This window comes from Chenopodium quinoa, unplaced genomic scaffold, assembly GCF_001683475.1.
Source record: "Chenopodium quinoa cultivar QQ74 unplaced genomic scaffold, ASM168347v1, whole genome shotgun sequence".
NCBI lineage: Eukaryota > Viridiplantae > Streptophyta > Magnoliopsida > Caryophyllales > Amaranthaceae > Chenopodium > Chenopodium quinoa.
The window spans coordinates 2,135,582-2,207,670 of NW_018742951.1; the positions used below are offsets into that span (position 1 = coordinate 2,135,582).

The window sequence follows — 72,089 nt, forward strand, 5'->3', positions numbered from 1 at the left end:
ACAGTGTCAACCATCATGCAATTATCAGAATTAGAACAAGGATATTTCATAGTTTTATTTAAATCAAAATCTAAAACCTCCTTTCCTACTTTCAATGAAATCTTGGCACCCTTTACATCAATAAAGGCACCCGAAGTAGCTAGGAAAGGACGTCCTAGAATTATAGGTATATGAACATCCTCATCCATATCTAGGACCACAAAGTCAAAAGGTATGACAAACTTCCCCACCCTTAGGGGAACATCTTCCACTTTACCCTTTGGAAATTTGATCGATCGATCGGCTAATTGAAGGGATATGTTAGTGGGAAGAAGTTCTCCTATATTTAATCGTTGATAAACAGAATATGGCATGAGACTAACACTAGCTCCAAGATCACACAAAGCATTATCAATATTCATTTTGTTTATAGCACAAGGGATTGAAAAGCTACCCGGATCTCCTAACTTAGGAGGCATTTTGTTCATTATTATAGCACTACAGTGTTCAGTGAGGTTAACAGTTTCTACCCCTTCACAGTTTCTTCTACCACTCAATATATCTTTTAAAAACCTAGCATAGTTAGGCATTTGCTTGATAGCATCAGTGAATGGTATAGAAAGGTGGACTTCTCTCAAGGTCTCTAAAAACTTCCCGAATTGGGCATCTAGCTTATGTCTCACATATTTTTGGGGGTAGGGGAGTCTATGTAATAGGTCGGGTTCATTGGTTTGTGCTCCCACCTGTTCCTTTGGGACCTCATTAATTTTATCTTTTTCTCTGGTCCTCTCATCCTCACTTCCTACAACATTATCAGTGATAGGTGGAGTCACAGGTTGACTCCTAGGGGGTACTACTTCATCGCTCCCCCTCAATGTCTTTCCACTCCTAGTGGTGATAGCATTTACAGAGTTTTTAGGGTCAATACCTTGAGGCGGTAGTTTTGAAACTCCAACCCCATCTTTTATAGCACTAGCCAACTGAGAAATCTGGGTTTCAAGCATCTTATTATGTGTCATCACCTCACTAAACTTTTTATCAGTGGTGGACATAAAGGTGTTGAACATTTTGGCCTGGGACTCCATACCTATTACCCTGCGTAGGTTACAACAGCCAATATCTAAACTAGACAGATACCTTGGTATTCTCTTAACCGAAGATCAAGACATCCTAGTTATGAATGGTGATGAGCCAGCGACATACAAACAAGCTATGAGGAGTCCCGACTCTATAAAATGGCAAGAGGCCATGAAATCCGAGATGGACTCCATGTCTGAAAATCAAGTTTAAGACTTGGTTTATTTTCCCGAAGGTTACAAACCTATCGATTGCAAATGGATTTTCAAGTTGGAAACAGACAAAGATGGAAATGTATCTATATACAAAGCTAGACTGGTGGCAAAAGGTTACAGGCAAATTCATGGCGTTGATTATGATGAAACCTTTTTGCCAGTCGCAATACTTAAGTCTGTCCAGATTATCCTGGCAATTGATGCATATTATGATTATGAAATATGGAAAATGGATGTCAAAACCAGCTTCCTTAATGCTAACACAGGGGTTGTTGTCAATTTTTCTTTTAGGGTTTGAAATGCTTCCTCACACTCAGGAGACCAAATGAACTTACCTTCCTTTTTCATCAAGTTGGTCATTGGTCTCGCTATTTTCGAAAAGTCCTTTAAGAACCTCCGATAATACCCGACCAATCCCAGGAAACTCCTCACCTCTGACACATTCTTTGGGGTTGGCCACTCCTGTACAGCTTGGACCTTAGCTGGGTCAACCGAGACTCCTTCCTTAGAGGTTACATGCCCCAAAAAGGCAACTTCCTCTAACCAGAACTCACACTTAGAAAGTTTGGCATATAACTGGTGCTCCCTTAACAACTGTAACACTTTCCTCAAATGGTCTTCATGGTCCTCTTTACTACTCGAGTAAACCAGAATGTCATCAAAAAATACCACTACAAACTTGTCCAGATAGGGTCGGAAGATTCGATGCATCAGATCCATGAACACTGTCGGTGCGTTTGTCAACCCAATTCAAACGGCATTACTGTGAACTCATAATGGCCATAACGGGTCCTGAAAGCAATCTTAGGAATATCTTGCTCTACAATCCTTAACTGGTGATAACCCGACCTCAAATCTATTTTCGAGAATGTACCTGCTCCCTTTAACTGGTCAAACAAGTCATCGATCCGAGGTAGTGGGTATTTGTTCTTCACGGTGACATTATTCAACTCACGGTAATCAATACATAACCTTAAACTCCCATCCTTTTTCTTCACAAACAATACTGGGGCTCCTAAGGGTGAGGAACTGGGTCTAATGTATCCCTTTTCAAGCAAATCCTCCAATTGGGCCTTTAGCTCTTTCATCTCAGCTGGGGCCATCCTGTATGGAGCCTTGGAAATAGGTCCAGTTCCAGGGACTAAGTCAACCGTGAATTCTACATCTCTTTCAGGTGGCATGCATGGTATTTCATCGGGAAATACATCAGGAAATTCTTCCACGACAGGTAATTTTGTATCATTCTTCCCTTCTTCACCCCTTATCTCTTGGAGGCTACACATGAATAACGGATACCCTTTCTTGAGGCACTTCTGGAGTTGTAACGCCAAAATACTCCTTATTCCTTGACTTTTCCCTTCCTTCCTATAAGTCACTCTGGTCTTTGCTGGGCCATAGAGCGTGACTTTCTGTGCTGCACAATCTATCTGGGCTTTGTACTTTCCCAACCAGTCCATTGCCACGATCACATCAAGATCTTTGAGATCGAATTCAATTAGGTCCGATGGAAACTCTACTTCTGAAATAGTTAGGGGTATATTCCTAAAAAGTCTAGAACACTCCCTAACTTCCCCCGTTGGAATAGCTACATCCAAGGAGACTGACTCTGGACACTCTAATTGGAGAATTTCTATTACTGTCTTAGAAATAAAAGAGTGCGATGCACCCAAATCAAATAAAACTTTCACAGATAAAGAACGTATGAGAAAAGTGCCAATTACCACATTAATTGCATAGATACAAAGACAGTTGGATTCCGGGACTTGCTCAAAGTTTGAAGTACCGCAAGGCAGTCGGCACCCCTAGTCCTAGACTCAGCCGTCCCCGGTGACCGGCTGATTGCTAACCTAGGCCGTGCCGGATGCTTTTGAGGTCTCATTTTCAATAAGAAAGAAAAAGTGCAAAAGCAAAGCAAAAAGGATAAAGGAACAGACGGTTACCTAAAACTTAAGTTCTGAAAGAAAGCTTGATCGAACAGGCGTCCAATAAAAGCAGGCGGTTGGTAAAATCAGTCGTCCAGAAAATCAGAGCTCAAGTTCAGGGGTCTGAGAAGTTCTCTTGAAAAATTCGCAAATGTGAACAAAAGACTTGGTCAACATGCCCTTATGTAGGGCAAAAGGAGAATACGAAGGGTCGTTTCCAAATTCAAAAAATAAGCGGGAAAAACGCTCGGCCTATTATAGGGCGACACCTGTAGCAAGTCGTCGCCTGTTACAGGCCGACACCTGTCACAAGTGACATGTGACCAGTCACGTGCCACCTGTGAGGGGAAAATGATTAGGGGATTTCCCCCGCCAATCAGTGTTCGCCACGTGGACCAATCGGGTCCTGCCAAGTGTCTTCCATGTAGACCTCTCAGGGCCTGCCACGTGTCACACAGCCATATGTCCACCATGGACCAATCAAGTCACGCCATGTGGCCTATTGATTGGCAGCTTGGAAGGAGGCCACCTAGGCCCACTTCTAGAGAGAAGCCCAGTCAGCTCTAGGGTTTACCAAAAAACCTAGAATTAGGCACGCTTCCTAAGGCTATAAATACACTAATTAACCCTCATTAAAAGGGGGTTAAGCAATTAATTACTCACCTAGAGAAACCAAAACACATTGATCGCTCCTCACCTAGGGGAACCAGATCTCCCAACCTTTACTTTTCCGCACTATTCACTCCTCAAACAAGTACTAACTTGATCGTCGGAGGCGGAACTCCCACCACAAGGAGTCTCCGTTGCTTTGCAGGTACAGGCGCAAGGATAGCAGTCCCGGAATTGTAACTCTCCCGTATGACATCGGAAAACCCCGAAACAGAAGCTATATAAATCATATTGCTTAAAGAAAATAAGGAGATAAATACAAACAAGTAAATGAATCTAATAATACTTGAAACAACTCCTTAATCTGATAATAATGAAATGATGAAAATAAAATTTACTTAGTACCAAATCACCAACTATTGAAATAATGCATGCAAAAATCATAAATTCACAAAGGAATCTAGAGTAATGAATACCAATTTTTCTAGAGTGAAAAATGGCGAAACAGCCACGAACAACCAGCTCAGAAAACTGAAGCAAAGCCTCTGAATGCCCGTAGAAAATGAAGGATTACAGAACACAGCTAAGTCACCTCAACTTCTCCGTCCGCTGCTTTTCTTCACCGCCACTGCACTGCTTTACGTACCGCCGCTGCTCTGCTACTCTGCAGCAGCCTCGCTAGCCCAGAAAACAACCCAACCAAGCCTCCTTCGCTGTTCTTCGCTCCCCCAAGTTTGATGCTGCTGCTTTTCTTCTGGTTCTCTTCTCAATTTCGCTGCCCAGCAAGACCTCCAGATAAGCTCCAGAATCTCACCCCCCAAAAATACGGAACTAAATTCCCCCAAGAACTCCCCTAACAGAACGATAAAGAACCTTTTATTCATCTCAGCTGCTCCGAGTATTTCGCTCCCATCCTCAGCTGATTCCATCTCTATCTTTTCTTGCTTGACAATTTGATTCCAGAAATTTCGCTCAAGGTAGTTTGTTTTGTGTCTTATCGGCAAACAGTGAGAGCAAAGAAGAGTTTTGAGCTCTGTTACAGATTGTTATATTTTAAGCCCAACTATAAATGTTTACCCAGTAAAATAATTTTGGGCTTGAAATACTTGAGAGTCAACAACTTGCAATTTGCTTCTCTTAACCGGAAGTGTCGTAAAATGAAATTTGTACCAATATTTCCTTTCCTGCACACAATTAAATAAAATAGTAGTAGTACGTGTCTCGGGAAGAAAATTACTTAATATATCAATAAACCATTAAATATCAATATAAAATCGAGAGTTTAATGAAATAAAATAATATACTTTTATGACTCTATCAAACTCCCCCCAAGCTTATTATTTTGCTTGTCCTCAAGCAAAGACATGAAATCGCAAAGTAGTTAGACTATTGATGTAGCAGTACACAATTAGAATACTCTCTTTTGCTCAAAACAGCTTCAAGTCAAGTAATGTATGCAGAAGTCATATGTTAAGCCAATACCGACTCTTAAAACAATTACAACCTAGCTTCCATCAACAATGTAGTGGAGTAACTCAAAGATCCTTAGGACTTGAATAAGAATGCAGTGGTGTCAAGGTAAGTGAGGTTTTAGAGAGTGTTTTGGAGTGTGGTAATAAAGAGTAAGATTAGCAAAGCAAATCAACACAACAAACACAACATAAGAGCTCATATCACAGCACTTGACTTCACGATATTATTATTTTTTTTTTTTTAATGTGTTTCATGACTCTTAATGTCAAGTACCTGTTAAGTGACCCATGTAGCGAGCTTTCAGCCAGTGACTCCCGGTCTAGTTGGCCCAAGGCACTAGGTTTTAAGATACCCCTACGGATTTACTAACTCGAGTTACTCAATCACGATACATAAAACATCACACGTACTTATATGGGTTCTTTTCTTTATTTTATTTTTCTTTTTTTTTATAACCCATACATTGGTACGTAGAGCCTTTAACATGAAACTTTTAAAAATATAAACTTCACCACCTTACATCATTACCACAACCATAATCCAATTTACCCTTCGATATGCTCTACTAATCTTATAGGTAAGTATTTCATGTTTCAGACATTTTGCAAGAAAAGTAGGTCTATAAAGCTCAAATTGGGTTTAATAATGGATCATGTCATGGGTAAGTTTTTTGGCTTATGTGGTGTAAAACTTTGATGCCTAACTCATTTCTTTCTTTTTACCCCACCACAAGCTGACTTCCACCAGGCTAGCTATTGTTTACGGAATCAATTTTATTTGTTTTGTTTTTTTTTTTTCTGCATACATACTGGTCTATCAGCCAAAGTTAAGCATTGTAGAGTGAATGTACTGTTCATATGCAAAGCACTGTCCAAATTTTATTGTCAGACTCAAGACAATACCATACCATACCCAGAGACATACCAAGAGACCGAATATAATGCATTCCCCCCAAGCTTAATTCACACATTGCCCTCAATGTGTGATTGTAAAAAAAATAAGGGGATAAAAATAGAAAGAGACAAGGAAACGAGCTCACCAGATGAAGTTGAATATTGTAGGGTACCAAATGTGTAGCCAACCTGATGGCATCCCCCCAAGCTTGGACTTGCTCACAAAGTCTTGCTGTAAACACATTGGAGACCACCCTTTCAATCTTCTAAAAAAAAATGCTTATTCTACAGCTAGATAGATAGCAGTGGAAGTGAATGTGTCTTTACGTAAAATGCCTCCATATTCTTGTTGTACGCTCCAGGTTGCTAAAAATGGATACCCACACGATTTCATATAATCTGGCAGCAAATGTATGTGCTCCATTAAATGTGTCCTGTAACAAACAATACCGATTTCAAGCAAATTAAATGTGTCTGTTCCCAGAAGACTATGAAGGATTTGAAAATAAGCTAGCATATCAGAAATCTGGAAGCTCTCTAGTTTTGTTTTTTTACACACTACATAACAGTTAAAATAAATTGATAAAAAAAATGAAAAACAATCAAATTATAATCCTAAATTTGGGCTGCCTCCCAAGAGCGCTTTGTTTATCGTCGTTAGCTCGATGTCTTTCCAGCATACTAGTCTTCATAATTTGGAGCTTCTAGCTCCATCAGTTCAATGTTCTGGACCTGATAACCTTCATAATAAGACTTGAGTCGATGACCGTTCACCTTGAATTCCTTCCCTGTGTCCTCACTACGAATCTCCCCCGCACCATGGTCATATACCTTGGTAATAATAAAGGGCCCCACCCATCGAGAACGGAGTTTGCCAAGAAAGAGTTTGAGCTGAGAATGATACAAGAGAACTTTCTGGCCAACTATAAATGTCTTTCGTGTGATGCGCTGATCATGGAATACCTTAGTCTTCTCCTTGTAAATTTTTGCATTCTCAAAAGCATCATTTCGGATTTCCTCAAGATCTTGTAATTGAAGTTTCCTTTGCTCACCTGCTGCATCCATCTCCATATTGCATTGCTTCACGACCCAAAAAGCTTTGTGTTCCAATTCTACTAGAAGGTGACAAGGTTTACTGAACACTAGTCTGTAAGGAGACATCCCAATCGGAGTTTTATATGTTGTTCTGTACGCTCACATAGCATCGTTGAGGCGAAGACTCCAATCTTTCCTGTTTGGATTCACTGTCTTCTTTAGAATGGATTTGATTTCCCGATTGGAAACTTCAGCTTGTCCATTTATTTGCGGGTGGTATGCTGTGGAGACTCTATGGAACACATTGTACTTATTTAAAAGAGCCCCTACGGTTTTATTACAGAAGTGTGTCCCCTTATCTTTGATAATGGCCCTCGGAAATCCGTATTCAGCGAAAATATTCGATTTCAAAAATTTTGCAACCACTTTAAAATCATCAGTATGGGTGGCTATAGCTTCCACCCATTTCGAAACATAATCGACAGCCAGCAAAATATATTGAAAACCGAAAGAAGAGGGGAAGGGTCCCATGAAATCCATACCCTAAACATCAAAGATTTCACAAAACAAAATAGGAGTTTGGGGCATTTCATTCCTAGGACCTAATGTACCTGTCCTTTGACAATTATCACGGGCCTTACATATATCATATGCATCTTTGAATATAGAGGGCCAGTAATATCCGCTTTCCAAAACCTTGCGTGCAGTTCTCTTGGGTCCAAAATGTCCTCCACAAGCATAAGAATGACAAAAGGTTAGTATAGAAAGAAATTCAGAATCAGGTACGCACCTTCTGATCAGTTGATCAACATAGTATTTCCAGAGATACAGGTCATCCCATATATAATACTTCGCTATGCTCCGCATCCGATCCTTTTGTGCCTTTGTGTAGTTTGCTTGAAACTTCCCAGATACTAAAAAATTTACCAAATCAGCATACCAAGGAGTTCCTGAGCTTAAGGCATGAAGATGCTCATCGAGGAACTCTTCATTGATTGGGGCTTTATCTTCATCATCTTCAATAACTAACCTGCTCAATTGATCAGCAATACTATTGTCAGAACCTTTTTTATCTTTTATTTCAACATTAAATTGTTGAAGCAATAAAATCCAACATAGCCTAGGTTTGGATACATTCTTTGACCATAAATATTTCAGCGCTGCATGATCAGTAAACACAACAATTTTAGTACCCAATAAATAAGACCTGAATTTATCTAAAGCAAAAACTACAGCTAAAAGTTCTTTCTCAGATGTAGTATAATTAGCTTGAGCCGCATCCAAAGTCCTCGAGGCATAGTAGATAGCATGAGGAACTTTTCCAATTCGCTGGCCTAACACTGCCCCTACACCATAATGAGAAGCATTGCACATCAGCTCGAACGGGAGCTCCCAGTTAGGAGGTTGTAGAACAGGGGCAATGACCAACTTGTCTTTCTGCTTGTCAAATGCTTGCTTACAGGCCTCATCAAAGTGGAACTCCACATCTTTTTGGAGTAGTCTGCATAGTGGTTGTGCAATCTTCAAAAAGCCTTCAATAAACCTTCGATAGAAACCTGCATGGCCAAGAAAAGAACGAACTTCCCGCACAGAGGCGGGGTAAGGCAGAGAAGAAATAAGATCTATTTTAGCTTTATCGACTTTTATTCCTTCAGAAGACACAATATGGCCTAAAACTATACCTTGTTGAACCATGAAATGACATTTTTCAGAATTAAGCACAATGTTAGTTTCAAGACAACGTTTAAGAACCAAAGTGAGGTGTTCTAAGAAACTATCAAAAGAATCTCCATGCACAGTGAAATCATCCATGAAAACTTCTATGAAATTTTCAAGATAATCTGAAAAGATGCTTACTATACATCTCTGAAAAGTCACTGGAGCATTGCACAGTCCAAATGGCATACAACGATACGCAAATGTGCCGTATGGGCATGTGAACGTCGTTTTTTCTTGATCCTCCGGAGCTATAGGTACTTGCACATAACCTGAATATCCGTCAAGAAAACAGTAATAAGCATGACCAGCAATACGTTCTACCATTTGATCAATAAAGGGTAAGTGAAAATGATCTTTTTGAGTCATAGAATTAAGTTTTCTGTAATCTACACAAACTCTCCACCCATTTTGTACTCGGGTGGGAACCATTTCTCCCTTATCGTTTTCCACCACTGTGACTCCTGACTTTTTTGGGACCACTTGTAAGGGACTGACCCAAGGGCTATCTGATATAGGGTATATCACCCCTACTTCAAGAAGCTTCATTACTTCTTTCTTCACCACTTCCGTCATAGGTGGATTAAGTCGTCACTGCACTTGTCTCACAGGTTTAGCTCCCTCTTCTAATAAGATTCTATGTTGACACATAGAGGGTCTAATTCCTCTTATATCAGCAATCGTCCACCCTAGATTTGTTTTATGCTCCTTGAGAACTTGCACCGGCTTTTGCTCTTGAGTCGAAGTTAGATTACTCGCAATTATGACTGGCAGAGTGTCATTTTCTCCCAAAAATGCATACTTGAGATGGTCTGGCAGTGGCTTTAGTTCCACTTTAGGGGCCTGCACAATAGAAGGCAAAAGTCTGTTAGATGTGACAGACAATTTCATAAAACGATCTGCATACCTTCCTTGCTTATTTGGAAGCACTTCCAAGGAAGAGAAAGCTTCCTTGATCTCGTCTTCAAGCTCAAAATGTTCCCGCAAGTAGTATATTTCTCTTTTTCCACAGGTTTAGTCAAAACAACATCTAACCCATCATGACCAGAGAGACAAAATACTTGCTCAATTAGTGCATCAATGACATCTATACTAGAAACAGATTCACAATCAGAGGGGTATCTCATGGCATCAAATAAATTAAACCGGATAACCTCCCTTTCAAATTCCATGGTTAACACCCCACTGTGAACATCAATTTTAGTTCTGGATGTTTTCAGAAAAGGTCTTCCTAATAAGATAGGTGTTGCACTAGGGGATTCATCATTTGGCATATCTAAAACATAAAAGTCAGCAGGAAATACCAATTCATTCACTTGCACTAAGACATCCTCAACTACTCCTACAGGGTATGTATTAGAACGGTCGGCAAGCTGAATAATCACTCGAGTGTCTTTCAAAGGTCCTAAGTTCCGAGCTTTATAGATATATAAAGGCATGACATTGATAGAAGCTCATAAGTCTAGCATGCATTTATCGTATCTCGTGTTACCTATTTTACAGGGTATAGTAAAAATACTTGGATCCTTGCACTTTGGAGGAACTTTCCTCTGTAAAAAAGCAGACACATTCTCACTTACACTGACTTTTTCATCTCCACTCAATCTCCTCTTGTTAGTGCACAACTCCTTCAAGAACTTTGCATACCGCGGCACTTGTCTTATAGCTTCTAGTAGAGGTATGTTCACCTCAACCTTGCGAAAAATGTCTAGGGTCTCTTTCTCCTTTTCATGATCTTTCTTCTTATTCTTAGATGATAACATGCTAGGAAATGGAACAGAAGAAGAAAACTGATTAGTATTAGGAGAAACAACATCACTTACCTTAGGGGGCTGCTTATCTTGCTCTGGAACAATAGTCTCTTGTTCCTCTTGGTGTTCTGCCAGCCCTTCAGTCTTTTTCGTTGGGATCTCTAATTGCTTGCCACTTCTAAGTGATATTGCACTCGCGTTCTCCTTTGGATTTCTCTCTGGTTGACTCGGAAGCTTGTTAGAGTTCTGAGCTTGGAGCTTTCCCACTGTGTTAGCTTACTGAGAAACTTGGTTCTCCAAGTTCTTTAGACCACTTCTTGTCTCTTGCTGAAAATGCAAAGTGTTGTCAGCCATTGCCTTCACAATATCTTCCAGAGACATGCTACCAGATTGTGGCTGGGAAACTTGCTGATTTTGAGGTTGCGGCTGATATTATGGTTGCTGATGAAAACCAGATGGAGGATTAGATGCTTGTTGTTGCTGGAAAGCTGGTGGTCTGAGGTTAGAGTTGCCTGCCTGCTGCTGAGCATTACTGTATCTCAGTTTTAGATGATCTCTCCACCCCGGATTATAAGTCTGAGAGAACGAATCATAACGTCTTTGCTGCCCCTGACCACCATCAATAGAATTCACTTGTTCTTCTTGCATAGTAGGGCACATATCAGTTGGGTGTCCTATCATTGAATAGAGGCCACATGCTTTTTCTTGCCCTTTTTCGATCATTACTCGCTCCACTAAGGAAGTGAGTTTAGCTACTTGTTGCTCGAGATTAGAACTCACCACTTCATTAACTTGACGTACAGAAGTGGACTTGATATTTCGACCTCCTCGATACTGAGAGTTTTCAGCCATGTTTGCAATCAGTTTCTTTGCATCTGCGGGTGTTTTGTCAACCAGTGCTCCACCACTTGCTGCATCAACTAAATTCATGTCTGTCTCCTTAAGTCCTTCGTAAAAGTACTGTACTAATAATTTCTCACTGATCTGATGGTTTGGGCAACTATCACATAGTTTCTTGAAACGCTCCCAGTACTCACGAAGTGTCTCTGCATCGTCCTGTCGAATCCCACATATTTCTTTCCTGATATTGGCTATCAAAGATGCTGGAAAATATCTTTCTACGAATACTTTTAACATTTGATCCCATGTTGTGATAGTTCCAGCAGGTACTTCAAACAACCACTCTTTAGCAGCATCAGACAAGGCAAAAGGAAATGCATGCCTTTAACTTGAGTTGGTCGAGGGTGACCCCAGCTGGTTTCATCCTCGCACATGCTATGTGAAATTCCTTTAAAAATCTGCTAGCTTCATTCATGTGAACTGAACCTAAGGAGTTAGTATTACGGAAACCTGAAAATGTGGGAAGAGCTCTATTCAACCATGGCTTGATCTCAATTTCTGCCTCATCGTGTACTATGCACAATAAATTTGGATCAAACGTTGGAGCTGCGAGCTGCTTTAGTGTTTGATCACCCATCTCAAAAATATATTCACCCTCCTCGTCCGAAAATGAACTTTCACTGTGAGGTAACTGAATATGATGAGCTTGCTCCAGTATTTGAGCACGAGTCCTTTTAGCTACAGGAAGAGTATAAAAGGATTAATTATAAGTCCTTGATTCCTTGCTGCTAATTCCCTTAATCTTTGATTCTTTGAGCTTCTGTCACACATACACAAACAAGAAACTAGATGACAAGTTAGTAGGAAAAGTTATCAAAAACACAAGTAATAATGTCATAAAAGGCCAATTCCCCGACAACGGCGCCAAAATTTGGTACGATTGTCGTGTGTCTACCAAAAATAAACCTAACTCTGACCTCCTAAAAATGTAGTAGGGTAAGATAGGGTCGATCCCATAGAGAATTAGATTATTAAATTATTACTTGTGTGTGTTAGAAACTCCTGTTTTGAACAATGACTATTACGATCTAATATATAAAACTATGGACTTGAAAATAAGCTAAGTACGGAGATGTAAAATTAACAGTAAGAATAAATATTAAAAATCAAGAATGACGAAATAGGGATTGGGAGATACAATATAGCATTGGAATATCGATTGATCATCGAATTATATAAATCATGTTTTATCTCAATGTTAGGCGATGAACACAAACAAACATTCAATACTTCCCTTAATTGCAAATAAACCAAACAAGCTCTTGGAGTATTGTCTAACTAACTAACAATCTAGAACAAGCTCTCAAGACTCGACTAATTAGCAGCATTAATAAGTAGGAAGTAGCTAACTTAAGCCACAAATCTCACAAGCTCGGATTCGTGCAACTTAAAGGGCTAATAATCATAGGCATCAGACAAGCTTCAGTTACCCATCAAACACCTAAGTGCTACTAAGGAATATTAATCCGGACAATTACGTATCACAAATCAATATTCTAGCAATTAAACTAACAAACTATACTAAAGATGGCTGGTCTAAAATATAGCTCAACTAATTCATACCAATACAACAGATTATCACTCCAATCAAGATATAAACATAATAAGCTCAATTCATAACATTCTTATTCTCACAATACAATAATCCAATGTATACTATATCTCCCTACCCACGACTAATCTAGCCTGACGTATTGAAAAGTGAAAGTATAACAATGGAAGCTATATAAATCATATTGCTTGAAGAAAATAAGGAGATAAATATAAACAAGTAAATGAATCTAATGATACTTGAAACAACTCCTTAATCTGATAATATCGAAATGATGAAAACAAAATTCACTTAGTACCAAATCACCAATTATTGAAATAATGCATGCAAAAATCATAAATTCACAAAGGAATCTAGAGTAATGAATACCAATTTTTCTAGAGTGAAAAATGGCGAAACATCCACGAACAACAAGCCTAGAAAACCGAAGCAAAGCCTTTGAATGCCTGTAGAAAATGAAGGATTACAGAACACAGCTAAGTCACCTCAACTTCTCCGTCCGCTGCTTCTCTTCACCGCTACTGCACTGCTTTACGTACCCCCGCTGCTCTACTTTACCGCCGCTGCTCTGCTACTCTGCAGCAGCCTCGCTAGCCCAAAAAACAACCCAACCAAGCCTCCTTCGCTGTTCTTCGCTCCCCCCGAGTTTGATGCTGCTGCTTTTCTTCTGGTTCTCTTCTCAATTTCGCTGCCCAGCAAGACCTCCAGATAAGCTCCAGAATCTCACCCCCCAAAAATACGGAACTAAATTCCCCCAAGAACTCCCCTAACAGAACGATAAAGAACCTTTTATTCATCTCAGCTGCTCCGAGTATTTCGCTCCCATCCTGAGCTGATTCCATCTCTATCTTTTCTTGCTTGACAATTTGATTCCAGAAATTTCGCTCAAGGTAGTTTGTTTTGTGTCTTATCGGCAAACAGTGAGAGCAAAGAAGAGTTTTGAGCTCTGTTACAGATTGTTATATTTTAAGCCCAACTATATATGTTTACCCAGTAAAATAATTTTGGGCTTGAAATACTTGAGAGTCAACAACTTGCAATTTGCTTCTCTTAACCGGAAGTGTCGTAAAATGCAATTTGTACCAATATTTTCTTTCCTGCACACAATTAAATAAAATAGTAGTAGTATGTGTCTCGAGAAGAAAATTACTTAATATATCATTAAACCATTAAATATCAATATAAAATCGAGAGTTTAATGAAATAAAATAATATACTTTTATTAAAAAAAATTATCTTATGAAATTAATGGTTTTATCTAAATACCCAATTAATAAGATGTTTTTTTTCATAACAAAAATTTAAAACTTATAACGCAATAAAAAAACTTTACCTTCTTTAAACATTTTATGTCTAAAAATTTGAAAAGACAGATAATTTGTTAGAGATCAAGAGATCGCAAGAAATATACAAAATGATATTTAGATTTGAGAGTTTAATTTCAAGTGTAAAAAGCAACGAATAATGATTTAGGATTTAAATTATTTTAAAAATAAAAAATTATTATCTTTTCACATTAAAGATTTTATCCTAATATGTAATCAATGAAATATCATATTTACAATTTTTTTTTTAAAGATATCATATTATTGTCATATAACTAATAACAACGAATAAAATACAAAACAACAATAAATTAAGTCGCCTTATAAATTACATTAAAAAAAAAATTATACTTTTGTAATTGGCAATATCATTTTAATTAAATTAATTTTTTTTTTTGTTTGAAATTATTAAATTGTAAAATAAATCAAATAATTATAAAAAATAAATAAAAAATAAAAACTTAGAGTATATAGGAAAATATCTTTTCTTGAGATATCTGTATGAAAAATCGTGCATCGCACGAGCTTTCATCTAGTATATCATATCACTAATAAATAAAATCGGTCTCGCGGCTAGGCCGCGATACAACGCCACTTGACATTCCAGTTTTTCGCCGAGTGTCGCGCCACGTAGGAGATAAATAGGTATTATTGTGACACATATGATGCTAAGTAAGCGATTTTTGGATAGATTTTTTAAGATAAAATTGTTGTATAGAGTTTTATTATCGATAGAATTCTAATATTTCATATATACAAAATTAATCATAACTTTTAATAAATATCCTATAACTCAATTCTATTTCCATCATTAAATTTGTTTTAAAAAGTTCTTTAGAATAAGATCCGTTTATAATATATTTAATCACAAAACTTTTATACGTAGCTGGCCAAATCGTGTTACCAACTAATACTAGAGTTACTTCGTTAGTTCTATAGGGGTTACTTGGTCAGTGTTATAGTGGTTACTCAATTAGTGTTATAGATAGGGGTTACTTAGTCAGTGTTAGAGGTTACTCAGTGAGTATTACAGGGGTTACTCAATCAGTTTGATAAGGGTTACTTTGTCCGGCTAGATGGTATGACTAGCCGCATACAAAATGCATTGTTATTTAATTTAAATTTTAAATAATATTAGAGAATCAGTAAAAATAAGTTTTAATCAGTAAAATTAATTTTAATTTGGTAAAAATACTTTCAGTTCAATGAAAATAATTTAAGTTCATTAAAAATAATTTCAAGTTAATAATAACATAGATATTTATTTACAAACAAAAGTACAAAAAGTATTATTATATAAATATAAGCCATTTGATATCACATGTCTAAATATCCTACATCATCAAATCAAATTAGTTGACCGTATATAACATTAAAGTAAAAAATGTCATTTTAAAATTTTATCAACCATCTAGGCATCGCCCGGGCACAAAACTAGTATATATATAAAGGGGAGTTTTTTTCCCAAGATTTTAGAGCGCCACATAGTATTTTAATTTTTAAAAGATTATTAGAGCGCCACATAGAATTAGTATTTTTAAAACGCGAATTATGCCACGTAAGATAAGTTTTTTATAAAGCACTACGTAGGATTTTAATAAAAAGCTCCACGTAGGATTAATATTTTTAGAACGCTACAATACTATTATGGCACATAAAATAAATTTTTAAAATGCTACATAGGATTATAATAATAAATAAAAAATTATCAGAGCAACACATTAGATTATAATTTTTAAAAAATTATCATGAATAAAATTAAATAAATTTATTTGGGTGATTAATGGAACCATTATGATAAAATTTTACAAAAATTAAATAAAGGAGAGTTTTTCAAGATATTTTAGAGCATCACATAGAAAAATATTATATTATAACCAATGAAACAAAGAATTGCAATTTATTTTAGATCTGAAATTTTATATTAATTATAATAATAAAATCAGCACATTTTCCGTGTGGCCGACCATATCGTGTGGCGGCTGACATATACCTAAACATTGACCGGGTAACCCCTGACTGTTCGAGTAACCCCTGATCGATCGAGTAACCCTTAACCAACCGAGTAAGCCTTGACCAAGTAATCTGACCACACGATATGACCAGCCACATGAAATAAAATAAAAAAATTCAAGTAGTAAGTAAGCGAATATAAATTTTGGGAGATAAATATATATTCACTAGAATATTTTATTTGAAAAAATAATAACAAAATGTGCATTGCACAGGTTTCATCTAATTACAATGTATAGTAATGATCGATTTTATGTAATAACTGGGGCATCGCTCGACCTAAAAACTATTAAAAAAATAAAAAATTGCCTTAATATCAATTTTGAAAAAAATAAAATAAAATGAAAATATTTGGTGGAACGTATGGACCGTAATTGTAGGCCATGGTGAAGAAGCAACCTCAATTACACGACAGAAGGCGTTCGAAATTGCTGCTTGTTTTTCCAATTCTTCTCAGATTCATACTTCCTTTATTTCCATTTTCTACAGTACCATTAATAGAATATTTTCCCAAACTCTCTCAAATTCCCTCAAATTCATTTATTCACCATTTTTAGAGGGTTGTTTTCTCACATTTTACTACCTTCTTCTGGTAGCTATTTTCCCAGGTGATATGTTATCTAATCACTTTTGATTTAATGCATTTTTTGTTTGCAATTTAAGCATTGTAACCCCATCATTTTCACCTATATTAATGGTCTGCTCATTGGTTGATTTACACGGGTTTCTTTTGATAGCAACAAATTTTGATAGTTTTGGTTGATTTATTGTTGTTCACATGTCAATAATTCCTTATTTTACATTCTTGTAACTGATGGGTTATCAATGGTATTGAAGATATTGCGATCGTTTTGGAATTCGAGCTTTTTTGCATGCTAGAATTACTGGTTTTTTTTTTTGCTCAAAATGGGTAGATTTTGCTTCAATTAGAAATGGGCATGTTTGATTTTTAGCGTAAATGAAGAGTTACTGGTTGATTGTTATTCCTATTGAAGATTTTGTTTCCATTTAGGATCGTTTCGAGTTTTAAACTTCTGAGAATGCAAGAATTAGCTGGTTTTTTTGCTTGAATTGGGCAGAAAGATGGGATGTTTGAATATTAGGCTTAAATGAAGAATTGCTGTATTTTGCTAGTTTATTGTGTATGAAATATAAATGAAGAGGCAAAAAGTGGACCTTTCTGTTCCTAAGAGATTTAGATTGTCATACTTTTTGTTGGTTTTAGCTATACTCTACTTGGGTTTTATTGCATTCAAGTTTCCTGAGCTTTTGGAGATTGCTTCTGGGTTAAGTGGGGAAGATAGCTATAGTGTCGGTAAAGTAGGTTTAGATGGTGAAGGTGTGAGCAAGGGGTCAGTTATTTCGATTCAAAAAGATACATTTCATAGGAAATTGGAGGATAATCACAACCAAGATGTACAGTTGATGTCTGATGGGAAATTGTTGGAAAGTGGGTCGCAACCAATTAGACCTCTTAAACATCGATATGGCCGAATCACGAATGATTCCTTGGTGGGGATAAATAGGACCAGTGAGTTGTCTGAATTGGAGAGAATGGCAGATGAGGCTTGGACTTTGGGCTTAAAGGCATGGGAAGAATTGGAAAATTATGATATTGTGGACATAAGTGAGAATACTGCTCTTGAAGGGAAGCCGGAGTCCTGTCCTTCATGGATAGCTACAAGTGGGGAGGATTTGGTGACTCGAGACAATGTCACATTTCTTCCTTGTGGGCTTGCTGCAGGCTCTTCTATTACGGTAGTCGGCACACCACATTATGCTCATCGAGAGTTTGTACCTCAGCTTGCAAAATTTAGGAATGGTAATCCCATGGTCATGGTTTCACAATTCAGTGTAGAATTGCAGGGGTTAAAATCAGTAGAAGGGGAGGCTCCACCCAAAATTTTGCATCTCAATCCTAGAATGAGAGGGGATTGGAGTCGCCGAGCAGTCATTGAGCATAACACCTGCTACAGGATGCAATGGGGAAAATCTCACAGATGTGATGGTTCACCGTCAGAGAAGGATGAACATTTTCTCGGTAAGGCAGCTAAGGCTTGTTATATCTCTGAAAGTTCAGTTCTTGTCTGTGTACAGCTGTAAAAGTATATATCCTTCATTTTAACATTAGTGTTTAAAAGATTACACACAATGATTAAGGAGTTGTTAGTAGATACATTGGTGTTCAAAACATACAAGTAACAGTATCACATTGGTACCATAAATTGACAACTTGACAAGTAATACTGTGTATTTAAATTAAAAATTTAGCTAAGAGAATAAGTAATTCTTAATGGAGGGAGTATTTATTATGCCATAGCTTGATGCAGTGTTGTTAGTTTTGATCAGTTCAGATAAGGGGGTTTCTGGTGAAAAGAAAGCCGTTGCAGTTAGCATTTAAAAGTATTTATAAGTGGCTACTTCATTTATAATCCGTTTTAGTTTTATATGAATACTCTTCATTAGAAATTTAGAATAGTTGAATGTGGGTGTTTGGATCTGAATGACAAACTAATTTATAGTAAATATGTAATAATGGTGGTTGAATAAGTTTTGATAGAACTATCAAAATGATAAGTTGGGTTTAACAGATTGTGGGTTGATCTTCTAAATCCTGGCACAAGTAGAGATGTCATTGGTATGCTTTGGGCTTGTTAAATGATTGAGGATTTATTTTATCTTCAATTTGGAGGCTCCGATTATTGGTATACAGATAAATTTTGAAGTTTGAAGTTATATATCTACGTTTCTGATATCCATTTTGAACATTAGCCAGTGTAAAAGTAGTATGACAAAGTATGCACATGATTTAGCAAATTGAAACTTTTAATTAACTTATTGCAATTACAGTCTACAGTAGGTACCTAAGTAGTAAGGGGATCGTCGTGCAGAATGCATTGCCAACTAAGATCTTTATTAACTATAACCTGTTTGAGAATATTCCTCCCTCCCTCAAACCCCCCTCCCCCTTCCCCCCTCATTCAAAGGATGATTGGTTGAGAATTAGTCCATTAGAGTATTATAGCAATCAACCCATCATTGATGAAATTCTTCCTCCCCTATGGTAGAGTGTCTAAAGCAAATAGTCAATCCCATCAACAATTACCAGAATGTTTATTTAATGTATAAAGTGGCTTCCTTCCATATCTTAGAAACGGATAGCTCTTATATCTAAAAGTCAATCCCATTTTATCATCAGCTGAATGATTTGAAGATATGATGTAGGCACTGCAAGGTAAAGTGGAAGGCTAATTGTTATGCAGAAACCAATGACTTTGTTCCATCCATCTTGCTAGCTCTAATCTTATGGGTTTGGGATTATTAAACTTATCATTTGCTTTTCACAGTTGATGGACACAAGAGATGTGAAAAGTGGATGTCAAGTGATGTGATAGACCCCAAGGAGTCCAAAACGACCTCATGGTTCAAGAGATTTATCGGTCGCAAGCATAAACCAGAATTACTTTGGCCATTTCCTTTTGCGGAGGGTAAAATGTTCATCCTTACTATCCGTGCTGGTATTGAAGGTTATCATATCAATGTTGGGGGTCGACATGTTTCCTCATTTCCATACCGAATGGTATGTCATTTGCATTTTATTTTTTTTTTTAAATTTGTTGGTTATTTGTCAATATGAATATATTTTTGTCTTATGTGATTTCCTACTTTATGGGTCAGCTAGTTTGTTAGTAAATCTAAATTATCACTTTGGAATTCAAGGGTATTTGCCACATTTTTTTTTTCTCCCTTTCTATGGAGAGGATTCTACTCTCTTGTTTGCTAGCTCTATCTTTCATTATTTACTTCTTTCTCTCATAAAATTGATATCATTTTTTAAGATATCTTGCATTGTCTTTGATAATCAATCATCACTTTGTTATCTTTCAATGATTTTCTCTTGTTTAAGTTTGTATTTCATATTCCCTCCGTCATGGATTAGTTGTACCACATTCCTCACAGACTGGTCCCGGATTGCTTGCAATACTTCTATCAAAGGAAAGGACCCACTTTTTTTTATTATTATTTCACTCACTCACATTTGAATAACTTTACTTACTACTTTGTAAAAAAACATTATAATAAAAAGATTCCCAATCACCTCTAAAGATGGAATGGCCGGCTTCCCGCTAATTAAGAAAAAAAAAAATACCCTGTCTACCAATAAATAAGAAAGTCGATTGTTTTTTAGAACATTCTGCCCCGGTCAAACTAGTGCGACTAATACCTGATGGAGAGAGTAATTATTTACTACTAATTTTAAAGATTTAGACACACTCACTCAGGTACAATCAAAATTTCTTGTAGTTTTGAACTAGGATGAATTCCACTGTTGCTGTTTATTCTGTAGTCTATACATTTTGCATAGAAATGTACTCTGTTCGCTGTGCTACTTGTTTTTCATCTTTGAAGTACAAACTAATTCTTGCTGTGCATGTTACACTTTTAAATAATTATGTAAGGTATCAGGCTATGAAGTTGACTTGGGAAGTTGTGCGTGTAATTTTAAGGGTTACTTTATAGAATTAACAACCTCACTTATTACATTTTTTTTTAACATGATATTTCCTTTTCTTTATGTGGAGCCTCAAGGTAATTCACTTTTCTTAATTATTTTCTTGCATCAGCATTTGTAAATCATGTTGTTAAATCTTTTGTCGGCTTTGATTTTGATGTGATTAAATTTAATTTGGATGGCACTTCCATCAATGAACATGGGTGTTAACTTCCATCATTCATTAATTCAGGGATTTACTCTTGAAGATGCAACTGGTTTAGCAGTGCAAGGTGATGTGGATGTTCATTTCATTTATGTGACCTCTCTGCCTATTACTCATCCCAGTTTCTCTCCACAACAAGTATTGGAGATGTCAGCAAAATGGAAAGCTTCCCCATTGCCCAAGAAACCTATTCGACTATTCATTGGTGTACTGTCAGCTACCAATCATTTTGCTGAACGCATGGCAGTGAGAAAAACGTGGATGCAATCTCCAGAGATCAAGTCTTCAAATGTAGTTGTCCGTTTTTTTGTTGCATTGGTAACTATGCTAACCTGCTTTAGTTGATAGTCAAATTTTCAAATTAAACTATGAAGAATGCTGTTCATTTTTCTTCCCTGCTGCTTATACTTCTTTCTCTCAAAATAATCGATCTTGTTTATATATTCTGTTAAAGTATGTCGTGTCTTCATTCCAAGTATTGACCGAACTTAAACTCTGCGTCTTATGTCACACGCATGCCCTGCTCGTGAAAGCTTGTCGGATGATAGAGTTATCATGCTAGTCCATGTTGTGCTGAGCTATAAGTGCTTGGCAAGTTCATCTAGTTTCTGATTGCTGTCACACTGAAATGAAAAATGAGGGTTACAGGTTGACCTGAGTCTTTTATGGCATAGAGACACTAGACTAGATCTTGAAGCATAACTCAGGTTGTTATTTATAAAATTTGTTGCAATCAAGATAGTAACTCTGATTGGGGAATATGAGAAGTACTTATGTAGCACTAGCTGAACATCATACTTTAAGAGTAAATATTGACACTGAAGTACAACATAAATAATAACCCAGTGCCCAACTAGATGACTGTTGCAAAATCTGTTTTGGCCAACTTTTGATGGCTTATTCATCCTATATTGCATTGGATCTTTGTCAACTACCTTCTTGATTATATTCTTACCCCACCATTTGTCGTAATCTAGAAACAAGTCTGGTGATTGATACATATTGATGTCCAAGTTTTTCCCCTGTCCAATTAAGGTTGTTAGTTTGTTATTTATTTATTAAGTGTTAGTTATCTTTCTATAGATTATGCCGCATTTATTGACTGTGATCTTGCCTTCTGTTGAGTTCTTAATTAATTGTTATATTTTGTCAGGATATTTTTGCTCTCCTTTTGGTTTTGATTAGAGTAAAATGTTATTATCAGCTATTCACATCATACAGATGCTTTGTTTGGCATGATGTTAATGTTGGAAATTTGTGTCTACGATTTATGGATTTGCTTCAAATTCCACAAAATTATGGAGAATTACCGTATAGGATTAAAAGGCATTTACTCTTTTATTATAGCCACTTTGTTGTTTTTTGTTCTGGATATCTTTGCTCCCCTTTTGGTTCTGATTAGAGTAAAATGTCATTATCAGTTTATCACATCATGCAGATTTTTTTTTTTTTTTTTTTTTGCTTGATGATGTTAATGCTATGAATTTGTGACTATTATTTATGAATTTGCCCCAAATTCCACAGAATTTTGGAGAACCACTGTATATACAAAACCCTCTTTCTGGATTAAAAGAGCTTTACCTTAGCCACTTTTTTTTTTTTTCTTGGGATGACCTTTGTAATCTCCTTTAGGATGTAAAGATGGAAAATTCTACCAATTTATATGACTCATTACAAATTTTTTTTCTTGTACTGACATTTCATGTTGAATACTGCCATCCTATCAAAATTTAGATGATGTTGATGATCATTATTTATAAGTTACCAGCTTTGCCAGAATACTTATAATGTACTGATCACCCGAAAATAGATGGATATTACTTTGTTTTCCTGTTTATTATCCTCTACATTACTTTTTTACTTATTATAATGTCTTTGCAGAGTCAACGAAAGGAGGTTAATGCAGTTTTGAAGAAAGAAGCTGCCTATTTTGGTGATATTGTGATCTTGTCTTTCCTTGATCGCTATGAACTTGTGGTTCTTAAAACAATTGCTATATGCGAGTATGGGGTGAGCTATCTTTCTTCTAGAGTTCATCATTGAAGGAATTTTTATATCATAATTGCTTGCAACTCTTGAATCCTTTTTTCATTTTCCTCAGTCTCTTAAAGGCTAATTACTCTTACTTTAGGTTCAAAATGTTACTGCTGCATACATAATGAAATGTGATGATGACACATTTGTGAGATTGGACGTTGTCCTGAAACAAATTGAGGCAATTGCTCCAGAGAAGTCTCTTTACATGGGGAATTTAAATCTCTTACACCGACCTCTTAGACGTGGAAAATGGGCAGTCTCTTTCGAGGTACAAATTCTTGATTATAGTAATTTTGATTCTTGCAGTATTAAAATGACATGATAATAATTTTGCAGTACCTCTTATCTCTGTTGTGAGAAATATGATGCTACTACATAGTGTAAAAAAAAAATCCTCTGAATTACGTTAACTTAAGAATCTTACTAATCTTGCATTGATTCCCTCAGATCAATGATACTGTCGCTGGTTGAAAATTCACTAAGAATCAATGTGTACAGTACATTGTTGCTTAGGAATTTGATTTTGTGTGAATTGTTGTATTTATAGTGCCTGTGTCAAAAATGAACTATATTATGGGAAGCCCTAAATAGACTGCAAAAATGCTGTCAACTTAGAAGAATAAAATATCAATATGTTTCTACTTCTACTCTTATGTCAGGCCATGTGGAGAAATTGACAAAGACCAAGAGATAATAGAAAAGAAAACAAATAAGTGCTGTTATTTCTTTCGAACTTAATTAACCTATGCATTGAAGTTCGCAGAGCTTCCTAATTGCTTTGATTAGGAAACCTGTCTTTTTGAGAGTTTAAGTGATTAATTTTAGTGTGAACCATTGATAATTTCTAAAATGCTCAAGTGATTAGGAAACCTCTTTTTTTGATAGTTAAAGTGGTTAATTTTAGTGTGAACCATTGATAATTTATAAAATATTCAAATGTGGATTATTGCTCAAAAATTGTTCATTAGACTTGATTGATACTAAAATATGGCCCATTTACTTGGTCTTCGACAGGGAATTTATTTGGTAGGTTTGGGTTTGTTGCTCCTTATTGCACTACACGGGAAATCAACAACTTAGCCTTAATCCCAAATGATTTGGGTTCGGCTAACAAGAATTGTCATAAGGAGTTGTCCAAATATAGCATAACAAGATAATCGATTAAATAAAAGTGGGTAAAAAGTGTGTAAAGTGAAAATAAAAAAAGAGTAAACAAATAACATTTAAGAGAGTTAACTAGTGGTTAGAAAATAAACATGTGATTATTTTCTGCCTCCACTCTCCTATCTAACATCATATTTTCCTCAATCCTCAAAGTACTCATCTCTCTTAATCACCGTCTTCCAAGTTTTCATAGGCCTTCACATACCCCTTGCGATCCCAACATTTTGCCACCCGTCAAGCCTTCTTAACGGAGCCTCACTTGGTCTCCTTTTTACATGGCCCAACCACCTTAGGCGATTCTCTCTCTTCTTATATTCAATTGATGCAACCCCGACTTTTTCCTAATTATTTCCTCAGTTTTTTTTAATAAGTGCTCCATTTTGACTAACACACTTGCCAACGTGTTACTTTGTCCAATAATATCTTTAATTAACAACCTTAGTTTTAAATGGTAGGCGAGGTGCATGCAAAAATGCCTCGGCCTTTCCGAGCGCAGCGCATTCCAAAAGGCGCCAATAAGTGCGTGTCTCAGACCACTTGCACCAAGGTGTTATGCCTGAGCCGCCTTATGTTTAATAGCATGAGAAAAGGGAATTTGGATTTTTTTTGTAAAAAAGAAAACTTTTTTTTTCAAATTGAATCTTACCTAGTCTTTAGAGTAAAGATTCAAGCAAAAACCCCTTATTAATTGAAAGAAAAAACTTCAATTTGAACCCCAATCTAGAAACCCTAATTATTGGAAAACCCTAACTTACGGGTTGCTTTACAATTGAAGAAATTGATGGGCTCTGCTGTGAATTGCCGGTGGTTTCCAACAATGGTTGGTGCCGGTTAAGCAACCCCTATAACACCTACCGATTAACCCTTGTAATATTAATCGAGTTGCCCCACTGACAAAATAACATATGTAACATTGACCAAGTAACCCCTATAACACTAACAAATGGTGTGCCTCATGCTTTATAAAACTAAGTTAACAATAATTATAAATTATAAAAATTCGATAATTGGAAACTATACATTAAGATGGATCTAACAATTACACACATGACTGCAATTGATCTTATTTATAAAGCATAAACATTAGTCAAAGTGGTTTACAGGAATAATGCAAAAATCAAAATGGAATACTTATTAATAAACGGAGGGGTATCTCATTCCTCAACCGATCTTTTCTTCTATGGCCACACATTTATTGCAACATACACATGTCCGCCACATTTATCTATGTACGTGATAATGCTTCATACAATCATGCCCCGTTCTATACGATATAACACTGCAAGCCTAATTGGTTATCAATATAATTTACCCTTCAATCCCATGTCATGATCACATAAAAATCTTATATTACTCTTTTACTTCAACCTACGTGCTTTGATCTTATGAGCTACATCTCCATCCTTTTGAAATAATAGATCCCGGAACTTTGGACAATCTTCCCATCTAAGGTGATCACCCTGCCTCCTTATTTCTGCTGAATTTACATTTCAGATACTCCATCTTAATTCTGCTCACCTTCAAGGTTCCAAAGTATGTCTTTACAATTATTACTTACTTTCCACATCTTCATTCATCTCATCAACCAACACAATATCATCAGCAAACATCATGCTCTGGTATATCATCTTGAATTTAACTCGTCAATTTGTCCATGACTGAAAAAATGGGGAAAAATGAAACTTAAGTGCTAGCAAACTGAAACATGCATAGATTTTTCCTTGCTGAAACCAGTAGATAAAATCTAGTTAGACTTGGCAAATAAAATTAATAAATACTATGAAGTAGAACTATCTTATAATATTGTTCAAAACAAAGCATTGGATAATAGAACAATAGTGATTAACTTATCTGATGTTTGAAGTCTGAAGTCTGATTACTTATGATCTTGTAGCAAGCAATCAATCAATCAATGAATCAACCAATGCCTTAATCCCATAAGTGGGGTCGGCTACATGAACCAAATGTGATCCATAGAAATCTTCCTCCTCCATCCCTTACAATCAAACACCTCATTCTCATGCAAATCCATTTGCTTCATATCCTTCCTAACTCCCTCCAACCAAGTCATTTTCGGTCTCCCTCTACCTCGTTTAACTTCTCCATGATCCCACTCTTCCACTCTTCCTACCGGTGCACCCTAAGGTCTCCGTCTAACATGCCCGAACCAACGCAAGCGATTTTCCCTTAGTTTGTCTGCAATGCCTGCAACACCCACTTTCTTGCAAGTAACTTCATTTTTTATTCTCTTAGAGTGCTCCCGCACATCCATCTTTTTGATGTGTTTCTTCTTAGAAGCCCAACATTCTGTACCATAGAGCTACATTGGTCTTATGGTAGTCTTATAGAATTTCCCCTTCAACTGTAAAGGAATGCTTCGGTCACATAACACTGTCGTGGCTGCTCTTTATTTAAGCCACTCCGATTTATCATGTGGGCAACATCTTGATCAATGTCACCATTCTTCGGATGATCAACCCAAGATTTTTAAAACACTCACTCATGGTCAAATCCTTTCCGTCCAAACTCACTACATCACCGCTTTGTCCCCCTCTGTGTATCAAATCGGCATACCAAATATCAGTCTTACTCTGACTTAGCTTAAATCCTCTAGATTCCAACCTTTGCCTCCATTTCTCCAATTTGGCATTAACCCCATCTTTAGTTTCATCCACCAGAACGATATCATCCGCAAACAACATACACTATGGAACCTCATCTTGAATTGGCCTCGTTACTTTATCTAGAACCGTTGCAAAAAGAAAAGGGTTTAACGCAGATCCTAGATGCAACCCAATTGTAATAGGAAAATATTTAGTCAATCCTCCACATGCCCTCACATTTGTTGACACATCCCGATACATATCCTTAACCAATTGCACGTACCTTCGTGGGATATTGTTCTTCAACATTGTCCACTCTAAATCAATAAAAACCATATGGAGGTCTTTCTTCTTTACCCTATAAAACACCATCATTTGTCTTATCTAATGGATTGCTTCCATAGTTGATCTCCCGGGTATTAAATATCAAATTGGTTATTCGAAATGCTTGTGCATGCCCTCAGCCTATGTTCAATCACTCTTTCCCATAACTTCATAGTGTGGCTCATAAACTTGATCCCTCGATAGTTAGAACAATCTTTAGCATCTCCTTTGTTTTTATAGACCGGAACCAAGGTGCTCTTCCTCCAATCTTGCAGGATCCTTGTAGCCCTCCATATCTTGTTAATATTTAATTTATTAGTTTGATAAAGAAGAGGCATGAAGTGTTTGATTTTCAAGGCAATAAGATGCTTACTTAACTATCTAAGGAGATAACGCTTTGTTTGGATTGCAAAGAAGGAAAGTAAAGAAGCGAAGGGAAAGAGGAGGAAGGGAAGGGAAGAGAAAGGGAGTGGAAAGGTGAGCTCCATTTTCCCTCCAAATTTCTCTAATTTTGGAGGGCTTATGCTTGTTAAAGAGAGAGGGAAACTGGATTCCTCCCTCTCCTTCCCCCAATCCTTTACCCAAACAAGAAAATTATCCTCCTTAGTTTCTCTTCTCTTCTTTTCCTTTCATTTCCATCTATCCAAACAAAGTGTATAAATTTTTATTTGTATCAAGAAAGGAAATTATTTGGTTTTTACACTTTTGATATGTGGAGAGATGGAGAGAGGGAGAATAAATGGTCTAATGTGGAATGGGATACAGCTTCATACATAAATATTAATATATACTTGTTTATATTATGAACTTCAAAATGTAGAGAATCAAATTCTATTGCAAAACTATTAAGTTCCATGTGCTGTCTCTTCATTGTTCCTCTTTTCATATGAAGAATCAAATTCTCTAGACCCAGGAAATCAAGATGATACTGCTGTCTCTTCGTTGTTCCTCTTTTCATATTGAAACGATCTATTAGCTCTGCTTTAATTTATTTAGGCACTTTGATATGGATCACTAGGTTTGTTTTCAATAGTCGTGGGACCTTCTTTATGGGGCACAGGTATAAAATTGGTGGTTGTATCTCAAGGCATTTACATTTGTTATAGAAAGAGAATGGATCACTGGTAGTTTGGAGCAGGCATCAAGATATTGGAATTTAACTGAACTATTGGGCATTTACATTATGCTTGAATTTATCACTCTTTGATGGATCAGTACCTTCTGATTTTCTTGCAGCAGTTTGAATATCCATGGCTCTCTTAAGTCTATGATGAGGTGATTATTCTAATTTCTAAATGAAGAGTCCAATCCAGTGTTTGAAAGGGCTCACGGAACACTAACGAAACAGGGGATCCTAGATCCTAGTTGCAAAGCGTGGGCTTGAAGGATGTGCCTCCTGAATTCTGCAAGAGATCAGGTCCTCGGTGGTGATGCAAGGCCACGACAATTGCTACTCTAATAATTAGATGGTTGCTTTATTAATTACATTTAAATAATTTCTATTTAGTTAATTAGTTCATAATTCAATAATTCTGTTATTAAGGGAATCTAAGTTTGTTAGGGGGAAGAGTGTAGAATGGAAGCTTGTAGAAGCTCTAAATAATATAAATATAGGTGCATGGGTATAGAGTAGGATATCCAGAAAATTGTGTTGTTAAGCTTAGGCTTATTTTGGGAGATCATCCTTCTTCTCGAATTGAAGGAAACCACCATTGTTGAGCTGGGTAATAGCTAGTTTAACAAATATCCATTGTTTTGTTTGGTTAATAGCTTCTCAATACAAATATCCAGTTTTATAATCCTTAATCTTCTGATTTTCCAGTAGCTAGAATTCAGTTCCTAGCAAATTCTTTTGTCAGAACCAAAATATTAGGACTGAGGTGATTTATTGCAGCCTGGCCTTAGTGCACCTCATTGAAAACACTTTCCCATGGTCTTTCTAAGTGCTTGGACGGCAGGGGCTTGGGTTTCAGTTCCTAGAAGTGCACCTTTTTCAGAAACTAAATCCATCTGCTTCACAGGATTCAGAACATAAGTCTATGTCCCTCAGGCTGCTTGCAATTCAGACCTCCCCTCATACCCTGCAGTTGAACTTCATTGTGACTTGGAATTGTTGGAAAAGTAAAAGATAAAGTTATTGTGCTTGTGCATGAGAGATAGTGTCATTGATCCCACTTCTGCTTCAACAAATCTTAATGCAATCTAGTATAAAGTGATGGAAACAATTCCATAAATGTGCACAGATTGAAGAATGAGGGCCTAATATCTATTGTTCTATATCCAGCAGCAGTTGGGCCCTCATTGACAACATTGGTTATTGACCTAAAAAAAAGTATTATTTTCATTGTGGTTTTAAAACTTATATTCTTTAACCAACCTTTTATTTGCATCATTATGTGTTTCAGCACCTTAAAAGTTGTCTCTATGCCTGATACAAGTATACGCCTATACAAGAATAGAGAATCATAAATATGTAGATGAGTTGTATGTTTATCACAATCATGTGGAGTTTTTATCACGTACATTGCATCCAACAATTATTGCTTCTCAACATTCTACAGTGGCTGTAGTGGGTTGGCTGAGCGTTTGATAATAGTATATTTGCTATTTTCTATGCTTAAAGAGATTGGCTTTGTGTAACAGGAGTGGCCAGAAGAAATATATCCTCCTTATGCTAATGGCCCAGCTTATATAATCTCGAATGACATTGCTAGATTCGTTGGAGATCAGCATGCAAACCAAGGCTTAAGGGTCAGTGGCAGGAATTGTTGTACTATTTTACTTCCCATATAGCAGTCTGCCGAATTAAGACTAGCTAATTTCTCGAATGTTGCTTGCAGTTGTTCAAGATGGAAGATGTCAGCATGGGCATGTGGGTTCAGCAGTTCAACAGCTCTCAACAAGTCCAATATTCCCACAACTGGAAGTTTTGTCAGTATGGGTGCATGCAAGGTTATTATACTGCACATTATCAATCCCCAAGACAGATGTACTGCTTGGGGGCTCATTTAGCCAAGGGCCGTCCTTTTTGCTGCAATTTCAGATGAAAATGGTAAGAACTTGATGCAACAAATTTGTGCAAATCCTATTCACCGCGTTACTAAAAAATGCCAAATTTTGGTCTGTTGGTATCTGGTCATGAAGACAACTGCTTGTTATGACTCTTATGAGCACCTGATATTCTCGTATGAGCAGGAAAATTTTGATTGAAAAATAGTATCACTGCAACTTTGATTCTGATACAACCTTCATGGTATCTTCTTTAACGAGTTCGAGTTGTATCACATTCTTGTACAAGCAGGGAAAATATATTAGAGATTGTTAATGGCCCCATCGGTTATTTGTGTCCACGAGGCCTATTGTATATACTATTATAGTCAATAGTTTTGTCATTGGCTTAGCCGAGGGTTCCTAGGTATGGAAGGACCGGCATTAGAAAGATGATGTGCGGTTTTCAACAGAGTTCATTCCAAATATAGCAAGAGCTTGGTGTCAGTAGAATATAACAATAGAGGACTTGAGAAGAGGGTCTAGTGAATCTGATAATTTGCTTGTATCAGCACTATTGGATTGAGCAATGGATTTCACTTGTTACAATTGGTTCTCAAATCTGTATGTACCTATGCAGCTACTTGGCATGGAATAGGAAATGCAAAAATGACTTATAGTTACAAACATGCATTTTTGAAACCAATACAACTTATACAATATCTTGTTGTAAAAAAAAATACAATATCTTGTTAATTTTACGAAAGTTGACATAATATATTATGAAAATATGTTTCTCCATTTGATTGTCTCATTTACTATTCATGTGGTTAACTAAACAACAATGACCATACGTAAATTTTGGACCAAAATAGTTGATTTTATACATTTGACTAAAATAATGTTACTCCGTAATATATACTACAATTGTAAGACTAATCTTCCCATAAAATTTGGCAAGCAGCCAAGCATAATGAGGATTTTTTTTTTTCCAAGTTTGACCTTAAAATTGGATTATTATGAACTAAAATGACTCTTAAAATCTTAACTGAATTATTTAAGTCATTTTTTTGGCACATAAACAAGGTGTTTTGGGTATAATTTGCCAATTTTGACCTTAAATTAAACATTTAAAAGCGAAAATGACTCTAAATTCTTATCTAGGAAGGGGATCTTTTTTAAACAAGGTCAATGCCAAAGTCCGGTGGTCAACTCTCAAAAAATAGAGTAAGATCACTTCTTACAACCTAAAGTGCATAATAGGTTTTTTTTGTCACTCTTATAAGGTCAAAAACAGTAAAAGAGTAAATGGTGCAATTATTTAGGCATAGGAAAAAAATAATTTTAGAATATTTTACACAGTCCTAATTTATCCAATAATAATATTTATAGAGTCCTGATTTACCCAATGTGATAGTCATCATGAATCATCCTCATTGATATTTATTGATACACTAGGTTAAAATCCCGTGCAATGCACGGTTGTTAAGTATTTTTGACAATAATTTTACATAAAGTAATATAAAAGATATTCAAAAATATTTCATTTGGGTATATAAGGAATATGATTGTCAAAATGGAAAGAAAATATCACAAAGTATGAATAGTTTACTTTACAAAAAAATAAATAAATAAATAAAAGAGAAGTGAAAAAGACGGGAAAATTTTTCACAAGGTAATGACGAATGTCAGAGAAAGATTTGCTTTTATTTTGTTATAGGTTAATAGAAATAAGACATTATTCTTCAATTCTAGCATGGGTCAAAGAGTAACAAACAATCATTTTTTTTTTTTTTTTTTTTTTTTTTTTTTTTTGAGTAACAAACAATCTTTTGCAATCAGCCTATGGTCATTTCGGCCATGATGGTCCTGATTTTTATGCCGTATCAGACTAGCAGCTTGCAGTTAACAAAAAAAAAAAGAGGTACCGTGTCAGCATCGTGATTAGAGCTAGCATAGTAGCGTGTTGGAGTGTCCGTATTCGAAATTAAATGGGTTGGAAGTTTCGTAACTAACACGACCCATTTAATAAACGTATCATAGTGTCATGTTAACTCTTTTAATTAAACGTGTTAAGATCCCTTAACATTTGCCTACTTTTTTCATGTTCAGTTCATGTCGTATTGTTTTGTTATATGAAAAAAAAAATATTAGCCTCATTCAATAAATTTATCAAAATTTCCATAATTTATTAGATTTTTTTTCCTAAGCGAGTTAAGTTGTGTTAATTTCGTGCCAGGGAATCTCAACACTAACCCGTTTTGTTTAACTAAATGTATTGTATCAAGTTGACCCGATTAATTAAACGTGTCGAAAACCCTTAACACTAACCAGGTCGAATAATGCTCGAGATATTTGTTCCAAATTATTACATCTGAAACTTGTAGTCGACAAATTATTTATGACAAATGATTGTTCTTTTTTTCTTGGAGAAATGATCCTTCTAATATCGAGTCACTTCTTTCAACTTCCATTGTTTTTAGAAGTCTTCAACTTTGATTGCTATAACTAAATAACTATGTATGCAGACAGTCGTTTTGGCAGTACAAAATTTGATTCCCAGCACTAATATTATACGTCGTGAGATACCAATACTAATTACTACTTTCTCATATTTGTTGTCTGATTCTTCAGTGTATAACTAAACAAATACTCATTTATAATTAGAAAAATTGTAAGGATTTAAAGAGATTATCTACTTTAATGATCATGTCAAGGAGCAATCTTCTCCCTAAAATTTATACTAATCTAATTTCTAATTTTTATCTCAACAAACCACAACATATATATTCGGATGGTGGGTTCCGACCTGTTTGCCTGATGTATTCTGCTTGTGCTGCAGCTCTTTCAGCATGACGCTTTTTTTGGGCTTCAGCTGCTAGTCGTTTTTCTTCTGATTTTTTCTTAGCCATGGCAACCTTTTTCATCATCTTCGCCTGAGAGTGCGTTCTCAGTTGCTCAACTTTTGCCTGATGATCATATTCATAGCAACACAACAGTAAGCAGTAAACTAAAAATCCGTACAAATCAGAAGCACTACAAAAAAAACTTATTTGAAGTTTAGTTTAAACTGAAGATTCATGGCTTTTACAATTCCACACAACAATTGAAACTAATGGCAATCATTTTAATAAATCGCTTTAGATTGAATAAACAACTGTGCAGTTTACGATTTGATTTGAGAAAAAAAGCTACGGTTGGCAGGCGTACCTCTATTCTTCTCAACTCTTCCTCCAATTTCGCTTTTTGTTGACTCTCCCAAGCTTGGATTTTGATTTCCTCGCGCTTGTACCTAAATATTGCATCAGGCAGTTACTGATTAGATAAGCTTGGATATTGATTTTTTGATTTTAGACGGCCAACATCAGGCTATGATCAATCGACCCAAAAGAAATTTTAAGCATCCATTCCTTGAAAAAACAGTATAAGAATCCAAGTGAGCAATATAAGAGACCTTGCAGCGTGCTTTGCTTTTTCAGCCTCTTCCCATGCGGCAGCACGTTTCTCGTTTTCAATATGTTCAAGTTCCTCAGGGTCATTAAAAGGCAAAGAGCTTTTGTCTTTCTCATCTTTACTTGCCCAAGCAGCTATATTCATCTTGCCAAGCTGAACACCAAGGGCTACAATCTCTCTCCTTGTCTTAAGCTTCAGCTCTTGTTCTGATAACTCTTTATCAGTTTTTTCAGTTTGATGTCGTGTTTTATTATCAGATGTACGTTCCATAGGAGTAGACACTGGTTCCCCTGTTCGAGGAGTTGATGGAATGGATGATGTGGGACTGCGAAGTGGGGTTAAAGACCCATTTGGGGTGGCTGTCCTTGAAGGCTCTTGACTTGTGACTGGCGTCATTTCTGTTCCCATGTCCCTCATTGAGATCTCTCTAATAGAAGGGCCACCTACATAGTACAGGATCATATATGGCTCATTTCAACCAGGAATTTACAAATTTTCATTAAATTACACTGAAGACAGTGATAGACAATGATATACGAAGTAATTTATTCATGCTTCATTGTTGCAAACCACTAGGCACTATACATCTAGATCAACCATTACCAATTAATTTGTTCAGGAAATTCATAACACAATCGATAATAAAGAATTCTTGCCTCAAAACAATGAAGATAAGCAGAAATTGATATCAGGGCATAATTAAATCAAATAAAATAAAACTTCATATACAAAAATATCAATTAAGAAAAGTAAGACAAGATTGTTACCAGGAACCTCATGAGTTGAATTCATCACATTGTCAACTTCCCTCATATCCTTGCTGCGAGGATACAAGTCTACAGGAACGTTTGCGCCATTTGATTGAACCGGAACAGATTGCAATCCAGGGTGAGCCGGATTGAGCTTAGCTAAGCTCATCTGACTTGTAGGTTGGCAAAAATCAATGCGCTTCATTTCTGGCATTTTAGGATTCGAACGATATTCATAGCTAGCAGCCTCTGGAACCACTCTAACCATATTCATTCCTGACACGCGGTGCCCTCCATTTTGCAAGCTAAGGCTCTTTGATTGACTACCCTGACCTGCTTGCTTGCACATTATCCATTTTTCAGCATCATTCCACTTGTATGATGTAGGCCTAGAGAGTGACCGCGTTAAGGATCTATGTGCCATTCTTTCCCCTTTATGGAACTCAAAGCTTGACGAACTAGCATTACTGTCATAATCAAGATTCTCATCATCATTACATTTTAAGGGGTGGACTGCACTCGAATTGCTACTATCACTTCTTGCCAATTGCTGCACCTTAACATGACTCGAATCCATGTTTTCTCTTGATGAGCAATGATTCTGAATTTGTAATGAACTTGAAATTGTTTGGCCACTAGGTTTTCGTGGGGGTTCTTCGTTTACAGCTGTTGTTTAAACAAATCCGAAATCAGCAGCATATCAGTATACCATAAAGAGTTCGTTTACGAGTACTAATCTACAACAGATGGGTAAGTTCAAATCATTCAATTCCAAAACAAAGTATTAAGGCTAATTTTAGCTTCAATACCAAAGATAGCAAACAATCCTACAATATTAATGCTTAACTAACTTTATTTCAACTCAATATGCCAGATTTTGGTGGTCAAAGCTAACTAAATCAACTTAAAGTTTACACACATTGTGATACTCTAATGATGTTGTAGAGGGTAAAAAAAAATCAGTGACAAGTAAAAAAATTAGACCCCAAATGTTAATTTGTAGCAATACTCCTTTCATCCGAAATTAATCAATATTTTGGAGAAAAAAAATCACCATCATTCTTGCAAAGATATAGTGATAAATCAAAAATATTAGACCCCAAATAGTAATTTATAATACTCCTTCCATCGAATAAATCAATAATTATTCCGAAGATCTCAAAATAGTAGGACTAACTTATACTAATTAATTAACAATCAAGGGAGCTCTAATCAAATTAAGATAACCAAACAAAATAGAAAAAGAGGGTAAAGTAAACACATACAAACCTGAATCATAAAAATGAGCATCATTATTAGAGGAAAGCAAGTTGTTGTTAACAAATTCAGAATCTTCAAGTCTTGAAGGAGATGTTCTTGAGGAATTACAATTTGACCCATCTTTTTTCTTTTGAATAGATACTCCCATTAACTTTGCTCTCAATTTACTAGGAGATAATTTACTTGGAGATATAATACCTGTCTGCAATACCCCAAAAATTCACACTTCATTATTAGATTAAACAGAAAAACACCAGATTCCTAATAAATAAAATACTCGTACGAGTATGACCACATTTCCGATTAAATTGTCACCTTATTAATTAAAATTTCACGCCATCAACGCGACAACTAATTTTGAAAAACGATGACGTTCAAAAGGAATACCAATAATAATTACACAATATCTGAGAATCTTGTAAGTCAAATTCAAATATTTTTCCCACCTAACCGAGTAATAAAAAAAAAAAAAAAAAAAAAAAAAAAAAAAAAGGTACCTGAGGTTTGTGAATGCGTTCGTACTCCATTAGAGTATATGAATGTATATCTCTTGAACGATAATAATGTGTTTGTTAGTGAGTTTAGAAGTACTGTTTGTTATTCCTGTAATAAGGAAAGAAGAGAGAGAAAGTAAGAGAGGAGAGAGAAAATGAATATTGTTGGGGAGAGGAGAGAGAATGGGAAGTGGATTGGATGACAAAAGAGAGAGGACATATGGGGGTGTGTGTTTTTTTAATTGAGTGAAGCCGACACGAGGTGAGAGTGTGAGAGTGAGAGGGTACCAATAAGTGGGTCGCACTTCTTTTGACTGCCTCGTCATCCCTATGACTTCCATCCCCTTTTTTTTTTTTTTTTTTTTTTTTTTTTTTTTTTTTTTTTTGGTTAACAGATACTCACTCCGTATTTTATTACAAAGTTGGAGTATTTGCTTTACTTATCTTTTGTGACCGTATTTTATAATTGTTTTATCTTTTTTTTGAAAAAATTTCATATCATTTTATCCCTTCCGTTTTTAAATACTTGCTTCATTTTTAATTTTTGCACTATTTATTTGTTCAGCTTTGACTAAAGTTTGTGATTTATACATGAGAAAAAATATAATCTTATGAGTACTTGTTTGAATCGTATCAATGAAGAAATTATTAATTTTCAATTAAAATTAAAAGAATTTATACTTATTGATAATTGATTATATTAAAAACAAAAGATTAGCATCGGCATACGTGCCCAAGAGAAATTGAGCAAGTATTTAAAAACGGTGGAAGTACTAATTTCTTCTCTCCAGTGAACCTTTCAATTATTATACTTTATTACTCGTATTTCTAGATTCTCTCTCCTCACAATCATCATACTTTTATTCTTCTATCAACTTCACTTCCTTCAAATTTTATTACTTTTTACAATTTCTTTGAAAACCCAAACTTTGAGATTATATACTACCTTCATTCACATTATACTCATAAACATTTACAAAAATGGATGTAACACATAATATGCAACAAATGTTTCCTTTCCTTATTAAGTTGTTATTTCTCTCTATCTCTCTCCATCCATTTAATACTCATAAACAAATTTTGCCTAATAGTTCATGTCAAGACTTTTGTTGCACATAATATGAAACTGAGGTAGTATAAATGAGCTTATTTGTTTTGAAATTACTATATGTAAACATTTTGGTAAATGTATTCCCTCGGTCCCTATTTTTGGGATTTGTTAAACATCGCCCGCAAATCTCCACATAAAGCCCACAAAATCCACTTGATTTGACAATATTGCCCTTGACCTAAACAAAAAAAAAACACTCACACTCTCATTCTCATCGCTCATCTTCTTTCAACATCTCAAAAAAAAAAAAAAAAAATTCAAACAACGGCAATGTCGAGGCGGCAAGGCAAGGAATTGGCGGCGGCGGCGGAGGGAAGGTGGTCTCAAGGAGGCAAGGTACAATTTGTTAAAAAAAAAAAAAAAAGGAAAACCGCCGTGACGGAGGAGGGGCGCCTCGGCCGGACGCCCAGCCAGCGGTGGTGGCGCCAGCTGCAGACGCCGCAACCAGTAGGCTGGCGCCTGGGCTGGACGCCATAGCCACGGTTGTGGCGTTTATTCAAAGCGCCGCAGCCGTGGCTATGGCGTCCAGCCTAGGCGCCAGCCCACTGGTTGCGGCGTCTGCAGCTGGCGCCACCACCGCCGGCTGGGCGTCCAGCCAAGGCGCCCCCCCCCCCTTTTTTTTTAATATTTGTATAAAAATTTTGGTTTTTTTTTTATTTTTTATTTTTTTTTGTGTAATATCTTTTTCAATTGTTTTTATATTTTGTTGTTTATTTTTATAAATTTTATCAAATTTGTTGTATTTTTTCTATGTTTATATTTTGTTTACAATTATTTGTTTGTTTTATTTGTACATTTTAAAAATATAACTATTTTTTCTATGTTTATATTTTTTCTATGTTTATATTTTGTTTACAATTATTTGTTTGTTTTATTTGTACATTTTTATTTTTATTCTCAATTTCAATTTGTTAGTACATTTTTTTGTTCATTTGATATTGTTTTTGGTTAGTTAATTTATTTTAATTTTTATTATTGATATTGTTTTTGGTTAGTTAATTTATTTTAATTGGGAATGAATTATTTATGTTTATATATATTCTTATGTGTTGGTTTTATTTCCTTTCTTGGTGTATTTTTTATTCTATTATTTTTATTTAAGTGTTTTGTTAATTTCTTTATTATGTTAATTTGTTAGTATGTTTTTAGTTTATTTGATTTGGGTAGTGGTAGCTATTTTTCGTATAATTTTTTGTATGTTTATATATTTTTAAATTTTTTGTAGAATTCACTGCGTCGTCATGGTGCGGGGAAGAATGTAGAGCTTCTTAGTAGAAGCTATTCACTGGAGAGGTCGGGGCATAGACATGTTAGATCCCGTGGTATTTCGGCCTCGGCTCATAGAGAACGGATCCACCGTCGGGATGAGGATGACGATGACGATGATGATGCTGAGGAGGGTGACCAAGAGGAGGAGCAGGAGGAGGGCGCGGATGAGGATGAGGATGTGGATGATGGCAGTGGACCGTATGATGATTACGGTCCATTCAGTCAGAGGGTTGATGACATGTACGAGACACATATGGTGGAGGTGCGTAAGGGTAGGGGTGGTAGGTTTGTTAGTAGATCTGGCACATCATCTGCGTCCACTGTATCTGGGGCAAGCAGGAAACGGTCGAGGGTCGTTAATGATTCTTGGGTTGTTAGGAGTGAGGTGCCCGGTGGGCCTGTTAACGGGAGTGTGATTCCTAGCTTTCTAGGACACATAGCTGCCCGTATTTGGGAGGACCAGGAGAGGCCTTCAGTTACGGGGTTGTTGAAATGTCATACCCGGGAAAAGACTTGTAGCTTTTTGCGTACATGGGCTGAGGCTTGGCCGGCGGAGAGCGAGATGTTCGAGCGACTGGAGGGCACTGGGGTGAATGACGTTCCTGCCACCATGCACGATAAGATTGACAGTACGCTGATCACGGCTTTCATTGAGCGATGGCAGCCGGATACAAACTCTTTCCACCTTCCGTTCGGTGAGATGACGATCATGTTACATGACGTCGAGGCCATTCTGGGGATTCGTGTTGAGGGTAAACGACTTTGTGTTGTGGCTGATGCGGATCAGGCAGATTTGCTGGCGGAGTTGTTGGCGGTGGACAGGGCTGCACTGTACACCGAGGCGCTTGGTGTTTGGGAACACGGCGGTGTGAAGATCGCATCCGTGTTGCAGCGGTGTTTGTACCCCAGTGCACGTAGGACGCACGACGCACAACTGAGTGCTTATGTTTTTCTACTCCTCGGATGTACCTTGTTTCCGGATAAGAGTGGCGGAAACAAGCTCAGGCCACGCGACATAGTAGAGGCGTGTGACCCCGACAGTGTAGGCCAGTTTTCCTGGGGATCGGCCACGTTGGCGTATTTGTATCGCCAACTAGGATTTGCGAGTCGGGCTGACGCGGTAGGTATCACTGGGTGTCTGACTCTATTGCAGACCTGGATATACGAGTACTTTCCTGCATTGCGACCACATCGTGACCCGGTTCCTATTGATGAGGGGATGCCGCGTGCTTGTGCGTGGAGTCCGCGCTCGGAGAAGAAGTCCGTTGACCGCCTCCGATCGATACGGTTATTGCTGGACAGGCTGTCCCCCTTAGAGGTAACGTTTATAAATTGTTTCTACATTTTATTATGTGCAGGTGAACTGGATGCCTTTCGGCCCGAACCCTAGTGTTAGGGTACCCAGGACCCTGTACACGGGACTCATTCAGTATCGTGAGATCGTCGAGGCGTACATGCCCCAGCGTTGTCTTCGCCAGCTTGGATTTGTCCAAGTTGTCCCTCCTCCCCCGGCATGCCCGATGAAGGCGGTCCGACCTGCATCGTCGAGGGACTACGTCGTGCAATGGCCGGATATCATGACCGGGACGTGGGACCAGTTTCCGATGGTGGCCCGCTTATGGACTGCGGAGTTGCAGCGGCCGCCCTCTGGGGTTCCTCCCATGTGTGACCATTACTACATGGAATGGTTCAACCGGTATTCGCACCCGAGGTTGATCGCAGATCTCGACCACAGCGATGATGATTATGTGCCACCGCCTACTGCCATGGAAGCGGTATGTCTCATATTATATTTATCGTTGTCTTTTAATTAAGTTTTATATGTTGTTATTGTATTTCATCTTTTGTTTTTTGTTGTATGCAGTGGATGGGAAAGATAATGCAGGACGTATAGAAACTCTCTCTTGAGAAGGACAGCATGAGTGTAACAGTGAGAGCTGTTGTTGATAGTCTGGAACAGACCCTTGCGCAGTGGGAGTCGTCGTCGAGGAGGGATTACTGATGGTTTTGTCATTTTATTTATAGAGCACTTTAAATATTATCGTTTTAATTTATTAAATTGGACATTATGTTGTAAGTTTGTAACATTTTAGATTGTTCTTTTAGCTTCCAACTTAAACATATTATCATTGTTGTTTTTAAATTTTGATATAACCGTTCGTGGATCCGCGTAACTTACCCATGCAACATATAGAATGCAGTAAGCAATACAATATAAAAGATTAATGTTCTCATTAAAAGAGCAACGTACAAATAAGATTACATAGGAAGAATGTAAACATGAAAAACTAAAATGCAGCTAGGGTGTTCCATTCGTGGATCCGGTCATGATATAGCGCATCCCAACCCTCTACGCTCGCTGTGCGAATGTTGTACCACCGAGGTATAATCGGTGGCACTGGAAAATCGGATGACATGTCTAGTCGGATGAAATGTCTGTATGACGACCCAAGAAACGCAATAGCTAGCTCTCTGACCGGTGTGGTGACAGTCTCACGCGACCGCCAAGGGAGAACCGTGGTACAAGGATAATAAGCTTGACTATGCACTCCCAGGCCGAAATGCATGACTGCGCATTTGTAAATGTTTGCAATGGAAAACAGATCTAGGGGCGCGTCAAAATAATGATTTTGGCCGCAAGGTCCACCTCCCCACCGGATACGCCGCAGAGCGCCATCCAAGTCATCCTGGTACACATGACGATAAACATTTCGGTTAGAGGCAATTTCGCTGTACATCAACTGACGCACCAAACCGTAGTTCTCTTCGCCCATTTGAAAAACATCAGCCACGACCCGGAATCCGCAGTTACCATCTCCGACTACATCATTCCACCCTTCCAAGTACGGCATGATGATCGCAGGTATCCTTTCCTTGTACAGAAACTGATCAACATCGTTTCTTCCTATTCACCATATAATTATAGACAGTTAAGAAGGCAGGAGTAACACTTTAAAACTATGTGCAATGTAAACAACCAAAACGTACCAGTTCTCAGGGGCATATTCACAGACGATGAAGATTGACTATGACTAGATGACGATGTCCAACCACGAGCACGACCACGACCAAGACCACGGATATACTCAAACGCACTCCTGTTTTGCCGTTGTCGACCTCGAGGACGGTCAACTCCTTCGGGTTCCTCATAATCAAAGGTAGACGTGTGGAACATGTATGAAGTACATGAGTAGCGTCACGAATAATAGAAGGATGGCTGGAGGACACTCGGTCGTACATCGAACGAAACTGCTCCAACTCCTCCTGTTCACGGTCGGCCGTTTGAGTGTCTGCATGCTCACCAATAACAAGCGTCCTCCAGAATGAATGGACCTGATCAACATGTAACGACGCCCTTTCTTCTGTAATAACGCGGTGAATGGTGCATGCGCAAGGTAATCCATGAGTTACTGAAATAGCACACCCACACCGAGCATACACTTCGTCAGCCAAGTCCCTCATCCTGTTCAGCTCAGTGAGAATCAACCCCAAGCAGTAGTGCGACACACGACCACGGAGAATCTTAAATATAAAATGGCTATAAATCGTACCATGTCGTCGTCTGGAGTCCTCTAGAGAGTTCCTGATGCCGTTCTTCTGAGTTTCAATTGACTTGTTAAGTCTATCGAACAGTGTATCCAAAGCAGCGGTCGATGAATCAATCCAGTCCTTGGTAGCTCTATGAGCGCTCTCAACTCTACATGTTGTAGTGTTCCCGAAATGAAGTACCTGGTTTGTCCAATATTTGACAAACTTTTCCCTGTGAGGGACCCATTGCTGCATCACATAGTCCACCAGTGCCGGACACCACTGGTACGAATCCCTGAAGTTAGCCAATGCTCGCTCATACGCTTCCTCTATGGTAGTCTGTAGGATCTTCCGCCACTTACCATTCACCAATCTCTCTACCATTTCCAAATTCTTGTTGAAAAGGTTGTAGGCGTTCACTTTCACGCAGTTGTTGATGTGCCATGTGCACAATAAGTGGTTCGATTCTGGAAACAGCTCTGCTATGGAGGCAAAGAGACCTCCCTCACAGTCGCTGGCTTGACTTGAGCATCACTCATTTCTTTCACAACTAGTTTCGCAGCAGGACTTAAGCCGCTCAGCTGTCGATGACCCTCTTCATATACTATCATCTCATGGTTGTGATACCCCCATTTAGAGTAACCAATCACTTCCCAACCGTCACGACTCCGTAGTTGTCGAACCTTTACTCTGAACTCACACCCACAACCTTTCCGCTTTGTATCAAACCGAGTGGCTGTACGAAAATCTCTTTCTTCTCTTTTGCGATAACGGTCACATCTCAAAATGCGATCCATTCTACCATCCCGTTGAGATTTATGAGTTACTACTACCAAGCAAAATCCAGCTGCAATTGCAACCTGTTTTGCCCAATCAATCGCCTGTTGAGCTTCTTCGAATGGACCATCATGTCCAAATATCCCACTATAATCATTTCCGTCTCCACCATAATCCTGCATCAATTATATATTACAATAAATACATTTAACGGATAATACATTTAATTTCTATATTTACACAGAATTAACACAAAAAAAAGCATAATTATGCATAATCAAACTTAATTTTTATAAAAACCCAATTCGAATTTTCAAGTTAAATTTAAAAATATACCATTTCGAATTTTCAAACTTCATTTTAAAAAAACCTATTTCGAATTTTCAAAATTAATTTAAAATAAACCCATTTCGAATTTTTTTAAAAAATCATTTTCGATTTTTTTTTAAAAAAAATAAATAAATAAAAAACAACAACAAAATCAAAAAAGAAAAAAAAAATAATATATAAGGGTGGCGTCTGCTAGGGCTGCCACAGCCACTGGACTGGCGCTTGGCAGGGCCGCCTCAGCCAGTAGAGTGGCGCCTGGCCAGGACGCCAGTCTGGTGGTTCTGGCGTCTGGCTTGGACGTCCAGGCTACGGTTTGGGCGTCCATCCTAGGCGCCGGAGCCACTCCGACGGTAAACCGTGAATTTTAACGGTGACTTACCTCCGGCGTCCCCCGCATCTCCGGCCTGCCCTCCGGTCTCCCCCGGCGAGCCAGTACGGCTCCACATTTTTTAAACCGAGATTATTTCAATTTTAGAAAATGGGCATAATGGTCACACCAAGTCATATTTGTGGGCTTTATATGGTAATTTGCGGGCGATGTTTAGCGATTCACCTATTTTTTTGCCTCATTTGACTGTGCACGGTCTCTAAGACACTTCTTAAAATGTCTATATCTTTTTTTTCGTACACATAAAAATTATAAATAAAAGTAATATCAATAAAATATACAATGAAACGAATCTAACAAGACCACTCGTGACTATATTATCTTTTATGGATAAACGGTAATTTATGGTCAAAGTTTTCAATGTTTGACTCAAGAAATGACAATGGAGCAAAAATAAAGGGACGGAGGGGGTAAATATTTACTTTGGAAGTAATTAAATATTTGGTAAATGAAAATATTACCACTGTTTATGAGAATATGAAATGGAGGTAGTACTCCTTTCGTTTTTTATAATGCATCACTTGGGATTGCATGGTGAGAGTAATTTAATATTGTAAGTTGATGAATAATTTGATATTTCCTCCATATTTTAGTACTTGCTCAACTTTCCTTTTAAGATCGTATCTTATTTAGTTTTAATAATCCTAACTTTGACCGATTTACTTTAAATAATCTCAACTTTTAATTATTCCAGATTAATCCCAACTTATATAGGTATCTTCTTATAATAATCCAAAATTTTATTTTTGTTATACATAATAGTCCCAAAAGGGATTAACAAAAGCAACAAATATAACACTTTGGAATATTTTAGGAAATTCTTATATAAGTTGGGATTAATCTAGAATAATCAAAAGTTGGGATTATTTAAAGTAAATCGGTCAAAGTTGGGATTATTAAAACCAATTTTCCTTACTTGTTTCATTTCTTTTTTTCGGAAAAGTTTTGACAATTAATAACTATATACTAAAAGACACACCAGTAATGACACGTGTCATCTTTTGGTGTGTCCTTAGTTTAGGTTTTATATATATATATATATATATTATTAATATAATTCTATTAAAAAAAACAAATCTTATACTAAAATAGTTTCTAATCTTATAAAATATAATTACTTAAAATAAAAAATATTTGACATATCTTTAATCTTTAATATTAAAAGACACACCAGCAATGACACGTGTCATCTTCTGGTGTGTCCTTAGTTTAGGTTTTTTTTTAATATAATTCTATTAAAAAAAACAAATCTTATACTAAAATAGTTTCTAATCTTATAAAATATAATTACTTAAAATAAAAAATATTTGACATATCTTTAATCTTTAATACTAAAAGACACACCAACAATGACACGTGTCATCTTCTGGTGTGTCCTTAGTTTAGTTTTTTTTTTTGAATAAAATTATATAAAAAAATAAATCTTATACTAAAATAGTTTCTAATTTTATAAAATTTAATTGCTTAAAATAAAAAAGATTTGACATATCTTTAATACAAATATTTGTATAGCTACAAAGTATAAAAAATATTCTTAACATAATTTTGATAATTTTCTACGTCACTTTATATCTAACATATCTTTCGTAATCCTTTATTTTGATTGAAATTTGTCAACTATATTTTTAAATATTTTTGTTTATAAAAAACTAATTATAATAATATTTTACGGAAATTTCATGATATACCACTGAGTTTCTTCAAAATTCACCATATACCACACAAGATATTTTAATTCACCATATACCATTCAGTTTCCATCCGTTAGCACAGAATACCATTAATGACAACTGCCGTTAGTGTGCCGTTTGGGGTAATTTCTTAATTCACCATATACCATTACTTTTTTTTATTTTGCATGAAATACCATTTTTTAAAAAATATAGCCGTTGGAAGAGTGTAACGGCTAGTTTGTGCATATATATGTGATTTTTGAAGGAGTCACGTACCAAGGCACACCTCTAACCTCTAAAAGCATTTGCAAAGATGTCAACAAACTCAAGATCATCATCATCGTCGTATTCTTTTAATTCATCGTATGTAAGGGTGCCAAACAAAGCATGTTCTTGTGGTAGGAAGTTTGCAATAAGAAGCTCCGATTCGGCAAAAAATCCACAAAGGTTGTACTACAAGTGTGATGTTTGTGATACATTCAGATGGTGCAAGGGCAATGTTGATGAAAATGTCTCGTGGGGTTATGAAAATCAAAGTAGGGGAGGGAATAACACGCATGGAAGTGAGGCCGTGTTGAAGCATGAGTTGAAGGAGCTAAAGAAAAAAGTAGCAAAACAACAAAAGATAGTGAATGGAGCAATTAAAATAGGAGCAATTTTGTTTGTGTTTATTGTATTTCTAGCCTTGAAATGAAAAATGTAAGACAAAATATTTCGTATTTTAAATAAGTTGTACTTAAATTGGTAACATTGTTTGTCAAAAAAATATGCCAACATAATTGTTGAGTACTAGCATTACATACATTAAATAAGAAGTGCCATATAAACCAAGTAGTAGCAAAAAATTACACTTCACAACTAGCTTCAACATTTTGTTCAAAAACACAGGGCACTGAGTTGTGTTCACCAAAAAATTACACTTCACAACTAGCTTCAACAATGCTAAGTAGCAGCCTTTCTCTTCTTCCCCCTTGTGTTGGGTTGTTGTGAAAAGGAAGCTGCATGTTCTGCCTTCTTTGCTGTTGCCTTTCTTGCCTTGCATGTCACTGCATTGTGTCCTAGTTCTTTGCACAGGCTGCATTTGTTGTTCTTGTGCCTCTTCCCTTTTTTTTTTCTTCATGAGCAGCTCTTCTTCTTTGCTTAGGTGGTCTGCCTGCATTTCTTTTCCCTTGGGGAGGTGCAAATTTCTGGCACATCAAGTGAAGGCCAGTGAGTTGGATCAGCCATGGGGTGGATGTGGTCTCCATAAGTCTGTTTATATGCATCCCCCTTGTAGAAAGGAGACACAAAGTCCCTAGGATCAAGTCTCTGGTTGTAAATGACCCTAAGACCATGCTTGCATGGGATCCCTGATCCTTGCCATTTCCCACACCCACAAGTCATATTTCCAAGGGTGACAGGGAACTTGACATGGCCATCCCTCACCTCAAACTCTCCACCACCAACTGCAGTGACATGGCAGAACCTAGACTCATCAATCCTAGTTTCCAACACCCCCTTTGCATGCTCTGTCAGCTCATTAGGTTCCATGTCCACTGCTTTATCAAACCTGGAACCCATCCTTTTCATGCACCAATTCCTGACAACTTAATTATTCCAAAAGAAAAAAGTCCCAGTAAGCAACAACAATTTTATGGCATTGAAATGAGCAAAACAGAGAACCAAATTTACCTTCCAGCAATGTCAACAGAGGCATGTCCTTGTTGGCCTTTGTTATGGCATTGAATGACTCTACGAAGTTTGTTGTGTTATGATCACAACAAACTATCCTATCAAACATGTGCACACTCCATTGCTCTTCAACCTTTGTCAGATAATCAAATGCTTCTGCATCATACTCTTTTATCTTGGACATTGCTTTCCAAAGACATACTCATTGTAGGCATTTGCAGCAATCCAAAACAACTTATGAAATTTTGTCCCACTCCATCCTGCAGCCTTGCAATTTGAGTACAAATGCTGGCAGCATACTCTCCTTGTAGCTCTTGGGAACACCTCAAACAATGCTGATTCAACCCCCTAAAAAAAAGTAGAGTAGTTAGTAAACAGCTTCATAATCACAAATTAAAGACAAAGAAGAAACTTACCCTCATCCTGTCACTGATAAAAGTCCAGTCATCCTTCTGAGATCCATACTGAGCAAACAGGCACCTCAAGTTTCTGAAGAAATAAGTCCAGGAATCTATGCTCTATGTGTCAACAATCCCATATGCTAACACAAAGATCTCATTATTCCCATCAATTGCAACTACAGTGAGCATAATCCCTTTGTAATACCCACTTAAATGTGCACCATCTATTCCTATGATAGGTCTACAACCCCCTAAAAATCCTCTAACTTGAGCTGCAAAAGATATGAAACATGCCTTGAATTTCAAACTTTGATCCCCACTGCTAGTCCATGTAATAAGGGCATATGACCCAGGATTTGTGGACTTTATCATTTCAGCATACTTTGGAAGAGCTGCGTAGGACTCAGCAAACCCACTATGTAATTGCTCCCTGCCTAAACTCCTCACTTTGTGTAAAAATCTTAACTTCACATGGATCCTGTACCTTTCCATGCACAACCTCTGCAATGACTCAACTAGGACATCTGGGTTTGCCTCTAAGCCTTGAAGCAAATGTCTGCATAGCCATGCTGAAGAGACCATAGGATTCTCTTCCAGCCTCCCACAAGTTGCATGCTCTCCTTTTAGCTTCTTTATGGCCCAACTGACTTTGTCTCTTAGAATTGAAGCATGAATCCTCCAAGTGCAATCCCTCATCAAACACCTTGCTACGTACCTCTTACTGTTAGTATAGTCAACTGAAACAGAGAAGCCCTCTTGTATGCAGTAATCTCTGAATAACTCTAGAAACTATGTTTTGGTTTCAAAAATCAACCACTCCTCAAGAACAATGGATCCAAATGGTGAGTGAGACCAGATTCTACCATTTTTGTACATTTTGTCTAACACATGAGACCCATCTAAGTAATCCTCAAAGGTCTTCTCATGTATATTATCAGGAACATCTTCTTCTCTCACAATGTACTCATCCTCAATGTCCAACTCCATATCAGAATCAGCCTCAACATCAGAAGCTTCATAATCACCATCTTCACTATCACTAGAAGTCCAACCATGAGACTCAACATCAATTTCTTCAACCACCAATTTTTTTTTGCTCCAAGTGTTGATTTGCCTCCCTGCTGCAGTTTTCTTACCAACATCAAGGCCAAACTTAACAGCAATGCTTCTAGGCACCCTCCATTCTTTGGGTTTAAGCCTGGTTTGTGCTTTGGGCTGGGTTGGTTTCCTAGGCCTTCTAGCTGTTGGGTGTGATGGTTGTGCTGTAGGGGGGTAGGTTGCCTGGGTTGGTCTGTTGGTGTTTGTGGTGGAGGGGGTGTAGGCTGCCTGGGTTGGTCTGTTGGTGTTTGTGGTGAAGGGGGTGTAGGCTGCCTGGGTTGGTCTGTTGGTGTTTGTGGTGGGGAAGGCTGCTGTTAGGGAACATTGGGTGATGGAGGTGTGGACTGTCTGTGTTGAGTTGACTGTCCAGGGGTTTTTTCTTCTTCTTTGGAGTAAGCTTTTTTCTTCTTGGAGGGTTTTTTGGTTGAGATGTTTTTGTTTGTGAGGGTTGAGGTTGTGAGGGTTGAGGTTGTGAATCCCCTGGAAACACCTTATCAGCTGCTGGGGTAGCAAACACTCTTACATATTCAATCCCATCATCATCAGCATCCAAAACAGGGACCTCTATAGCCACAGTATATGCCTGCTGGGCCAAAAGCTGCTCCTCAGCTTCTACTTCCTCTACTTTCCTTCTATTCTCTTCCTCCATTAGCCTAATATTTTCAGCCCTGTTCTTCAAAGTTTTTGCCCAACTAGCTTCTGCAGACTGAAACACAAGAGATGGTGTTTCTGTCTCTTCTATAAACACTTCAATTTCATCCTTCCCTTCATTCCACTCCCACATTTTCAACATTGCCCCATCATCAATTAACTCTAACTTACGATTTGTTCTAGGTTTACTCACAAATAGGGTGAAGTATTTAGGGAGATATACGTTCTGTTTCACTGAATCCTCAAACATATACTCAATCAATTCCATCAAATTGATCTTATCAGTGTCATCCACCCTCACATCAAAAGTACCCCCTGGAGCACGAACTAACAACCACATTGCACTCATCCTAACAACAACATTTACCAACAACACATTACATCACAATCAAAACTATAAATCGTATACAAAACAAAAACCCATCATTTTAGCATAATTCAAATTCGCATGCAACACATCACACTTAACTTTCATATAATTCACATTCAAATTTCATAGCAAACAAACTGACACATATGATCAATTTCCACCAAACCTTAACCCTAACTCAATTTTGCAAAAAAACAACAAAATCAGAACTCGAAATGCAAATGGATAAGGATAGTAATACCTTGCGTATGCTTAATCCACCGAATTAGCGAAATTTGTGCGAAATTCAGTCACGACCCCCACCACACTGCCTCACAAACCTCGTCAAACAACCACTAAGTTCAACCGTCGTTCCCAATTTTCTTTCCTACTTGCAATTCACTTCACAAAATCGACACTTTGCAAATTTTTGATGGATTTTTAGGGTTCCAGATCAATGAAGAAGAACAGAGAGTTTCTTGAATGGAAAAGAAGAAAGATGGGGGTCAATTTTTTGAAGACAAACGTTGTGTTTGGGGAAGTCAACCCTAACAATGGCGCCAGTTGAATGCGTAAGGGCATACTGGTAAATTACCCCAAACGGCACACTAACGGCAGTTGTCATTAATGGTATTTTGTGTTAACAGACGGAAACTAAATGGTATATGGTGAATTAAAAGATCTTGTGTGGTATATGGTGAATTTTGAAGAAACTCAGTGGTATATCATGAAATTTCCGAATATTTTAATAATAGTTATTGAAAATTACCGTGCATGGCACGGGAACTAACCTAGTATTTTACTATTTTCCTCCCCACTAGTGATCTCCTCAAATCACATTTTAATATTTTTCATATTCCCCCTCCTCCATACTGATACTCATTTCGTAAGGGGATGGAGGAGGAAGATTTTTGTCGATGACCACACGGATTAATCATTTTTGGTTCATGTAACCGACTCTATTTATGGGATTAAGACTTTGATTGATTGATTCTCCATCCTCCATATTTATACTGATTTTTTCTTTTTTTAATATTGTTTTTATTCTTCAATCAACCCACATCCATCATAAAAAAAATACTTTCTACTATTCCTCCTAAGACTCTGTGTCCGAAGAATTGAAGCAGGTTATAAAATACGGATGGAGTATACTAAAAGTGAAATGGAGATCATAAATGAAAAGTATGTGAGAGATAGCTAGAGTAGATTTTTTTTTCATTATTTAAGTGAGGACTGTGAGAGAGAGAAGTGATAAAATAACTTTAGTGAGGTTTAAATTAAGAGATAAAAATGATAAAATATGGTATGAAGTTTCCACATATAAAAATGATTATAAAAAAAAAATATAAAAGACAAGTGATGCATTTAATAAATTGGAGGGAGTAGTTGCTTTGGGATTATGGATATATTTTTTTTTAATAAATGGGAGTAGTTGTATAGGAAATTCTTCCTCTGTTCAAAAAGACTTGTATGGACCTGGTTTACAATAACATTATTGTGGACCAAAGATTCATACGCTCGCAACTAGTGTTATTTTGAACATATTGACCATAATCTTAACATAGTGACAATATTGAAACTTGTATAACCTTTAACATTGTTGTGAATTAAAGTACAAATGTATCAGACGACGTTATATTGAACATAGTGACCCTAATTTTAACATAGTGATCTTTATTTTATTATTTAAATTGACCTATATATATACTACCTCCAGTTCTTATTAATCGCAACAAAGAGTAGTTTTGCAGACTCCTAGGCAAAAGATCTTAAGCATAGTTAGTGAAAAATAAGGGCATATACTTAAGTATTAAACCAACCCAAAATAAAGAAAAAACAAATTCAACCAAAATTAAACTAAATATCCCACCAACACTAGCACCACCCAGCAACACCGAAACCACCCACCACCACCCAGCTCACTAAAACAACCCAGCACCACCACTCAGCACACCAAAACAACCCAACATCACCACCCAGCACACCGACCAACTATTATTTTATTATTTCTCTCTCCTACTAATTTCACTTTCACAAATATTTTATTATCTCTTTCTTACCAACCCCACTTAGGCCATGTTCAATCACTTCACCTTTAAAAAATAATATTCAATAAAAATAATTTCAGTTTAGTAAAAATAAACTTAGTTCAGTAATAATAATTTCTATTCAGTAAAAATAAATTCAGTTAAGTAAAAATCAGTAACTTGAAAGAAGATATATAATATAGGATCAATAAAAATAATTTCATTTCAACAAAAATAATTTCATTTTAGTAAAATTAATTCAAAAATTCATGGGAATAATCCCACCTTTGGGCCGTTCGTTTTTAATAATCCCACCTTTGAATTTTTTTTAATAATCCCACCTTTACCCCCCGATCTTTTTTTAATGGTCCCATTTTACCTGAAACCGATTGAGTTGGTAATTTTTTTTTAAAAGTTTAATTTACACGTGCCGTTTCTTAATTGGTAAAAAAAAACAAAAAAAAAATTAAAATAAAACCCCCCACCCAGAATCCAGCCACCCCTACCATTACCACCACCCCAAACCTCGCAACCCAACCCCATCCCCACCATAACCACCACCCTAAACCCCCCACCCGAACGCAACCACCACGAACCCCCAGCCCCCTTCGTGAATTCACCTACCTCGAACCTAGCCATCTCGAACCACCACCATAACAATGGTGTTGATGGTGATGGCCGAAAATAATCCCAATGGCCACCCTAACCCAGCCCGTCACCGTCAACAACCGCTCACCAGAAACAACCCTAACCTAACCCCTTACCATCAACAACCGCTCACAACATCAATCGAAATTCGTAGCCCCACAAATCGCAACAACATGCATAAATTCAGCCTAATTCGAAATTGGAAGCCCCATATAATCGGCGACCCACATAATCGGACGACCTGTGGTGTTTTCGGCGAAGAGGGAGTTGGGGTTGCGGTGGTTTCGGGGGAAGAGAAGGTTGAAAATGGTTGCTTTGAGGGGAGTGGGGTTGTAGTGTTTTCGGCGAAGGGGGATTGGGGTTGTGGTGTTTCAGGTGAAGGGGGAGTGGGGTTGCGGTGGTTTTATATGAAGGGGGTGGGGCTGTGGTGTTTGTTTGGTGGTTTTCGGTCGGGTAGGGGAAGGAGATGGTGGTTTCCGGCTGGGAAGAGTGGTGGCTTGGGCTGGTGGTTGGTTTGTAATTATTATTTTTTTCTTTAAATAAATTTAACTTTTTATAAAAAAAAAATTTGACCAATCACAAGCCGCCACATGTCATGTAACCTGTTATAACAGGTTATATGACCGGTTGGGATCATTAAAAAAGATTAGGGGGGTAAAGGTGGGATTATTAAAAAAATAATCCAAAGGTGGAATTATTAAAAACGAACAGCCCAAAGGTGGGATTATTCCCACGAATTTTTCCAAATTAATTTCAGTTTAGTAAAAATATTTAAGTTCAGCAAAAATAATTTTAGTTCGACAAAAATAAAGTGAAGTAAACAGGGCCTTTACATTATCTTTTTATTATTTCTCTTTCCTAGCAACCCTACTAACATTACCTTTTCATTATTTCTCCATCATATTAACTATACTTTATAGTTTATATCTATTATAAATAATTCACTTGTGACCCTCACCTTATAATTTTCCTAAAATTTTGTATGCGTTAATATTGCGATTATTATGAAATAAGAGTAAAAAAAAAAGAACTTATGTTTCTTTTTATGCACATAAATAATTTTTTTTAATTGGAAAGGTACACAGTAATAGTAATCTCTTTATCTCAGGGAAGACTACTAGAATCTAAAAGCCTTCCTATCTTAGGGAAAGACTAATAGACAAAAGATAAAAGAAAAATACAGAAAATTAAAAAACGTAAAAATAATAATAAAGACCTCCGCTGGAAAACAAGCTTCTTAAAGAAGCTAAACCAAACTTCTCTAAGATGCTAAAACGTATAGCTTCTCATCATAGAAGCTAAAGCAAGCAACTAATAAACCAAAAAACCAACGACAGTGGTGAGTGACTAGCGGTGAGGCGGCGAAGAAATCAGTGTTGATCTCAACTAAGATATGGCGTTGAAACAGTAGATCGTCGACGAGGATGATCAAGAGCATTAGCAACTAGAAGCGGAGGTGCAAGCAACTAGCAGAGAACAAAACAAGGCGGACACACCGAGCTTAAGAAATTCTAGAGGAAACTACAAACAACAATTGAAAAAAAAGTAGAAAAGAAAAACCATCCTACCCCCCCCCCCCCCCCCCCCCCCCCGCGAAAAAAACAACAATTAGACAAAGATGAGAAAAATCTCACATCAAAAGACTTGATATCCAACTTAAAAAAAAATACCGAGAAAAAACTCATCAAAGGCTGTAAAGAAAAGTTAAGAGAAGGCTAATGGAAAAATATCATGAATCCAATTAATTGAACAAATATCAAAAACAAAATTCTCAATACCCAAAAATTAAAAACTAGCCATAAAGATTGAGCAAAACCAATTTAATTGCAAGTATTATAAAAGAGCTTAAAAAAATGTCATACTCATCTTTAGATGTGAGGATCAAGGCTAAAAGCCAGTCAAAAGCAAGAAAAGCTTGCTTAGTTTCATATAAGATGATGGTCGATGGATGGTTAAGAGGCAGCGGAAAAATTGAAGCTAACCCCCTAACTGACAACATCCTTAGATAGATCTAGCAAGCCCAGCAAGAGAAGGGAGGAGAATAGGCTTAGGATGGGTGGTGAAAAGATAGTGTAAGAAGGAATGAAGGATTCCTGATTAAAGGGAGTTCAGAATTATATAACTCGCATGGAATACTGCCTCAAAGTTTTCGTAGTGTATAACGGCATAGACTACTACGAGCTAAGCCTACGAGCTACACCTACATTAGTCTATGGCAATGGACGCTAGTACGCTACCCTCCATCAAGGGGAAGTCCGGGAAGAGCCTATCTATGTTGGTAAATGTGCAAATGTTTGTGTTTGTCATTCTAAATTAAAAGGACACTAAAAAGAATATACTACTCGTAACTCTTCTAACATCTCTTGCTTTGAATCCATTTTAATGTGATTGTCATTCTAAATTGTCATTGCATCTCTTGCTTTGTATACGACTTTTTGTTGAACTTTTTATTTAGTTTGTCTGATTTTTTTTTTTTGGCTTTTTAACCTATCAAACATATAATTACTCAAACTAGGTTTATATATAACAGGGTTTTGATTGGACGAAAAACAGATTTTTCTTTCAAATATGAAAAGTTAGGCCTTGTTCTTTTGTTAGTAGTGACAAGGAATTTTTTTTCTTATAATTACTCAAACTAGTCAAACATGAGTTTAGAGTGCATAAAATGTATTTAGACACTTTAAATCCATATGGATCTCTCTTTGGTACATATCTATAAAAATATTAAGTGTGCGTTTTTTTCAGTTAAAATCTCGAGTTACAAAGAGCTATAAAGCTAAATATAATTTTAAAATTTTGACCAAATGAGAAAATATAAAAAGGAAATAATAGTAATTGATCTTTATACCTAAAAAGGTGATAATTTATTATAAATTGAACAACACGATGCTCAATGTATAATAGTCAATATTCCCCACCTTAATCATTTTTAAGGATTCAAACACTATAACAAAACAATGTCCCACTAGATCTGTTTTACTAAAAGACGGAAGAAAGTATATATAATTGCAATAGAGATGCCCAATCTTGGGCAGATAATTTTATGCAAATCATAGCATCTAGCCATCTACAGTATCTCACTTTTCTTTATCCTAAACATTTTACTCGTACAATTTAAGGCGTTTCTCTCATGTTAAAAAGCTAGGTAACACGTTACCTCGTGGCAAGATGGGTTATTTCTGACTAAGTATTTCAGTATTTGTGTTAATTATCATTTGTGAAAATAAATATTGTATATTGTGTTTCGGGGTTTTTTTGGAATCCCTCAGGGATACAGGTCTTGAATATAGTCGGACGGTCGTGGATACCTGCAAAACAACGAATATTTCGTTTGACAGAATATTCACCTCCGACAATCAAGTTAGTGATTGGAAAACAAAGTAATTTAGAGAGAGAAAGTTGAGAGAAGTTGGAGCATTTCAATACTCTTGAATGAGATGTCTCTATCCACCCCTTCCATCATAAATGATCGGGGTATTTATAGGGGTGAGAATGTGTGTCATCTAGGGTTTGATGACCTAAAATGGCGTACTCTGATTGGCGTCGCAATCAGGTAAGGACAAGTGTCCTTTGGGGGCGCTGTTTTAGCGCCTTTCTCGGGATTTGAGTCTCTTGATGTAAGGAGACTTTCTCTCATTCAGGTGCTCTCATGTTTTTCCACGTGTCATCTTCCTATTGGAACATGTGCCGCCCTGCTATTAGGCCAGATGTCACTATAGGATTGGGCCACGTGTTGGGGATATTTTTACCCTAAACATATTGCGTTCTTTATATTTTTTTATTTTTTTGGTTTTTAAGAGGTGTCACACTAGGATTGTGACTCGGCCTAGACTTCCACGAGGGGTAGCACTATTGCAGTTAAAAATGTCAATTTGGATGTTCGGATCAGGTCCGGTGAGGTTGGGTCAGATCAGATTTAATTTTAAAATTGAGTCATGCTAAATTATTGTGTCCACACGAGTCAAAATCTGAATTGAATATTTTTCGAATTAATTTCAAATTAGATCAGATTGGGGGTGATTTTAACACCTCTAACTGCAACAGTGGGGAATGTTAGTGTAAAAGTTTTAAAGCTAATCCCTAATTAGTTGCATTACTTGTATACATAAGATTTAATGTTTCAACCTACTTGCTTTTATTCTACTTAACTTTTAAAATTTTACAAAATTAAAAGTACGTTACATGGAGTATTTGATATTCCAATGATTTCCCTTTCAAAGCCATTAAATAATCTAATATTCTGAAAATAAGCCTACAAGAATGTGCACAAAAAGTTGATACATGGCTCAATTATTCTCACTATATTTTCCATTTGTTTTAGATATAACTAATGTTTAGCTTGGATGATATCTAATGTATGTGTTTTATACCATGTTTTACCCTGGTTCTATAATATATATTTGCATGGTTTTGGGCTCTTTGGAGCCATTTCTTGCTAACAATCTCTTCTCTAGTGTGTTCGATCTATTTTATTGAGTTTCATAGGTATACGGAGTTTCTTGGATGAATCAGACGTGTTTTGGATAGTTAAAGAAGAGGTTAGTGTGTGAAGACGAAGATTTCCCCCATGCCCTGTTGACCATAGCTTGCCCGGTCAGACAGGGCAAAGAAGGACAAAGCTAGCTATGAAGTATTTTTGCAGACTCTACGTGCTCGGTTGGGCATAGCTCGCCCAGTAAGACCGGGCATTGAAGAGTTGATTTCATATCTCAGTTTTTGAAGTCTCCTTGCCGCCCGATCGGGCATGGCTTTCCCGGTGGGACCGAGCGCAGGAAGATAGAAGAACAAAGAAGAATAGGCGTCACCGTACTCTGGCCGCCCAATCGGGAAGACCTTGCCCGGTTGGACCGAGCACTGCTTTGCGGAAGTCGTTTTATTTAATTTCGAAACTCTATCTTTTTAGGGGTATAAATACCCTTTGTAATCATTATTAGAAGACAGATTATTATATCCTCTAGTATTAGTTTTTACCTAAAAACCCTAGTTTACTCTCTCTAGCATTTTAATTTCTACTCTTAGTTTTGATTTATTGTTCATCAACAATTCAAGTTCTTTCAATTGAAGCAATTGGTATTTCTCTATCTCATTTCTCTTTTATTCCTTATTACATATTGATTATGGCTTGTCTATTGAATCTTGATTTTGATTTCGTTAACATGTGTGAGTAGATTCTTAATCCGGGATCTTGCAAAGCCCGAATATGATTGATATATGAATTGAATCTTTAATTTCTCCAATAATAATTCCAATTGACATGCTTAATTGATTGTGTTTATGCCAATAATAGATTAGGAATAATTAGTATTGTTATCATCCCTTTGTTCTTATTGCAACGGAAGTTAGGTATTAACGGAATTTGGGTATTTCAATTAAGGGTTTGAAGATCATCACGGAAGTAGGTGATTTGATGATTAGGAAGCTAAGTATTGTGTTTAATGTCCCTTAGTGCTTGATTCCATGGAAATAGGCTTGATAGTTGATATGGGAAGCCATTGATAACTCTGAAGAGACCTTTGGTATTGTTTAGGGAATGCTTTTCCTCTTGTTAATTGATTTGTTATTGGGGGTAGATTCATTTGTGCTTTGATTATATTCGTGGTAATGCTTGATCTTGAATGCTTTAATTCATTTATTAACTCATTCTTAGTTAATTGTGTTATTTGGTATTTTAGTTATTAGTGTTCTTCATTCTTGATTCGGTTACTTGCTTAGTGATTTCTTGAGTCTATTTAATTAGGTAGACCTTAGTCTCTTGGGATTCGACCCTTACTTGCCCGACTACATAGTTAGGAGGAATAGTTAGGTTATTTTTGTTAGGTACGTGACACGCCTATCAATATCCGGTCGATACTTTAAATATTATTATACTATAGTTTTCATATATGAAAGGAATGGTGTCCTTCCAACAAGTGTATTCTTCCGATAGAGGGATCAGAATTATTACAGAGCTAATTCTTCAGTAAGGTCAAGTGATCGGAATTCCTAGGTGGAGGCCGCTTCCGATCAGTAATATCAATGTGCAATTGATGTTACAGCTTAATCTTAACTGAACCCTTCGGGTCGAACCCAATCGAATCACCGATCCGAGACGACGAATTAATCCGAAAGGATTTAATGAGTCAGCAGAGTTTTACGAATACAGACGTCGGAAATCGAGCCTAGGGCGTCGAGACCGAGCGTCGCAAAATCACAAGCAACAAGTATGAGCGTAGCCGTAGCTAGGCTAGGCTAGCTCATCGCAAGCCTAGGCGCACGATGTGTGTGCTAGGGGCACCATGGTGTGCTAGGCACTATCGCAGCCTAGGTGCGACCTGGCAGCCTATCGCAAGAAATAGGCGCACCAGGCGCACCTAGCAAACCATCGCATGCACCAGGCGCACCATCGCAGGCACTAGGTGCTGCGTGCGTGCGTGCCTGGCTTGGCAGCACCATCGCTGGCACCAAGTGCTAGCATGGGTGCCTGCCTAGCATTGGTGCAGCATGTGTGCTGACTTGTGTGCTAGCCTTCGCATGGCAGCACCAAGCATCGCACCATGCATATGCGAGGGCCTGGGCGCCAGCATAGTGCTAAGCCACGCACAGCAGCCCAACATCACCACGCACCAAGGTTGTTGTGTGATGCGTGGGCGTGCGTGTGCGAGAGATGCTGCGAAGGTGTGTGCGTGGTGTGCGAGGAAAAAGGGGGCCAACATGCGTGGCTCGTTAGCAGCACGCATGCTGGGTGTGCGAGCATGTGCGAAGGGTGAAGCGTGGATGCGTGTAGTGCGTGGGATGCCAGGGGCAGCACCAGCGCCAGCACGCACCAGCGCCTAGCACTGGCACGCACCAGCGCCTAGCACTGGCACGCACCAGCGCCTAGCACTGGCACGCACCAGCGCCAAGCATCGCCCAACACCAAGCAGCACTGCCTGGCTGGGATGCGAAGGCTGCTGGTGGGCTGGTGCTAGCTAGGCTGGGCTGGCTGGCACATGCTAGCTGGCAGCAGCCCATCACCCCTTTTAAGTGAGGCGGGTTTGTGAGGGTGGGGACCAAGGCTTTGGGAAAGCCTTGGGGAGCAAGGCAATGGTCCCCCCCACCCCTCCATGGTCCTCACCTAACCTTCTCTCTCCCCTTGACACTTATGCATTGTGATTGTGTTTATTTATTAATTTATTTTAGAAATAAATTAATTAGCAAAATTACTCATTCTCCCACATTGGTTGGGGAATGAAGTTCAAGGGTTCATTCCCTATAAATACCAAGATTGGGTATTGGGAAATGAACAACCTTGAGTGGAATTAAAAAGGTAACTCTAAGAAAGAGTAAACCTTTGATTCGTAAAACTCATAGTTATTTTGTCCGGGTCTTGACTAACCTTCAAGACTTAGGACGCTCGGGTCGGGTCGAGGGTACGATCCGTCGGAGATCTCGTTTTTTCGGGATTTTGAAGTAAGAGCTCTTTGGGAGCGATGCACGCGTCAAAGGTATAATTCTTGTTCTTAATCTTGTTTGATTAAGTTTATTATGCTTGTTAATTGTTTTAATTAAGGGGCGGGTCTTGGTGGGTTTCCTTCCGCGTAGTGTCGGGTCACTACGAAACCCTATAGCGGTATCGGAGCCACGCTCCTTTTAATTTTTGCAATTATTTTTAATTAAGGTGTTTTAAAAGAATTTAATTTTCTGGTTCATATTCTTCTAATTAGATTAGATGCTCGTTTTAATTAATTTAAAAACTCGATTTTATTTTCGATTTGATTGTCGAACCCAGATTTTGGCTCAAAAATAGTGATTATTGGGTGGAATCGATATTGTGGAACAGATTCAACCCTTTCAGACCTATCCAGAAGCCAAATTCGAACCAGAAACCCAATTTTTCTGGGGTTTTTCGTTTTTCAACGAAAATTTTAATTCTTTTAAGCCTTGATTAATGTAAGCATTACAAGGTTAGATTAAATGCACATTTGCATCACTAATCTACTGGTTTGAAAATATCCTTGAGCATAATAATGGAGTTTTTATTAGTGCTTAAGTTGATATACCAATTTTTCACAATAAACTTGTTATTCACAAATTTTGCAAATAAATTGCAATAAAGTGTGAAAACTTGTTGTGATTTTGTATTTTAAGTTCCCAAGTAATGTTAAAGTTCTAATCTTTAAAGGTTTAAATGATTGGAACCCTAACCCTAAATTCCATGATTGAACAAAGTTTGGATTTTTTCATGGTTGGTTGATTAAAATCCATCAAGTTCAATTACTTGTGAGTAAAAATTTGATTAATCTTCATATTGGAAGATGTAATCTTGGTATTTTACACAAGTATGCAAGTTGGAAAATTTTTATCATTGGATGGTTGATTTATCTTTCCAACTCCCATTTGTCAAATCCACTATTAATTTGCATATTGGCAAGATTAATTTTGGACATAGCTCATTTTATTTTAAGCGTAAAATTAGACCTAATTTTGTTCAAAATTGAAATTTTGGATAAATTTAGGCTTGTGCACCAATAAAATAAATTTATTTAAGTTAGACTTAATTTAATTTTATTTTTCATCAAATTGATTCTAAAATGTAATTTAGAATTAATTCATGTCACACGTAAATCGGGATTAAAATCCCGAGTCATAGCACGCAAATAAGGCAAAAACACCCAAGTGCCACCAAGGCTAGCCGGGCTGCCTAGCAGCCCACATGTGGCTGCCTGTGGTGCACACAAAGGTGAGCCATGATGCTGTTGTGCGCCTTTGTGTGGCAGGGAGGCATGGGCTGATGTGTGTGGGACAGTGGCTGGGGCTGGCTTGCGAGGGATGTTGTTGGGCAGCAGGGCAGCAAGCACCAGCCCAGCGCACCACGAGCATCAAGAGGCGCCTGCCCAGCATGCCTGATGCTCGCAGGCACCTGCATGCTAGCAAGCATGCGCAACATTCTAGCAGGCAGCTGGGCTAGCAGCGCTGCTTGCTGAGCATAGCAGGCCTCGCCCACGCACCATGGCGCCAAGCCATGGGTTGCCTAGCAGCCATGGTGCGCACCCACCAAGGGTTTTGTTGGGTGGTTTTTGCTTAATGTTTGGGCTATGATTTTTGCGAAAATCTTGTCGTTTTAATAATTTTAAATAATTATTTTAAAGAGGTTAGAACCTCGGTATTCGGTTTTGCAAAATTTTGACAAATTATGGGTTATGCCGACTTAATTAATCGGATTAATTAAGTACGGATGCGAAATTTAGTGGGAGCTTAATTAAGTGCGTAGCATTTTGCGTTTAGAAATAATGGATTAAACCACTTTGACTAGTTTTAATTAGGCGCGTTAATTGGATTAACCACCTAAGTTAGTTACTAGTTTTGCGTGTTTAATTATGTATTTCGTAAAATTGCATGGGCCATTCACAAATAGTGAATGGGTGAATGGAAGATTGTTTTCAAAACAGGTTCTTTGAAAATGGCAACAAGTAGGGCCCGACTAGGATAGAAAATACGAACTGCGTTCCGTTATGTATTTTTGTAAATCTAAATACGGTCTGCGAACCGTTAAGTATTTTTGTACTATTAGATTAATCTTAGTCGTTCTAGCTAGCTTCTTTTATTTCATTTTGGCCAAGATGTCTCAAGACGGCGTTTTGACGAAGACGAGCCAAGATGAAGACCCATGGAAATTGAAGATTTCAAGGGGTATGCTAGTTGCCAAATGCATCTATTTTATGCCTTATATATTGTTATTATATATGATTGCTAGATGCATGTCTAGGATTTCTATTATGTTGCGACGATTAGTTAAGTTCACTTAAATCAACCAACATAGAAACCCTAGGTCCCTTAATAATATTGAGCCAAAATTTGCCATTCCAAGAACAACACTTACCGAACTAATGCGCGTACGTGATGGATTACGCCAAAGCGAGGCATCACTACTTCCCTAGGAACGTAAGGTATACTAGGTATACAAGTTGTCTTGGTTAAGCTCAACGATATCAGTAAGGAGTCCTTAGATGTCGTGGCAAAAGAGATAAAACGTCAAGAATGCATTAGATGCAACATTTTATCAAACCGAGAGTAGCTTGGAGCTATTAGCAATTGGATTGCTTACCTTAAGATATTTAATGATTAAGACAAGCCAAAGCATGCTTAACCATTTCTTGATCTTTGGGATCTCGGAATCATTTTATTCTCGCCCATAAGGGACAATTTTTAAATACGTGGATAAAATGTTCAATAAGATTGAATATATGCATGAACGTTTTAAATTTCAACTTATTGATGTATGAATGGTTTTTCACTTCAAATTCTTTCAAATGTAGAATCATGTCTGCAAGTAACTCAAACAACAACCAATTCTCTTTGCGCTCAATTCTCGACAAGGAGAAGTTGAGCGGGCCAAACTTTCTTGATTGGCAAAGAAATCTCCGCATTGTACTAATGCAGGAGAAAAAGGAATACGTCCTTGATGAGGAAATGCCCGACGCTCCCAATGAGGAGGTCACTCAGGCTGCCCTTAACCGATGGCAAAGTGCCAATCGGGATATCAAATGCATCATGTTGGCCACCATGTCTCTGGACCTTCAAAAGACTTTCTTTGAAAAGGAGACAGCTTTTGAGATCATTTCTGAGCTTCATAATATGTTCCAAGAGAAGGCCCGAACTGAAAGGTTCGAAACCCACAGGCAGATCCTTGAGAGAAAGCTCAAGAAAGGAGAGCCAGTCAGCCCGCATGTTCTCAAAATGATTGGATTATTTGAAAACATGGAAAGGCTTGATGCTGGGTATTCAACTAAAATGGCAATTGACATCATTCTCCACTCCCTTCACAAAGGCTATGATCAGTTCAAGATGAACTATAATATGCATAGTATGGAGAAAACCCTCACCAAGCTTCATGGTATGTTGAAGCAAGCCGAGAAAACCCTCAAGGATGAGGGCAAGCATGACATGCTCATGGTGAGGAAGGGCAAGCAATTCAAAAGTCCGGGCAAAAAGAAGAGCTTTAAAGGGAAAAAGAAGAAATTCCCGCCTAAGTCAAAATCTGCCAAGGGCAGCAAGGACAAGAAGGCAACTTCTTCTAAATCTGATTCCGAATGTTTCTAATGCAAGAAGAAGGGACATTGGAAACGGGACTGCCTCAGATTCAAGGAAGATAAGAAGAACGGCAACGTTGCTTCTTCATCAGGTATTTTCGTTATAGAATTAAACTTCGCTAGCAAAACATCATGGGTATTAGATACTGAATGTAGCTCACACCTTTGTTCCAATGCTCAGGGACTAAGGATAAGTAGGAGGCTAGAGAAGGGAGAGGTCGAGCTTCGGGTCGGCAATGGAGCAAGGATGTCTGCCGTCTCCGTTGGAACTTTCAGTTTGTCTTTGCCCTCAGGGCTTGTTCTAGAACTTGAAAACTGTTATCATGTTCCTAGAGTGACCAAAAACATTATTTCAATATCTGCGTTGGACGCCAAAGGATTCGAATTTCGAATAAAAAACAATAGTTGTTTTATTTATTTTGATAATGTTTTATATGGTAAGGCACATTCAGAAAATGGTCTTTATGTGCTTTCACTAGACAAACAGGTCTATAACATCGAGAATACTGCCAAAAGGGCTAAGACCATTAAGTCGAATCAAACCTACTTGTGGCATTGTCGTCTTTGCCATATTAACATCAAACGCATCAAGAAACTTCTTCAAGAAGGTGTTCTTGACTAATTCAACTTAGAGTCGTTTGAAAATTGCGAAGGATGCTTATTAGGCAAGATGATAAAACAGCCATTCTCGAAGTTGGGAGAAAGGGCAAGTGACTTATTAGGTCTAATACACACGGATGTATGTGGACCAATGAGCACACCCGCAGGACAAGGTTACCGATTTTCATCACTTTCACCTACGATTATAGTAGATATGGCTATGTCTACTTAATGTCGAATAAATCTGAATCCTTTGACAAATTCAAAGAATTTCAGAAAGAAGTTGAAAATCAACTTGGCAAGAAAATCAAAGCACTTCGATCGGATCGTGGTGGCGAATATTTGAGCCATGAATTCGACGATCACTTGAAAGAAAATGGCATTCTTTCAGAGTTAACACCTCCCGGAACTCCTTAATGGAACGGAGTGTCCAATCGGAGGAATCGGACCTTGTTAGACATGGTTCGATCAATGATGGGTCTTAGTGAACTCCCTATCTCTTTCTGGGGACATGCGCTACAAACTGCAGCACTAACACTGAATAGAGCTCTGTCAAAAGCTGTTGAAAAGACTCCATATGAATTATGGACTAAGAAACCTCCTAGGTTGTCTTTTCTCAAGATTTGGGGATGCGAAGCATATGTCAAGCGATTAATTTCGAACAAACTTCACCCTAAATCGGATAAGTGTTTCTTTGTGGGATATCCAAAAGAAACCAAAGGGTATTACTTCTACAATAAATCCGAGAACAAAGTTTTTGTTGCTCGTGATGGTGTCTTTTTGGAGAAGGATCACCATTCCAAAATGACAAGTGGGAGGAAAATCGAACTCGACGAAGTTCGAGAGGACGAGCAACAATGTCAACCTGACAAAACTGACAATCTAGATACTTTGGAAGCATCTAAGAAGATTGTTCAGAATCAAACAGATAATGTAAATGCTCAACCGATTACCCTACGTAGGTCGCAACGACAAAGATCTCAACCAGGCAGATACCTCGGCATCGTCTTAACCGATGATCAGGACATCCTAGTCATGGATGGTGATGAGACTTCGACATACAAGAAAGTTATGACGAGCCCCGACTCTGCAAAATGGCAAGAGGCCATGAAATCCGAGATTGACTCCATGTCTGAAAATCAAGTCTGGGACTTGGTGAATTTGCCCGTGGGTTATACACCCATTGGTTGCAAATGGATCTTCAAAGTGAAGATAGACAAGGATGGAAATGTATCAATATACAAAGCTAGACTGGTGGCAAAAGGTTATAGACAAGTCCACGGGATTGACTATGATAAAACTTTTGCAATGCTAAAATCCGCCCGGATCATCCTAGTGATTGCTGCATATTACGATTATGAAATATGGCAAATGGATGTCAAAACTGCCTTCCTTAATGGAATTTTGGAAGAAACTGTGTACATGACACAACCAGAAGGTTTTGTCGATCCAGGCAACGCTGGAAAGGTTTGCAAGCTGAAGAAGTCCATTTATGGACTAAAGCAAGCCAGCAGAAGTTGGAATCTGCGATTTGATGAAGCCATTAGCAGGTTTGGTTTTATCAAGAATCCAGATGATTCTTGTGTATACAAGAAGATCAGTGGGAGTGATATTGCATTCCTAGTCCTATATGTCGATGAAATACTTCTCATTAGAAACAACACAAAATTGTTGGAGTCCGTAAAGGGCTGGTTGGGAAAGTGCTTTTCAATGAAGGACTTAGGAGAGGCACAGTACCTATTGGGCATCAAGATCTACAGGGATAGATCTAAGAGGATGATTGGATTAAGCCAGAGTACTTACATTGATAAGGTACTGGCTCGATTCAACATGGAGAATGCCAAAAGAGGGCATTTACCCATGTCCCATGGCGTAACTCTCAGCAAGAAACAGTGTCCACAGACACCTGTTGAGCGGGAAAGAATGAATCAGATCCCATATGCTTCGCTAATCGGATCGATCATGTATGCCATGATATGTACAAGGCCAGATGTATCGTATGCCCTGAGTGCAACGAGTCGATACCAATCGAACCCAGGAGAATCGCATTGGACTGCGGCCAAGAACATCCTTAAGTACCTGAAAAGGAACAAGGATAAATTCCTGGTGTATGGAGGCCACAAAGAACTGGTTGTTGAAGGTTACACCGATGCTAGCTTCCAGACTGACAGAGACGACTTCAAGTCACAGTCGGGGTACATATTCTGTCTGAATGGAGGGACGTTTAGCTGGAAGAGTGCCAAGAAGAGCACCATTGCAGACTCTACAACTGAAGCCGAGTACTTGGCCGCTTCAGAAGCTGCCAAGGAAGCTGTTTGGATTCGCAAGTTCATTAGCGAACTTGGTGTTGTACCCTCAATCAAGGGGCCGATAGATCTTTATTGTGATAATAATGGAGTTATCGCTCAGGCCAGGGAGCCAAGAGAGCACCAGAAGGTCAAACACGTGCAAAGGAGATTTCACATGATAAGGGAATGGAAATCCGAAGGTGAAATCAGAATTTGTAAGATTGGCACGGATGATAATGTAGCCGATCCTTTGACTAAACTGCTGCCTCAAGTGAAATACAACAAGCACATTGAGGCAATGGGAATCAAGCATGTTGGAGACTAGCTTTGAAATTCCCTGTACATGTGTTTTAATTAAATAGGATATTTAATGTAAGACACTTTATAAAAACCATTCATTAATGGAGTAATTAATTTTGTGCAAAATTATCATTCACTCGATTACTATTTAATTGTGGTTTAGAATTAAATAATGAGTCCATTCGATTTACGGAAATATTCAAAATAGGGTATCAAGACCATGTCTTGGATAAAGAAGCACCTGTTAAGTGAACATTGAATATTAAATCAAAAATTGTCCCTAATCGAGGTCATCTAACAGATGGACGATTGATGACCGCCATAGATTAGTGTGTAGTATGATTTATAGCACCGTTTCTTGTGCTGCGAGGACGTGACGGTCATAAATCATTTACACAAGCACAGTTTGGAACTGTACTGGATAAGACCTATGAGTGTACTTTAAGAAAATTTAAATTTTGTCATAATTACATTTCTCATTATGACTATTGGAACTTGTTTTCTCCGACCATGAGTACTGTGAAGTTTTCTTGTTTGAGTACTAGACTATTTGATGTTTCCAAACGTCTGCCGTAACTGGGGATTATAACGGGAACACTCAGGAGACTATGTCCTCTTAGTAAGAAGAACTTACAATACAAGACTGGGATTGTCCCCCTACTAACAATAGGGAAAATGTTTTGTTGTTTACAAGGCCGCTCGAAGAGCGAGACTGTGAAAATGCATGGTCGTGCTCAGATGGATTTTAGAAATCATCTGCTTATTGACAGTCGAACTCGGAGATCGAGAAACACTTCTGAACGTAATAAGGATGACAAAGAATCTTACCTTTTAGTTCACGAAGAAACATTAAGTGACATAGGAAATGAGCTATACACTGTATGCACACTTGTCCGGAAGGACAAGTGGGAGATTGAAAGGAATGGTGTCCTTCCAACAAGTGTATTCTTCCGATAGAGGGATCAGAATTATTACAGAGCTAATTCTTCAGTAAGGTCAAGTGATCGGAATTCCTAGGTGGAGGCCGCTTCCGATCAGTAATATCAATGTGCAATTGATGTTACAGCTTAATCTTAACTGAACCCTTCGGGTCGAACCCAATCGAATCACCGATCCGAGACGACGAATTAATCCGAAAGGATTTAATGAGTCAGCAGAGTTTTACGAATACAGACGTCGGAAATCGAGCCTAGGGCGTCGAGACCGAGCGTCGCAAAATCACAAGCAACAAGTATGAGCGTAACCGTAGCTAGGCTAGGCTAGCTCATCGCAAGCCTAGGCGCACGATGTGTGTGCTAGGGGCACCATGGTGTGCTAGGCACTATCGCAGCCTAGGTGCGGCCTGGCAGCCTATCGCAAGCAATAGGCGCACCAGGCGCACCTAGCAAACCATCGCATGCACCAGGCGCACCATCGCAGGCACTAGGTGCTGCGTGCGTGCGTGCCTGGCTTGGCAGCACCATCGCTGGCACCAAGTGCTAGCATGGGTGCCTGCCTAGCATTGGTGCAGCATGTGTGCTGACTTGTGTGCTAGCCTTCGCATGGCAGCACCAAGCATCGCACCATGCATATGCGAGGGCCTGGGCGCCAGCATAGTGCTAAGCCACGCACAGCAGCCCAACATCACCACGCACCAAGGTTGTTGTGTGATGCGTGGGCGTGCGTGTGCGAGAGATGCTGCGAAGGTGTGTGCGTGGTGTGCGAGGAAAAAGGGGGCCAGCATGCGTGGCTCGCTAGCAGCACGCATGCTGGGTGTGCGAGCATGTGCGAAGGGTGAAGCGTGGATGCGTGTAGTGCGTGGGATGCCAGGGGCAGCACCAGCGCCAGCACGCACCAGCGCCTAGCACTGGCACGCACCAGCGCCTAGCACTGGCACGCACCAGCGCCAAGCATCGCCCAACACCAAGCAGCACTGCCTGGCTGGGATGCGAAGGCTGCTGGTGGGCTGGTGCTAGCTAGGCTGGGCTGGCTGGCACATGCTAGCTGGCATGCTAGCTGGCAGCAGCCCATCACCCCTTTTAAGTGAGGCGGTTTTGTGAGGGTGGGGACCAAGGCTTTGGGAAAGCCTTGGGGAGCAAGGCAATGGTTCCCCCCACCAGTCCATGGTCCTCACCTAACCTTCTCTCTCCCCTTGACACTTGTGAATTGTGATTGTGTTTATTTATTAATTTATTTTAGAAATAAATTAATTAGCAAAATTACTCATTCTCCCACATTGGTTGGGGAATGAAGTTCAAGGGTTCATTTCCCTATAAATACCAAGATTGGGTATTGGGAAATGAACAACCTTGAGTGAAATTAAAAAGGCAACTCTAAGAAAGAGTAAACCTTTGATTCGTAAAACTCATAGTTATTTTGTCCGGGTCTTGACTAACCTTCAAGACTTAGGACGCTCGGGTCGGGTCGAGGGTACGATCCGTCGGAGATCTCGTCTTTTCGGGATTTTGAAGTAAGAGCTCTTTGGGAGCGAAGCACGCGTCAAAGGTATAATTCTTGTTCTTAATCTTGTTTGATTAAGTTTATTATGCTTGTTAATTGTTTTAATTAAGGGGCGGGTCTTGGTGGGTTTCCTTCCGCGTAGTGTCGGGTCACTACGAAACCCTACAATATACTGTATTTTATTTAGATGAATTTGACCTCTTTTTTTTTTAACTAATTAACTTTTATCTTAATAGATTTTGTCTAAGTAAATAATTTGTCTTCTAGTCAATATTTGATTAGTATGGTGTACTACTCAACGTTAATACGCTAAATTATTACTCCACCCGTTTCATAATGTTAGTCCTATATGAAATCAATCACATAAAATAAGAAAAGAAGAATATTTGGAATCTAACATTAAAATACAAAATAATTCATAATTAGTTTACCTTATTTAAGTTTTTTGTTTTTTTTTGGGAAAGCATAAGTCATAATTCCATAATTCAAGGTAGAGATTTCCTTACTTAGAGTTATGTCATCAATGCACAACCAATTAATTCCAAAAAAATTAAATTAAAAATGGAACATATTTAATATAGGTAGATCTTTTTGAATCACCCAAAATAGTATATGAGACTAACATTATGAAATGGAGGGAGTAGTTAGTAAAGATGGTATGACTTCTTCTTCATTTCCTATGGACCCAAGTTCAATTCTTGATATAAACATTTTTTAATTGACATGAACCGTTAATATTTGTAATTAGGTGATAAGGCATCCTCTTGGTGGAAGAAAGGGGTGACACGTGGCGTGTATCCTTGATTGGGAAAACGTTTTAATATATAGTATAGTGAGTAGTCCGGACGTTGCCCCGAGTTGCTATTGTTGTAGACGTACACACGATAAATTTTTTAAAGGCTTTGCAAAACTGCAATTGTCATTGTCAAACCAAGATTGAGTTATTCTTTGAGTATTTTTTTTATTTTTTTTATTTAATTGAACCTCGTGGTTTGCATTTTTATAAATTTTTGTACATATTAATAATATAGTTGATAATTGGCTTAGATGGTTAAATGGTCATCTTTGTTATAAGAGGTTGAGGGTTCGAACTTCTTTACCTTGTATTTTTATATGGAGTAATGTAGGTTTCTTAGGTGATGTTAGGAAGATGACGTGGCACATCGACGTTCTTAGGAATGTCTTTTAATAGATTAGTATAGATATAAGATATATACTCTATTATTAGCCCTAAAGTTATTTTACTTCGTACTTCATTCTTTTTTTTAATTGACATGTGTCATTCATTACGCTAGATGTGAATTATTCTCGGAATTTTGGAAAAACTAAGGATAGAAAACTTCCTAACCGCAACTAGTAGGGGAACACTAAGTCTCAACCGAGTGTTGATGGTTAAACAAACCTAAAGGCAATACCTTAATTAATCTCTCTCTCTCACACACACACACACAAAACTTTATTGATATGCATCCATATTTAATAGGTGAAAAACTATATAAAAATAAGATATAAAACTAAGAATCATAATCCTAAAATAAGATAAGATAGAAAACTAGGAATTGGAATCTTAATCTTAAGTTGTCTCATAATTAGATAATCTTTCTTAATCTTAAATCTAATTCATTTGGTTGGCTTACAAAATTAACAATTACATTTGTAACCAATCACTAATTCTATCATAACATAACTAAATTTAACAAATAAATATCCTAATAATTGAAACCCTTATGACAAAAAACCTTTTAGGTGAAAGGTAAAAAACCCATAGGCAAAAATCCTAATAATTAATAAAAAATAAAGAGAGTGAGGAATAGCTCAAGTGGTTAGAGCTTCCCTCGGAGCTGATTTCAAAAATTCTTAGGATCGATTCTCATCACCTGCCCTTGTGGCTCTCTAAACACAAAAAAAAAAAAAGAAAAGAAAAAAGAAGAAGATAGTGTAGAAACTCCATGATATGAATATCAAGATGTGCAAGAAAATAGAAAAATTATTTACAAGCATTGAATATTCAAGAATCATCATGAAAACTCATATTGGATTATTGCTCCCGCTTCAACGATTGACAGTGTATAAATCTAAAGTCGCCAATATCTTTGATATTTAGTAAGTAAGAATTATAATAAATAGATATTATGATAGCAGGATTTATTGAGATGATTCAATTAAGATCCCACATGTAAAAGAAAAAGAGTGTATATAAATAATGCAAAAGTCTAATTAGGTTAAGCAAAAAGAACTGATGAAATATTTCATATTATCATACCTTATTAGCCTCCATCTTATGTTATTTGAACATTTTAACCCTCATCTTTTTGTAACTTATATAATTAGCCTCAAACTTAATTTCTCTTATTAGAACTTACGGAAACTATGCTAATTGGAAATTATTATTGTAACTTATTAAAATATTTTTTTGACCTAATTAGAGCTTATATCTATATTTTAAAAGGAAACCTCTAATTTAAGGGCTCTGAACTTATTTGAAGTTCTTTTTCAAAAAAAAAAAAAAATTAAAAAAAAAAAACTTAAAGTTCAATCTTTCAAAAAAAAAAAAAAAAAACTTATTTGAAGTTCAAACGCACAGATGGCAAATACAACTAGGGGTGAGCAAAAATTCAGGGTACACTGAATCGGAACCGAAATCTATTAGGAATCGTCTGTACAAGAGGTTCCGATTCCGGTTAGTAAAATAGAGAACCTGTTGCAACAAGTTTTGGTTCAGGTTCTCAATTTTTTAGAACTGGAACCAGTAAGGTACCCTATAACCTAATAAAAGTGTTACTTAAGCCCAAATTATATATCAATTTAAGCCCAATTTTTACTTAATATAAATAAAAATAATTGTTATAAATATATGTATTAAATTTGGTAAACAACTATTTGTGGTTTGTTATATTTGCAAACTGTAAATTTATGACCCTACAATTTTTTAAAAAAAAATTGCAAAAAAGTACGAAAAATATATTGAAGACAGGGTACCCTGAATCGAAACCGAAACCTGCAGGTTCCAGTTCCGGTTCAAAATTTTCAGGATCCTAACAGGTTCCAGTTCCAGTTTTCATTTTTAGGAACCTCTTACAACAGGTTCCAGTTCCGGTTCCAAAAAAATTAAGGTACTCTGTTATGCTCACCCCTAATTATAACATGACAATGTGGTATAATTTGAAATTAGCTTGTATTTAACAATTATGTACTTTGACTTTCTTGCTAGTATATGTAACACGCCCCCAAATTAGTACAATC

The 72,089-nt window shown here is 37.5% G+C and overlaps 4 protein-coding genes across 4 annotated transcripts; 1 reads left to right on the plus strand and 3 right to left on the minus strand.

The window, feature by feature from the left end:
• Positions 1-9,510: 9,510 nt before the first annotated feature.
• On the minus strand, positions 9,511-11,051 carry LOC110728473. Its single transcript, XM_021908116.1, has 4 exons — positions 10,959-11,051; positions 10,439-10,916; positions 9,816-10,336; positions 9,511-9,762 (listed from the first exon to the last, which is right to left on the minus strand). The coding sequence occupies exons 1-4, from the start codon at positions 11,049-11,051 to the stop codon at positions 9,511-9,513; spliced, it is 1,344 nt and encodes a 447-aa protein (XP_021763808.1).
• A 5,590-nt stretch (positions 11,052-16,641) lies between these two features.
• On the plus strand, positions 16,642-31,095 carry LOC110728505 (hydroxyproline O-galactosyltransferase GALT2-like). The gene is made up of 7 exons (XM_021908140.1): positions 16,642-18,501; positions 19,808-20,040; positions 21,206-21,496; positions 23,060-23,188; positions 23,310-23,483; positions 29,950-30,057; positions 30,147-31,095. The coding sequence occupies exons 1-7, from the start codon at positions 17,616-17,618 to the stop codon at positions 30,351-30,353; spliced, it is 2,028 nt and encodes a 675-aa protein (XP_021763832.1). The 5' UTR covers positions 16,642-17,615; the 3' UTR covers positions 30,354-31,095.
• Positions 31,096-32,877: 1,782 nt separating this feature from the next.
• LOC110728506 lies at positions 32,878-36,468 on the minus strand. The gene is made up of 6 exons (XM_021908141.1): positions 36,254-36,468; positions 35,766-35,958; positions 34,515-35,162; positions 33,749-34,190; positions 33,505-33,586; positions 32,878-33,263 (listed from the first exon to the last, which is right to left on the minus strand). Exons 1-6 carry the CDS (start codon positions 36,281-36,283, stop codon positions 33,057-33,059), a joined length of 1,602 nt encoding a protein of 533 aa, XP_021763833.1. The 5' UTR covers positions 36,284-36,468; the 3' UTR covers positions 32,878-33,056.
• Positions 36,469-46,466: 9,998 nt separating this feature from the next.
• Positions 46,467-48,094, minus strand: LOC110728474. The gene is made up of 5 exons (XM_021908117.1): positions 47,544-48,094; positions 47,414-47,486; positions 47,200-47,345; positions 46,998-47,057; positions 46,467-46,905 (listed from the first exon to the last, which is right to left on the minus strand). The coding sequence occupies exons 1-5, from the start codon at positions 48,092-48,094 to the stop codon at positions 46,467-46,469; spliced, it is 1,269 nt and encodes a 422-aa protein (XP_021763809.1).
• Between the last annotated feature and the right edge of the window lie 23,995 nt (positions 48,095-72,089).

Excerpts from the sequence above, each read along its gene's own strand:
- LOC110728474 (XM_021908117.1), bottom strand. The coding sequence starts at position 48,094 with ATGAGGGATTGCACTTGGAGGATTCATGCTTCAATTCTAAGAGACAAA. Across the intron at positions 47,058-47,199 it reads GCTGCAAATGCCTACAATGA|AGTCATTCAATGCCATAACA; the intron begins GTATGTCTTTGG and ends CAAACTTCGTAG. Across the intron at positions 46,906-46,997 it reads TCTGTTGACATTGCTGGAAG|GAATTGGTGCATGAAAAGGA; the intron begins GTAAATTTGGTT and ends TTAAGTTGTCAG.
- LOC110728506 (XM_021908141.1), bottom strand. The coding sequence starts at position 36,283 with ATGGAGTACGAACGCATTCACAAACCTCAG. Across the intron at positions 35,163-35,765 it reads TGCTCATTTTTATGATTCAG|CTGTAAACGAAGAACCCCCA; the intron begins GTTTGTATGTGT and ends TTTAAACAACAG. Across the intron at positions 33,587-33,748 it reads AAAGCAAAGCACGCTGCAAG|GTACAAGCGCGAGGAAATCA; the intron begins GTCTCTTATATT and ends TGCAATATTTAG.
- LOC110728473 (XM_021908116.1), bottom strand. The coding sequence starts at position 11,051 with ATGTCTCTGGAAGATATTGTGAAGGCAATGGCTGACAACACTTTGCAT. Across the intron at positions 10,337-10,438 it reads TCCAAAGTGCAAGGATCCAA|CTCGGAACTTAGGACCTTTG; the intron begins GTATTTTTACTA and ends ATATCTATAAAG. Across the intron at positions 9,763-9,815 it reads GCAAGGAAGGTATGCAGATC|GCCCCTAAAGTGGAACTAAA; the intron begins GTTTTATGAAAT and ends TCTATTGTGCAG.
- LOC110728505 (XM_021908140.1), top strand. The coding sequence starts at position 17,616 with ATGAAGAGGCAAAAAGTGGACCTTTCTGTTCCTAAGAGATTTAGATTG. Across the intron at positions 20,041-21,205 it reads CCTCATTTCCATACCGAATG|GGATTTACTCTTGAAGATGC; the intron begins GTATGTCATTTG and ends TCATTAATTCAG. Across the intron at positions 23,484-29,949 it reads AATGGGCAGTCTCTTTCGAG|GAGTGGCCAGAAGAAATATA; the intron begins GTACAAATTCTT and ends TTTGTGTAACAG.